The sequence below is a fragment of the Daucus carota genome, chromosome 7, assembly GCF_001625215.2.
Source record: "Daucus carota subsp. sativus chromosome 7, DH1 v3.0, whole genome shotgun sequence".
Classification (NCBI taxonomy): domain Eukaryota; kingdom Viridiplantae; phylum Streptophyta; class Magnoliopsida; order Apiales; family Apiaceae; genus Daucus; species Daucus carota.
In genome coordinates, this window is record NC_030387.2 from 22,637,480 (window position 1) to 22,698,427 (window position 60,948).

At 35.1% G+C, this 60,948-nt stretch overlaps 5 protein-coding genes and 1 long non-coding RNA gene across 7 annotated transcripts; 3 read left to right on the plus strand and 3 right to left on the minus strand.

Annotated features, from left to right (window-relative positions):
• Window positions 1-4,432: 4,432 nt before the first annotated feature.
• LOC108194736 (uncharacterized) lies at window positions 4,433-6,628 on the minus strand. The gene is made up of 7 exons (XM_017361678.2): window positions 6,485-6,628; window positions 6,033-6,306; window positions 5,862-5,949; window positions 5,650-5,747; window positions 5,332-5,546; window positions 4,967-5,230; window positions 4,433-4,873 (listed from the first exon to the last, which is right to left on the minus strand). The coding sequence occupies exons 1-7, from the start codon at window positions 6,626-6,628 to the stop codon at window positions 4,433-4,435; spliced, it is 1,524 nt and encodes a 507-aa protein (XP_017217167.2).
• Window positions 6,629-24,067: 17,439 nt separating this feature from the next.
• Window positions 24,068-24,751, minus strand: LOC135147698 (uncharacterized). Its single transcript, XR_010285471.1, has 3 exons — window positions 24,709-24,751; window positions 24,573-24,632; window positions 24,068-24,446 (listed from the first exon to the last, which is right to left on the minus strand). It is a non-coding gene; the product is annotated as an uncharacterized LOC135147698 (long non-coding RNA).
• An 80-nt stretch (window positions 24,752-24,831) lies between these two features.
• LOC108194740 (uncharacterized) lies at window positions 24,832-27,032 on the minus strand. The gene is made up of 8 exons (XM_064081993.1): window positions 26,958-27,032; window positions 26,796-26,859; window positions 26,567-26,629; window positions 26,364-26,464; window positions 25,543-25,680; window positions 25,357-25,455; window positions 25,133-25,270; window positions 24,832-24,897 (listed from the first exon to the last, which is right to left on the minus strand). The coding sequence occupies exons 1-8, from the start codon at window positions 27,030-27,032 to the stop codon at window positions 24,832-24,834; spliced, it is 744 nt and encodes a 247-aa protein (XP_063938063.1).
• A 2,514-nt stretch (window positions 27,033-29,546) lies between these two features.
• LOC108193251 (uncharacterized) lies at window positions 29,547-35,219 on the plus strand. The gene is made up of 14 exons (XM_017359831.2): window positions 29,547-29,842; window positions 31,257-31,330; window positions 31,537-31,614; window positions 32,057-32,132; window positions 32,372-32,436; window positions 32,906-33,007; window positions 33,173-33,262; window positions 33,347-33,421; window positions 33,544-33,576; window positions 33,661-33,741; window positions 33,878-33,940; window positions 34,459-34,527; window positions 34,616-34,660; window positions 34,744-35,219. The coding sequence occupies exons 1-14, from the start codon at window positions 29,800-29,802 to the stop codon at window positions 34,909-34,911; spliced, it is 1,062 nt and encodes a 353-aa protein (XP_017215320.1). The 5' UTR covers window positions 29,547-29,799; the 3' UTR covers window positions 34,912-35,219.
• A 10,599-nt stretch (window positions 35,220-45,818) lies between these two features.
• LOC108194162 (probable DNA primase large subunit) lies at window positions 45,819-51,885 on the plus strand. The gene is made up of 18 exons (XM_017361071.2): window positions 45,819-46,056; window positions 46,325-46,386; window positions 46,467-46,570; window positions 46,668-46,749; window positions 46,860-46,919; window positions 47,037-47,094; window positions 47,212-47,231; window positions 47,389-47,472; window positions 47,567-47,631; window positions 48,432-48,480; window positions 48,569-48,616; window positions 48,697-48,786; window positions 48,942-49,001; window positions 49,416-49,475; window positions 50,121-50,195; window positions 50,874-50,959; window positions 51,276-51,369; window positions 51,457-51,885. Exons 1-18 carry the CDS (start codon window positions 45,924-45,926, stop codon window positions 51,580-51,582), a joined length of 1,356 nt encoding a protein of 451 aa, XP_017216560.1. The 5' UTR covers window positions 45,819-45,923; the 3' UTR covers window positions 51,583-51,885.
• A 587-nt stretch (window positions 51,886-52,472) lies between these two features.
• Window positions 52,473-60,601, plus strand: LOC108193513 (MADS-box protein FLOWERING LOCUS C). 2 transcript variants are annotated; one of them, XM_064081559.1, is made up of 7 exons: window positions 52,473-52,757; window positions 57,124-57,205; window positions 58,159-58,217; window positions 58,303-58,414; window positions 59,460-59,501; window positions 59,963-60,004; window positions 60,113-60,601. In XM_064081559.1, the coding sequence occupies exons 1-7, from the start codon at window positions 52,573-52,575 to the stop codon at window positions 60,242-60,244; spliced, it is 654 nt and encodes a 217-aa protein (XP_063937629.1). In that variant the 5' UTR covers window positions 52,473-52,572; the 3' UTR covers window positions 60,245-60,601. The 2 variants fall into 2 exon arrangements, with proteins under 2 accessions (XP_063937629.1, XP_017215690.1); XM_017360201.2 differs by having other exon boundaries at window positions 52,475-52,757; window positions 57,118-57,205.
• Window positions 60,602-60,948: the final 347 nt, after the last annotated feature.

Below are 60,948 nucleotides of genomic sequence, written 5' to 3' on the forward strand. Positions count from 1 at the left end.
ACACATGAATGGATTCCATGATTACCCTTGTTCTCAGATTGTAAACTCTGAAGGCTTTTGTTGATAAAGGATAACCAACAAAAATTCCTTCATCAGCTTTTAAATCAAATTTGGTTAGCTGTTCAGGATGATTTTTCAGAACAAAACATTTACATCCAAAAATGTGGAAGTATTTGAGATTTGGTTTTCTGCCTTTGACCATTTCAAATGGAGTTTTTCCATGCTTGTTAATCAGAGTTGCATTCTGTGTGAAACAGGCAGATTGCACAGCTTCAGCCCAGAAGTAGGTTGGTAACTTTGCTTCCTCCAACATTGTTCTAGCAGCTTCAATCAGAGTTCTGTTCTTCCTTTCTACAACACCATTTTGTTGAGGTGTTCCAGGTGCTGAAAATTCCTGTTTAATGTCATTTGCTTTACAGAACTCCTCCATTTTAAAATTCTTGAACTCAGTGCCATTATCACTTCTGATGATCTTTACTGCATCTTTAGAGATTTTGTTCAGCTGTCTGACATGCTCAATGAATAAAGATGGTGTCTCATCCTTGCTGTGTAGAAAATATACCCATGTATATCTGGTAAATTCATCAACAATGACCAGAGTATATCTCTTCTTTGCAATGGACATTATATTTACTGGTCCAAAAAGATCAACATGAAGCAGATGATATGGCTCAAGAATTGAGGACTCAGTTTTACTTTTAAATGAAGACTTCCTCTGTTTTGCTTTCTGACAGGAATCACAGAGTCCATCTGGAGTAAAAACTGATTTTGGAAGTCCTTTCACAAGATCTTTCTTCACAAGATCATTTATATTATTGAAGTTCAGGTGAGATAATTTCTTGTGCCAGTTCCAGCTTTCTTCAATACTGGCTCTGCCAAGTAGACAAATTGCAGAGCTTTCAGAGTTTAAAGATAGCTTGGCTTCATAGATGTTCCCATGTCTATATCCTTTTAGAACAACTTTTCCAGTGGTTTTACTAATAACCTCATAGTGTTCCTCCAGGAAATCAACATGATATCCTCTGTCACAGATTTGACTTATGCTCAGCAGATTGTGCTTAAGTCCTGAGACCAGAGCTACAGATTGAATGATGACATTTCCAAGATTGATAGTGCCATATCCCAAAGTTTTCCCTATGTTGCCATCTCCATAAGAAACATTTGGGCCAGCCTTCTCCACAAAGTCTGATAGCAGGGCTTTATTTCCTGTCATATGTCCTGAGCATCCACTGTCCAGAACTAGGATGTTCTCCCTGTTGCCCTGCAATCACATATACAACTAATGGTTAGTTTTAATGACCCAGACTTGCTTGGATCCTTTGTTCTTGTTAAGTTTGTTAACACTAGCAGCGGAGGATTTATCAGAGTTTAAATCAGAGTTTGTGCTAACAGACTTTTTAACAGATGTTGAACTAGGAGAATCAATCTTTTTCTTCAAAGAAGGTTTCAATTCATAATAGTCATAATATAAATTATGGTATTCCTTACAAGTGTAAATGGAATGCCATAAACTACCACAATGAAAACAAGGATTTTCTGGTCTAAATCTAGTATTCCTAGTCTTAACTTCTGATTTTGGAGACATAGCATTTATGTCCTTATTTTTCCTGCAAAAAGAAGCAAGATGATTAGGATTACCACAATTATGACAAGTTTTCCTAGGAGCATTTGGAATAGGCATATAACTGTTGCTTTTGTTTATTCCAACCTTTCCATTCCTATTTTTCCTAGGTTCCTTAATCCTGTTTTCTTTCTTAACCTCCTTGAGCTTATGCTTAAGCTGTTTCTGAGTCATCAAACCAATATTAACCTGTTTAGGTATATCAGTCTTTGATTTGTCCTGAGTCTTTGATTCTGCAACAAATCTTACTGGAACTACCCTAGGTTTTTCAATTTTAATGGTTTCTTGTTTATATGACTCAGCTTCATTTTTATCAGAGTAACCTAACCCTTTCTTCCAGTTTCCACTTTCTAAGATATTCTGAGTAGTCTTCCCTGAGTTAGTCCAAGTTCTGATTATCTCTCTTTCCTTAACAAGTTCTGATTCAAGAGAAGCATTTTTCTTTAAGAGTTCATTTTTAACAAAGATAGAGTCATCTCTTTCCTTCTGAACTTCTAGCATATGAACTAGTTCCTTTTCAAGATAATCATTCCTTTTCTTGACATCTAAGTTCTCAGATTTTAGTCTTTCATTTTCTAAAGTCTGATTTCTATAACTAACATGCAGAGTTTTAAGAAACAATCTTAATTCAGTTATATCCTCAGTATCAAAAGCAAGAGTGGAATGAGGTACCTTAGTTTCAACAGTCTCAGTGCTGTTGTCCATGTTTGCCATCAAGGCATAGTTGACTTCTTCCTCTGATTCTGATGAGTCTGCCCAGCTTCCTTTCTTTGTGATAAAGGCTTGTTCTTTTTCTTTCTTAGCTTTCTTGCACTCAGTTGCAAAATGGCCTTTCTCTCCACAATTGAAGCAGGTGTATTTAGACTTATCAGATTTTCCAGATTTTTCTTCTTTGCCTTCATTCCTTTTGAAGACCTTCCTATCAGAGTTTCTGTCTTTCTTTGAGAACTTCTTCCCTTTGTTGAAGTTCTTATAAGCCATCTTCTTGAAGCTTTTCACCATCAGTGCTGCCAGCTGCATCATCTCAGTATCACTGTCATCAGAGTCTGACAGTATATCAGAGTCTGAGTCATCATCAGAGTTTGATGACATAGTTTCAGATTTTTTGACATGTGCTTTTCCCTTGCTTTTCACAGCTGTTTCTTCTTGAACTTTTAGAGCAACTGGTTTGGGTTTTCCACCATGTCGTTTGTTCCTTTGCTCCATTTCAAGTTCATAAGTTTTCAGTCTTCCAAAGATATCATCCAGAGACATGTCTTCAAGATCATGATTGTCTCTTATAGTGGTTACTTTTAAATCCCACTTTTCAGGAAGAGCAAGCAGAAATTTGAGATTTGAATCTTCTAAATCATACTCTTTATCCACTAGAGACAGATCATTCAGCAGCTTGACAAATCTGTCATAAAGATCAGTCAGTGATTCACCAGATTTTGCATCAAAGTGTTCATACTCTTGAGTAAGTATGGTTCTTCTGTTTTTCTTGATGGCTTTAGTTCCCTGACATCTGACTTCCAAAGCATCCCATATTTCTTTTGCAGTTTTACAGCCAATCACCCTATTTGACATAGCATTATCAAGAGCACTGTGCAACAAGTGCTTCACTTTTGCATCTTTACTGATTGATAAGATGTCCTCAGGAGTATAGTCTTTCTTCTCTTTGGGGATCATCTTCTGAGGTTCATCTCCAACTGCAACAGAGAGCTTTGTTGGCATGTGTGGGCCATCATAAATCCTGTCCAGGTATTCTGGATCTGTAGATTCCAAAAACATAGTCATTCTGACCTTCCAGATAGGATACTCAGATGCCTTGAGGATCGGAACCCTAAGTGACTCATATCTACTGGTTTGTGATTTCTCAGACATGATTGTGTGATTAAGATCTCACTGTAGGTATATCAACAGAGCTGGCTCTGATACCACTTGTTAGGCCGAATAAACTCACTATATAAGATAATATAGTGAACACAATCAATAACAGAACACCAGTATAAGAGAATAATTCAACTAAACTCTTATTCACAAATCACAGTAGCTTACAAATAATCTCTTAGTGATTTATATTTTATCACTAAGAGCTGCTAGGTTACACGAATAATATTCAATTGATTAACTCATCTAGAGTAAACCCTAAGCTGTGTTTATATACACAGTTACATGATATCTACTGATTGATTTACATTTATCTGCTTCCTAAAATAATCTAATCAGTAGCTATCCTTTCCATGTTCTGATTTGCATATCTTCCTTGATATTCTCTTTCCTTGCTTATCCAGATCTTCTCCTAGAAATCAGCCGCCTGCAAACTCTGATCATCATACAAACTCTGATCCAGCTGGCAGTCGTTAAACTCTGATCCTAGATTAAACTCTGATCTTCATTTCTGCACACTAAACAAGTTAAATACCTGTGACATCATCAAATATGTAACAGACTTGGTGATATATAGCCTGCGAAGCCATTGGACCAAGTAAATGAATCCAGTAGTACATCAAGTGCACTCAAGCAGTATAGATTAATTAGTTAGTCGCAACATTTTCATCAGTTCACCTCATGATTTATCATCATCTGAGAACACCACTTTTGCTTATTCTACTGATATTACACAAAAATTTAATTGACAAACCAATTTTCCTGCATAACAGAGACTATAAGGTAGACACGGACGTGATAAAATCAGCTAGAAATTAGTGAATAAACCGTTATATATCAAAGTCATAAGTAGGTCCACAAAACCAAATTGTTTTAGATATTAAGCCTGAATAGCTCTACTGATACTACTATTACCAATAATAATAATAATATTATGCAAGCTTAGGTAGTTGTACGCCTAAGACTCTTGTTTCCAGGCCTTCCCTTTGTACCTGAATTTGGTGGTGGAACCTGGCCTCCATTCTTTGCATGTCTCGGAGCATCATGGCCTTGTTCTACTTCTAAGAAGCCCTTTGACGTATTTTCTGGAGGAGGTTGTATTTGGTCTGAATATTTCTCATCATCCGGGTTTTTTCTCTTTTTCTGCAAATGATGTTCAGACGGTTCAGTGCTTTCGTGGTCCAAGTCATGTTCCGAGCTATCTTCACCAGAATCAATTTTTGAAATGGAAGCTAGTTTGTTGGTTTCCACCTCATCTACCTCCATCACCGTGAAGCCTTCTTTATGCTGAACTGTATTGTATTGATTCAGTCTAAGCCTAAATATGCAAGTCCTGCCCACCATATTATTTAAAATTGGTGGCATCATCTCTGGTGTAGCGTTCTGTTACAGGGAAACCAGCACATTTAATAATTGAAAAAGTGTAATGCAGTTATAATAAGTCAAACATTTGTAACATGTTGGAAATATGAATACCTGGTCACTGTTGAGTAGATGCTGTGCTGAGACGTTTATTAGTTTCATTACATGTCTATCAAATATGACAAAGGACGTATCGGCAGTTGAATCCTTGACTGCCAGCGTTACTTTATATACTGGCATTGGTTTTGTTTTATGAGAACATTTGCTGCATTGCCCGAAGTCATTCAATATTTTCCCGCACTTGTTGCAGCAAATATAATACCAGCCTTCGTTGGGAAATAAACCAATCACATTTGCTTTGGTGTAAAATTCAATAAACTGCATAATAATTTAATAGCAGGCAAGGTGGATTATGAAAAAATTAGATTTAGGTTGTAATATGCATTATGACTGTCAAAATTATGTTGTTTATTTCTTACATTTTTTCCATCTGGGAGTTGTGCCTCAAATAGTTGTGCTATTGTCACAGTTTCAACATTACCCATATTTTGTTGCTCCTGGCTCCTCATAGATGGCACAAGTGTTGGGATTATACTATTTTCCAACTTAGTACTCTCACGCAGTGTTGTGACAGCCGAGTGGTCGATATTGAAAAAGTATTGTGTTGAACTACTTGACCACAGCACAGTTTCCCCTGTGAAGTTGCAAGATGACAGTGATTAAGATTGTATGAGTCATGATTAGTATAAGGTTGAAAATATTTGAATTCGTACCTTTCACAAGTCTTGTGGAAGTACCAGTTATGATTACAATGACATTTGGCTGGGTGTACTCATTTTCAAGCTTTAGGAATTCAAATGCCTGATTCTCCCACGATGTGACCTTTATCTCATCTCTGAATGAAAAAGAGTAATATCCAAGGGTTGAAAAAGTAATGCATAACTATGTAATTTAAAGCAATGTGTAATTTTTGGTTAAAGATTGTCGTAATTGTGTAACAGAAACACACCTTTTGTCTGCAAGGACAATATCTAATGACTTTTTCCCGCTTTTGGCAGTTTGTATATGAGTATAATCTTTCAACTTTCCCACGACATCTAAGAAATAATATCCGTGCATGAGTATTATAGAGAACTAAATGCTGGTTGAGTACTTGGCTATATCAAAGTATAGTTATTACCCATAAGAGTCACAACATCTCCAAGTCTCGCCCTGGTTTCTTCGAAAGTCTTCAAATTAAATTGAAGCATAGGTATAGCCGGCACATCACCAATTTTCTTGACATTGGTCTTTCTATGAAAATTGACACTGTACTCTCCCGCCACAGGTCTGTATGTCTCAGGTGCAACAGCTACATCGTAGTTTGAAATCAAGTATACACTTCCAAGTTGGAGCCTTTTAGAGAAATCTGCTATTAGACCAAACTGCAGCGGTCCGGCCTGGACTTGGGTCCCCTGTATAGTTTGTTTGTTGTATCAAAAAGCTTTCAAAATCAGTTTTCTATATAGTTCGGGAGAAGAAACACACGCATATATATAGTAATCAACAAAGCATAAAAGCTTTCAAAGTCAGTTTTCTATATAGTTCGGGAGAAGAAACACACGCATATATATAGTAATCAACAAAGCATACCTCTTCATCAATAATGATATAGGTTTTGGTTGTGGCATGTGTTGCTCCTGGTTTTCTCCCTTCCCATTCCCTTGAAATCCGAACTTTGATGAAGTCTGTTCCCCTTCCGGGAGTTAAATCTTTCAATAATACGTATGTCTCCATGAATATTTTGGTTGCTGAGTGATGGTTTCGAGACTTCGGTTTAGAGTTGGAAGAACCCCTTGTATAAGTGAATTTATATAAGTTCATAGCTGTATTGAAAGAGTTGAGATTTGATAATAATATGATTCTATCTGTTTGATTTTTAGTAGAATTATAATTTTGAGTAGTATAATTCTATTTGATGTGTAATATGACACAAGTTCTGAAATATTATAATTAATTTCATGTTTTTTAATAAAAATACATACATGTAGATATTAAAAATAGTATAAAAATATATAAAAAGTGAATATTTATATGTTTTTTATAAAAACATATGTATAATAGATAATTATATGTTTTTTTTATAAAAGCATATACATATTAATATTGTAAAAGCATATACACATAGATAATAAAAATATTTATCATTTATACTACCAATTTAAAAAATATTCATTATCATAAGAGCTACATTTTAAGGAAATATATATTAGTAGGGTAACATAATTTAATCAAAATTCGATTTATTAGAATTTAATTATAAATTAAATTTATTTTATGAATCTGAATTTTAGTAGAACTATAAATTTGTAACATATCAGAACATTTGAGTAAAATAAAATTTGATAGATATTAGGATTATAACTTTCATTATAATTTTATTTGATGAATTTGAGTTTTAGTAGAAATATAAATTTGTAATATATTAGAACATTTTAGCAGAATAAAATTTTAAGAGTATAAATGATTTTAGTAAGATGTATAAATGATTGGACGAATATTTCCAAGAATAAGTATTGGTTTAAGAGTTTTTACTGTCAAAAACAGTAAAACCACAAAAAAAACCGGATTGAAATGCATGATTGATAAATAAGGAGAATAAAGAAATTTTGAGGGTAATAGAGAGAATATAACACACTTGGGAAAATCAAGACATTTTGTGGATAATAGAGAGAATATAACACACTTGAAATATGTTGCCGAGTGCCTTGTTGCTTAATTGTTGTGTAAGAAAATGTATGTACAGTGTACAGAAGACAAGAAATAGTGGTTATTCTACTGCAATTAGATACACACTAAAGTTGTTTCAACTCATCCAGTTTCAAATGTATAAACCACATAAAGTATAATCCTGCACTACAAATAGTCCATTGGTAGTTTGCAATTATCATCCATTTCTCCCACTTCTGACTGCAGCTTTTTAGAAGGGGAGGTCCATGGTCTTCGCGGATTGTCTTGAAGCTGTACTGGACTTTCTAGATCAGAAAACCCACCAAACACTTCCATAGACTTCATCGCCTTCTGAGCATCCCAAAACCCCTGTAAGTTGTAATAACTGGTCTGTTGAGCTATGTTCCTCTGTTTCACCTCATCAAGGTATAACTGCATTATCCAAAAGGAAAAAAAACACTTATCATATATTGACAAATCTACTGGGTTTTTTTTACTAGCTCCTCCCCCCCCCCCCCAGTTCCGCCCCTGTAATAGAATTATTATTGGATTTATAGAAATAACAAATAATATTTGCGTGGTATTTAAACTACTGCCTCATATCAGCTGCAACGATTCTGTTCATGCAGTAAGCACAACCGGAAATGCAGAATTAGGTAATGTTGGTGTTAATATCATCTTGAACAATCACATAATCACTTTCACTATTCTCATCACTCTTAGGTGGCATATCGTCTCTAGTTTCAGCAGTAGAGTGGACACTTGACTTCGTTTCACCAGCTTCAGACGAGGTGACACTAGATGATTTGTTACGAGTTGACATGAAAGAAAATTTTTGTTGAAATCAGGGTGCTGACAATAGTACTGCCAAAATACCCAAGGTGCCGCTGATAATGAAGAGGCCTGCTAGATCTCTGGTCCCAAAACTGCTAATGCGCGAAGCTGTGTCAAATGAGTAATCTCCATCAGAGTATTCTGGCCCAAAATTCTTCGTCTTAAAGGCATGCATCAATCCATCACCAGTAAGATTTAAGAGTGCCATAGATATATGAGGAGTCAGAGCAGATCCTTTTGGGAGTGCCTGTCATAAATACAGTAATATGGCATATAATGTAAACAGGGGGCGTAGCCAGGAAATTATCTAGTAGTGTCAAAAAGTTTACAATATCCAAAATACATATAAAAAATATCATCCGGTGGTGTCGAAATTAAGATTTACCGCCATATATATTTTTCCTAAAAAAAATATACCTATACAATAATTTTAAATTTCAGCGATGTCGGATGACCCTTGGATACGCCCCTGTATGTAAATATACTATATTCAAATAAATTTATAATTTGTGCAAACTAATTGACATTACCACTAATGCATACCTCATATCTATGTGTACATGCCAATTAAACTCTAAGTACTCATTTTTCATTATGAGAAAGAAAGTTTGAATTGAAAAAAGTCTTTAGTAAGGGCATAAGTAGCAATAGTAAAAGGCAAGGAAAATAAATTTCCAGAAGAGAGAACTCCGTGAGACATTGAAAGTTGAATCAAGAAGTAAAGAGCAAATATTAGATGGATGATACTCTAATTAAGTTGAAATAATTAACACAAGAGAGAAGAAATTGAAGATATTAATTTCCCACCACTGGCAAGTGAAAGTGTGAGACAGGAATCAAACTACCTGAAATACTTTATTGATAGCAATAAGACATATACACTTGGAAGACATAGCATAGATTTTTGGAGAAAAAGTAACTTAAAAAGCCAATTCCACCTGTCCTGTAGGGGGATCCAAGCAATTTATAATTGGTTTTACCATAGGTGTCGAGAAAGATCTTAATGAAAGGAAGCTCATCAAGAATAGCATCAACTCCTCCATTATGGCATCCCTTGGAAAGAGCATCATGATATTGCTCCACACTTGCATAAGACTTGATCCTAGATACATTGAAGTCCAGCCTGTTAGTTAACATTTCTTTCACAAAAGAACCTTTTTGGAAACCAATACAATAAAGCTTGTCTGTTGAATGTTGTAACCGAGAAATAGTCATATTGGAAGATAAGTTAGCTGTGTAACTCTGCATAACAATATATGCCGTAAACAGCCATATGACGAAAACAAATTGAGTCCATTGAGATTGTTTTTGCCCAAATTCCTATTGTATTGCTGGTGCATCAGCAAGTGGTATTCCTATACCAGCCTTCTTCAGAAAAGGTGGATCATTGACACAATCTCTGGTCATCCCACAAATATGGTTCTTCTCCTGTAACTTATTTACTATTTCATTCATACTTGTGGTCACACTTAAAAAGAATATAAGAATAAATAGACCAGATGATATAACAATACAAACCAACCCCAAGCAACTGCAGTACTCTATTAGTGCTTCAAAACAACAAAGAAAGAAAAGAAAACAAAGACTGTATGTATAGTAGAAATCATAAGCTATCTTTAAGTTATTTCAACTACTGGTGTAAAAGAATCCAACTGATCTATATAATAATCTACTAATCTGATATATTTAGTAATCCTAACATAAAGTCACATAAGTAGATAATATTAGCAAGACGTAATAATGAATCCGGGCAATCCCAAGAAAACCAAGTTAATTTGCTTCCATCATCCCAAGTTGGCAAAAACCTCATGGTAAACAACATTTTTTGTCATGCCAACAATTGGGTGGGTTTCATTTTCACATACTATATGCAACCCCAATGGTGTTGTTACTCTCGATATGGCCACATAGAACTGTCCATGGCTGAAAACCGGTCTTGGCAAATATAAGCCAACATATTTTAGCGTTTGTCCTTGGCTTTTGTTTATCGTCATTGCATAACAAAGGGATACCGGAAATTGAACTCTTTTGAGTGTAAAAGGCAGTGCTGTGTCTGATGGCCTCATACAAATACGTGGGATGAAAGCCTTATCACCAATATGATTTTCGGTAACTATGACAGCTTCTATAACTCGGGCACATAATTGAGTAACAATCAACCATGTTCCGTTGCACAATCCCTTGCTAGGAGCCAGATTCCTTAACAGAACAATTGGAGATCCAATTTTGAGCTCGAGTTGATGATTTGGTACTCCTGCAATTCTTAAAGAATTCAAATATTCTGGTGTGTACATGTTTTCCATTGATTCATAGTTAACTGTGCTTTTACAAACTGAATCCACGCTTCGATATATTTTGGATTCGCCTGCAAACAATCGAATTAAAGTTAAATTATAGTAGTCTAACATATATATGGAATAGTAGTGAACATAAATTTGAAGGAACAAAAGGAATAATATAGAAAACTGACCTGTAAATCTTTTCATGACCTCTTTGTTAATAAGATCAACGTCTTCATTTAATGGAGTCAAGATAGCATGGTCCCTGAAATATCCTCAATCATTAGAGCTGTTGCATAATTCACCATACACAGCATCAATAATAGCCTTTTTCTCATCATCTCCCGGATCAAGGTTCAATTCTGAAGGAATCTCTATCCAGCATGGTTCATTACCCTCAACAGATGGTACTGTTGGCACGACCCCATCGCCAACACTAACAACCCAATCTGCATATGGTACATGCTGTCCTGAAATTGTCACTGGTGGAACATCAGATTCTATTCGCATATTTTTATCCAGTTTAAAAACCTTACAAAAATCCCATAAGTATGACTTGTTAATAGATGCCATCACAATGTCTTCACGGCCTTTTCGGGGCAGAACATGAAGTATCTGCCTGAAATCACAACCTAATAACACTGTCTTCCCTCCAAACGGTTTATTCAGGTTATTCTCATCTTCATGTCTCATAAGATCGCCGATTGACCTGTCAACAGCCTCAAAAACATGTTTATGGTTCATTGGGGCTTCGTCCCATACTATCAAATCAGATTGTACAATTAGTTCTGCGAGAAATGACTGTTGCTTTATGTCACACGTGCTATTTTCATCAATGTCAATCGGTATTTTAAATCTTGAATGTGCAGTCCGGCCTCCCTCAATTAGGAGCGAAGCAATGCCCGAAGATGCAACTGCAAGTACTATTTTTCCTTCAGATCTGAGGGTGTTAATTATAGTCTTCCATAAAAAGGTCTTTTCAGTGCCACCATACCCGTATACAAAGAATAGCCCCCCCTTTTTACATATGACATTGTTAATTACATTCTCAAAAATATCGGCCTGTTTTTCATTTAACATCTCGCGACATTTCTTTCCTTCAACTGCTAATGCATGCCTGTCATACATATTTTCTTCATACAACTGAGTGTTTGTGCTTTGTCGTTGTAAATCTCGATCTAGTTTTGGTAAGGTTGGGAAATCAGCTAAAGATTTACCTCTTTTTCGTAGTTGCAAGTCAACATCATATAGCGTTAGGCTCTCAAGTTGCTCGTCATTTATAACAAAAGCACGATTTGGAAAATGTTTTCTTTGTCTGTGCTCAATATCATCAGAAAAAGATTTCCAATGCTTGTCCCATAATGCTTTAACATCCGAGATATCACAAAATAATAATAGTGTAACAAATAACTCACGTATTTGAGCTCCGGTTTGGTGGGTGGAAGCATCTGTAATTGCAGTGTGCCATTCATCATCACATTCCAAAAGACCATGGTGAAAGCAAGCTTCTTTGTAGGTGTTGTACACTACACCATTAACTGTGCGAACATCCTCAAAAGATGTTGCACCCTTTACAATGTTCAACAACATTCTTAGATAAAACCTTTCACCTGCAATGGGAAAACAATGGGCAAATTACTCTACAAATAACATACATGGTTGAAAATGATCATTTTTACATTGCAATAAATGTACATACCAGCGGTGGGGTGGACATAAACCATGCAACCAATTACACACATCTTTTTCTTTTGCCGCTACCATATTTTTCCGGTGTTATCCCAAAAGTATTTTTGAGGGAACTCAACAAAGGTTAAATCCCTAGCAGCTGGATCTACTCGATTTACTCGAAACCACTGAATGAACATAGTTGCATTAGGGTCTATTCTGTCCACAACTGTCGTCAAAGTCTCGTCTTCTCGAAAGTAAACTTGTTGTTCATTCTCTAAATGAAACACTAATTTTATAACAACCGGTTTGTTATGGTGAATAGGAAATTCAAATATACGCCAACACGCCTCTGCAGAAGAAAGATAGCGGCATGAAACATATTCTTCCACTTCATTAACAATGACATTTTGTTTAGTGTCATTGGTAACTACAGCATTAGCTGTCTCAATAACGACAGTTGCTCTGTCTGGACCTTTATTCACGTATTTAAACATATACTTGATCAAACGCCCCTGATTACACCATTCAATGTTTATATGAGCCTGATACTTCACAAGAAGGCCCCTGTTGTATGGAACAACAAACCTGGAGATTGATATACAATAGAAATAAGTTAGGCAGGTAGAATTACAACCCATACAGTTCTATTCACTTACTGATATGTAAAATGAGAACTTGTTGTCAATTTCAATATCTTTTTCTTTGAAGTGTATAGTATGCTTGTCATCCCGACGTCTGTAGATTGCATAACCGTTGGAGTCAATTGTAGTTTCATTTGTGAATTCTTTCGGATAGTATTTGGTACCTTTTCCATCCTTCATGCACGGGCACTCTATGTTGTATGCTCCACATGGGCAATGGATCATATGCCTTGAAACAGCATCATAACCAATTTCATCACTTTCTTTGTCAGGAATTTCAGCACATATTAACTGGTCAATGTCATCAGTTGAGTGACACTTGTCAGATTCCTCAAGCCACACAATTATATGTGCATGGGGTAAACCCCTTTTCTGAAATTCAATGGTATATGCAACTGCAAAGGAAACATAATCATGAGTGAGTCAACATATATGGCAATAATTTAATACACAGAGAGAAAAATTATTGTTAATGAAGTTCAAAGGAATTCAAATAGTTCAGAGTCGATGATGAATTGGTAAACAATTTATAACACAACTGAACTTCTTGCAATAAGAAGAAAAACTTGGATATATCCCATAATGACAGACATTAATCTACTATACACAATAATTAGCTAAAGAATTTAGTTTGTACAACAGAGAGAAATGAAAGTTGAAAAAAGACATAGTAGTATTAATTATCAGTAATATAGTAATATATATATATATATATATATATATATATATATATATATATATATATATATATATATATATATATATATATATATATATATGCCCTAAGAAAGTAAATATATCCTATACAATCTCTTCTAGTCCTAAGCCACTTGCCTAAAGAAGAGAGGAATACAGAAACCAGCGTCTATTAGCAGAAACTCATGAGAAAACATATTTTCCAAAATCAGATTAACCTATGAAAAAAGATATACTAATAAATCAATCAGAAAGGGCAAAAAGATCCGACTAAAATTCTATTAATAATACTTTAATATGACACAACTGGTATAAACTATAAGTTACAAGGGACTGATGTTAAGTTCAGTGCTTCGGAACACCAGAAGCTTATTTAAGATGTGATACCAGATCAACAAAGCTTCAAGCCAACTAAATATCATTGTTGTGTTTCTATAAACAAGAAACTCAATTCGAGTATTCATCTGAGCCCAAACAAAACTAACAGAATTAAACTTTGTCAAGCCAATCTGTTATGGTCATATATAGTTTATGCAAGTTACGAAAAAGAAAAATATTAATCTGTGATGAATTATTGAAATCAAAAACCTAAAGAAGACTTCATAATCTGGCCGATACAAAATAAAAGCTTAAATAAAATCCTAACAGAAAATAAGGTATCTATAAATACTGACATTTTGTCACTTTTATAAAATTAAAATTGGGAAATTGCATGTCTTTATTGCAGAATAGGGCTCTAACACTTATTTATTGGGAAATTGCAGGTCCCTACTGCAGAATAGGTCTATATCACTTATTTATATTTAGAATTTATAACACAACTGAACTTCTTGCAATTAAAAAAAAAACTTGGATATATCCCATAATGACAGACATAAATCTATTATACACAATAATTAGGTAAAGGGTTTAGTTTGTACAACAGAGAGAAATATATTTAACCACATGCTAAAAGTATTTATTTTCAATATTTTTTTCTGAATAAAAATATATGATTAATATTATTGTTCAGAAAAATAATTCAAAAATTATGATTTTAAATATGTGGTCAAAACACTTAAAAATACGTCTAAACGCTAGGTGACGGAGGGAGTATAGATTGGCAAGCACAGGGCTGATGCCAAACATGATCGTTTACTTGATGAATGATTATCACATGGCAGCTGCAACTAGTTCTATTTTGCTGCAGTCTTTTTCAGCTATTTGTAATGCTCTGGCCCTTTGTGGAGCTTTTGTGGCAGATTCTAATCTGGGTCGATTTCGGGTCATTGCTATTGGATCCATATCTAGCTTGCTGGTAAGTATTGTTTTACACCCAATTTATGTTTAACTTGGTTGAGGAGTGACTGAAATCATGTATATAATACTCAGTACTTATGTTTAGGATCTCTGATTCTTGAAATTAGAATTAATGATATGAACTATTGCTTTTATAAAAGTAAATATATCCTATACAATCTCTTCTAGTCCTAACATTCATAGGTCTTTAACATTTATTTATTGGGAAATTGCAGGTCCCTACTGCATAATAGGTCTATATCACTTATTTATATTTGGATGTGCAGTGACCACTTGTATAGTTGTATACATTAAAAAAAACATTCTACTTATTAGCCTTCATGGGCACAAGAATCCCACTAAACGTATTGGAGTAAACAAGTTAGATTCCTGTGAAAATGCAGGACCAGAATTTGAAAAATGATGTCGAAAAATCTATTTTATTTTTTATATTAACGAAACTAATTTTATTTAAAAATTACTGCTATGTGTAGTGCCATTTTACACTCATATTGTTGCACTACAATTAAATCTTTTGTTAGTAGTATAGTACTTATGCACTGATAATATATATATAGATAGACTTTTCAACTAATAGAAGCCTAGATTGAAGCAATTGTTATGCATTAAATATCCACTACTCCTACGAGATTTGTACTAACTTGCAAAGCAACATAAAATGAAACGGAAATATAAAAACCATACATTGCTTGAAGGAGATTATTACCTCCAATGACTTTTCCAAGGACATGGTTATCTGTCAAATCTTCTAGAAGCAATTCTAACTTGATCTTGAACACTCTAGCCATAACATCGGGCCTGTCGGCCGGGATACAGTGTGGCACCATATCACAATACTCCTTGATTTCTGGCCACTGTGGATTGCATGTGAATGTAATGAACAGATCCGGGCTTCCAAATTTTCAGCAAATAGCCATACAATCTTGATAATTTTGTTGCATGTAACGTGGGCTACCTGTAAATGAGGATGGCAATACAATCCGTTTTCCAATTGTAGAAGCATTAGTATCTCCTTTATTAACAGAATCAACAACATTGTTATATAGATCAGACCTCAATATTGTTTGGTGTGTTAAGACCCATGTAAGTCTATTATGTTCAATACATGCCCATGCATCAACTGCAAACTGTACAACAGAGAGAAATGAAAGTTGAAGAAAGACATAGTTGTATTAATTATCAGTAATATAGTAAAATATATATATATATATATATATATATATATATATATATATGCCCTAAGAAAGTAAATATATCCTATACAATCTCTTCTAGTCCTAAGCCACTTGCCTAAAGAAGAGAGGAATACAGAAACCAGCGTCTATTAGCAGAAACTCATGAGAAAACATATTTTCCAAAATCAGATTAACCTATGAAAAAGATATACTAATAAATCAATCAGAAAGGGCAAAAAGATCCGACTAAAATTCTATTAATAATACTTTAATATGACACAACTGGTATAAACTATAAGTTACAAGGGACTGATGTTAAGTTCAGTGCTTCGGAACACCAGAAGCTTATTTAAGATGTGATACCAGTTCAACAAAGCTTCAAGCCAACTAAATATCATTGTTGTGTTTCCATAAACAAGAAACTCAATTCGAGTATTCATCTGAGCCCAAACAAAACTAACAGAATTAAACTTTGTCAAGCCAATCTGTTATGGTCATATATAGTTTATGCAAGTTACGAAAAAGAAAAATATTAATATGTGATGAATTACTGAAATCAAAAACCTAAAGAAGACTTCATAATATGGCTGATACAAAATAAAAGCTTAAATAAAATCCTAACAGAAAATAAGGTATCTATAAATACTGACATTTTCTGAATTTGTCACTTTTATAAAATTAAAATTGGGAAATTGCATGTCTTTATTGCAGAATAGGGTTCTAACACTTATTTATTGGGAAATTGCAAGTCCCTACTGCAGAATAGGTCTATATCACTTATTTATATTTAGAATTTATAACACAACTGAACTTCTTGCAATTAAAAAAAAAACTTAGATATATCCCATAATGACAGACATAAATCTATTATACACAATAATTAGGTAAAGGGTTTAGTTTGTACAACAGAGAGAAATATATTTAACCACATGCTAAAAGTATTTATTTTCAATATTTTTTTCTGAATAAAAATATATGATTAATATTATTGTTCAGAAAAATAATTCAAAAATTATGATTTTAAATATGTGGTCAAAACACTTAAAAATACGTCTAAACGCTAGGTGACGTAGGGAGTATAGATTGGCAAGCACAGGGCTGATGCCAAACATGATCGTTTACTTGATGAATGATTATCACATGGCAGCTGCAACTGGTTCTATTTTGCTGCAGTCTTTTTCAGCTATTTGTAATGCTCTGGCCCTTTGTGGAGCTTTTGTGGCAGATTCTAATCTGGGTCGATATCGGGTCATTGCTATTGGATCCATATCTAGCTTGCTGGTAAGTATTGTTTTACACCCAATTTATGTTTAACTTGGTTGATGAGTGACTGAAATCATGTATATAATGCTCAGTACTTATGTTTAGGATCTCTGATTCTTGAAATTAGAATTAATGATATGAACTATTGCTTTTATAAAAGTAAATATATCCTATACAATCTCTTCTAGTCCTAACATTCATAGGTCTTTAACATTTATTTATTGGGAAATTGCAGGTCCCTACTGCATAATAGGTCTATATCACTTATTTATATTTGGATGTGCAGTGACCACTTGTATAGTTGTATACATTAAAAAAAACATTCTACTTATTAGCCTTCATGGGCACAAGAATCCCACTAAACGTATTGGAGTAAACAAGTTAGATTCCTGTGAAAATGCAGGACCAGAATTTGAAAAATGATGTCGAAAAATCTATTTTATTTTTTATATTAACGAAACTAATTTTATTTAAAAATTACTGCTATGTGTGGTGCCATTTTACACTCATATTGTTGCACTACAATTAAATCTTTTGTTAGTAGTATAGTACTTATGCACTGATAATATAGATATAGATAGACTTTTCAACTAATAGAAGCCTAGATTGAAGCAATTGTTATGCATTAAATATCCACTACTCCTACGAGATTTGTACTAAATTGCAAAGCAACATAAAATGAAAGGGAAATATAAAAACCATACATTGCTTGAAGGAGATTATTACCTCCAATGACTTTTCCAAGGACATGGTTATCTGTCAAATCTTCTAGAAGCAATTCTAACTTGATCTTGAACACTCTAGCCATAACATCGGGCCTGTCGGCCGGGATACAGTGTGGCACCATATCACAATACTCCTTGATTTCTGGCCACTGTGGATTGCATGTGAATGTAATGAACAGATCCGGGCTTCCAAATTTTCTACAAATAGCCATACAATCTTGATAATTTTGTTGCATGTAACGTGGGTTACCTGTAAATGAGGATGGCAATACAATCCGTTTTCCAATTGTAGAAGCATTAGTATCTCCTTTATTAACAGAATCAACAACATTGTTATATAGATCAGACCTCAATATTGTTTGGTGTGTTAAGACCCATGTAAGTCTATTATGTTCAATACATGCCCATGCATCAACTACAAACTGTACAACAGAGAGAAATGAAAGTTGAAGAAAGACATAGTTGTATTAATTATCAGTAATATAGTAATATATATATATATATATATATATATATATATATATATATGCCCCAAGAAAGTAAATATATCCTATACAATCTCTTCTAGTCCTAAGCCACTTGCCTAAAGAAGAGAGGAATACAGAAACCAGCGTCTATTAGCAGAAACTCATGAGAAAACATATTTTCCAAAATCAGATTAACCTATGAAAAAGATATACTAATAAATCAATCAGAAAGGGCAAAAAGATCCGACTAAAATTCTATTAATAATACTTTAATATGACACAACTGGTATAAACTATAAGTTACAAGGGACTGATGTTAAGTTCAGTGCTTCGGAACACCAGAAGCTTATTTAAGATGTGATACCAGTTCAACAAAGCTTCAAGCCAACTAAATATCATTGTTGTGTTTCCATAAACAAGAAACTCAATTCGAGTATTCATCTGAGCCCAAACAAAACTAACAGAATTAAACTTTGTCAAGCCAATCTGTTATGGTCATATATAGTTTATGCAAGTTACGAAAAAGAAAAATATTAATTTGTGATGAATTATTGAAATCAAAAACCTAAAGAAGACTTCATAATATGGCTGATACAAAATAAAAGCTTAAATAAAATCCTAACAGAAAATAAGGTATCTATAAATACTGACATTTTCTGAATTTGTCACTTTTATAAAATTAAAATTGGGAAATTGCATGTCTTTATTGCAGAATAGGGCTCTAACACTTATTTATTGGGAAATTGCAGGTCCCTACTGCAGAATAGGTCTATATCACTTATTTATATTTAGAATTTATAACACAACTGAACTTCTTGCAATTAAAAAAAAAACTTGGATATATCCCATAATGACATACATAAATCTATTATACACAATAATTAGGTAAAGGGTTTAGTTTGTACAACAGAGAGAAATATATTTAACCACATGCTAAAAGTATTTATTTTCAATATTTTTTTCTGAATAAAAATATATGATTAATATTATTGTTCAGAAAAATAATTCAAAAATTAAGATTTTAAATATGTGGTCAAAACACTTAAAAATCTAAACGCTAGGTGACGGAGGGAGTATAGATTGGCAAGCACAGGGCTGATGCCAAACATGATCGTTTACTTGATGAATGATTATCACATGGCAGCTGCAACTGGTTCTATTTTGCTGCAGTCTTTTTCAGCTATTTGTAATGCTCTGGCCCTTTGTGGAGCTTTTGTGGCAGATTCTAATCTGGGTCGATTTCGGGTCATTGCTATTGGATCCATATCTAGCTTGCTGGTAAGTATTGTTTTACACCCAATTTATGTTTAACTTGGTTGATGAGTGACTGAAATCATGTATATAATGCTCAGTACTTATGTTTAGGATCTCTGATTCTTGAAATTAGAATTAATGATATGAACTATTGCTTTTATAAAAGTAAATATATCCTATACAATCTCTTCTAGTCCTAACATTCATAGGTCTTTAACATTTATTTATTGGGAAATTGCAGGTCCCTACTGCATAATAGGTCTATATCACTTATTTATATTTGGATGTGCAGTGACCACTTGTATAGTTGTATACATTAAAAAAAACATTCTACTTATTAGCCTTCATGGGCACAAGAATCCCACTAAACGTATTGGAGTAAACAAGTTAGATTCCTGTGAAAATGCAGGACCAGAATTTGAAAAATGATGTCGAAAAATCTATTTTATTTTTTATATTAACGAAACTAATTTTATTTAAAAATTACTGCTATGTGTGGTGCCATTTTACACTCATATTGTTGCACTACAATTAAATCTTTTGTTAGTAGTATAGTACTTATGCACTGATAATATAGATATAGATAGACTTTTCAACTAATAGAAGCCTAGATTGAAGCAATTGTTATGCATTAAATATCCACTACTCCTACGAGATTTGTATTAACTTGCAAAGCAACATAAAATGAAAGGGAAATATAAAAACCATACATTGCTTGATGGAGATTATTACCTCCAATGACTTTTCCAAGGACATGGTTATCTGTCAAATCTTCTAGAAGCAATTCTAACTTGATCTTGAACACTCTAGCCATAACATCGGGCCTGTCGGCCGGGATACAGTGTGGCACCATATCACAATACTCCTTGATTTCTGGCCACTGTGGATTGCATGTGAATGTAATGAACAGATCCGGGCTTCCAAATTTTCTGCAAATAGCCATACAATCTTGATAATTTTGTTGCATGTAACGTGGGCTACCTGTAAATGAGGATGGCAATACAATCCGTTTTCCAATTGTAGAAGCATTAGTATCTCCTTTATTAACAGAATCAACAACATTGTTATATAGATCAGACCTCAATATTGTTTGGTGTGTTAAGACCCATGTAAGTCTATTATGTTCAATACATGCCCATGCATCAACTACAAACTGTACAACAGAGAGAAATGAAAGTTGAAGAAAGACATAGTTGTATTAATTATCAGTAATATAGTAAAATATATATATATATATATATATATATATATATATATATATATATATATATATATGCCCCAAGAAAGTAAATATATCCTATACAATCTCTTCTAGTCCTAAGCCACTTGCCTAAAGAAGAGAGGAATACAGAAACCAGCGTCTATTAGCAGAAACTCATGAGAAAACATATTTTCCAAAATCAGATTAACCTATGAAAAAGATATACTAATAAATCAATCAGAAAGGGCAAAAAGATCCGACTAAAATTCTATTAATAATACTTTAATATGACACAACTGGTATAAACTATAAGTTACAAGGGACTGATGTTAAGTTCAGTGCTTCGGAACACCAGAAGCTTATTTAAGATGTGATACCAGTTCAACAAAGCTTCAAGCCAACTAAATATCATTGTTGTGTTTCCATAAACAAGAAACTCAATTCGAGTATTCATCTGAGCCCAAACAAAACTAACAGAATTAAACTTTGTCAAGCCAATCTGTTATGGTCATATATAGTTTATGCAAGTTACGAAAAAGAAAAATATTAATCTGTGATGAATTATTGAAATCAAAAACCTAAAGAAGACTTCATAATATGGCTGATACAAAATAAAAGCTTAAATAAAATCCTAACAGAAAATAAGGTATCTATAAATACTGACATTTTCTGAATTTGTCACTTTTATAAAATTAAAATTGGGAAATTGCATGTCTTTATTGCAGAATAGGGCTCTAACACTTATTTATTGGGAAATTGCAGGTCCCTACTGCAGAATAGGTCTATATCACTTATTTATATTTAGAATTTATAACACAACTGAACTTCTTGCAATTAAAAAAAAAACTTGGATATATCCCATAATGACAGACATAAATCTATTATACACAATAATTAGGTAAAGGGTTTAGTTTGTACAACAGAGAGAAATATATTTAACCACATGCTAAAAGTATTTATTTTCAATATTTTTTTCTGAATAAAAATATATGATTAATATTATTGTTCAGAAAAATAATTCAAAAATTATGATTTTAAATATGTGGTCAAAACACTTAAAAATACGTCTAAACGCTAGGTGACGGAGGGAGTATAGATTGGCAAGCACAGGGCTGATGCCAAACATGATCGTTTACTTGATGAATGATTATCAGCTGCAACTGGTTCTATTTTGCTGCAGTCTTTTTCAGCTATTTGTAATGCTCTGGCCCTTTGTGGAGCTTTTGTGGCAGATTCTAATCTGGGTCGATTTCGGGTCATTGCTATTGGATCCATATCTAGCTTGCTGGTAAGTATTGTCTTACACCCAATTTATGTTTAACTTGGTTGATGAGTGACTGAAATCATGTATATAATGCTCAGTACTTATGTTTAGGATCTCTGATTTTTGAAATTAGAATTAATGATATGAACTATTGCTTTTATAAAAGTAAATATATCCTATACAATCTCTTCTAGTCCTAACATTCATAGGTCTTTAACATTTATTTATTGGGAAATTGCAGGTCCCTACTGCATAATAGGTCTATATCACTTATTTATATTTGGATGTGCAGTGACCACTTGTATAGTTGTATACATTAAAAAAAACATTCTACTTATTAGCCTTCATGGGCACAAGAATCCCACTAAACGTATTGGAGTAAACAAGTTAGATTCCTGTGAAAGTGCAGGACCAGAATTTGAAAAATGATGTCGAAAAATCTATTTTATTTTTTATATTAACGAAACTAATTTTATTTAAAAATTACTGCTATGTGTGGTGCCATTTTACACTCATATTGTTGCACTACAATTAAATCTTTTGTTAGTAGTATAGTACTTATGCACTGATAATATAGATATAGATAGACTTTTCAACTAATAGAAGCCTAGATTGAAGCAATTGTTATGCATTAAATATCCACTACTCCTACGAGATTTGTACTAACTTGCAAAGCAACATAAAATGAAAGGGAAATATAAAAACCATACATTGCTTGAAGGAGATTATTACCTCCAATGACTTTTCCAAGGACATGGTTATCTGTCAAATCTTCTAGAAGCAATTCTAACTTGATCTTGAACACTCTAGCCATAACATCGGGCCTGTCGGCCGGGATACAGTGTGGCACCATATCACAATACTCCTTGATTTCTGGCCACTGTGGATTTCATGTGAATGTAATGAACAGATCCGGGCTTCCAAATTTTCTGCAAATAGCCATACAATCTTGATAATTTTGTTGCATGTAACGTGGGCTACCTGTAAATGAGGATGGCAATACAATCCGTTTTCCAATTGTAGAAGCATTAGTATCTCCTTTATTAACAGAAACAACAACATTGTTATATAGATCAGACCTCAATATTGTTTGGTGTGTTAAGACCCATGTAAGTCTAGTATGTTCAATACATGCCCATGCATCAACTACAAACTGTAAGAATAACCGCCCCCCACCAATTAAAGTATGCCCTTCCGCATCTCTGTACTGAAGTCTGTAACAATAATATTCTCTGATGGTAACCACATCTCTTTTATTTCCTGATTTTTCACTTATCCCTGAATGTAAGATATCAACTCTGAAACCATCTTCACCCCACGGGAATAGAAGCGGGTACTGAACGGACATATAACATGGATGGAGTACTGAAATCCTATGCAGAACTCCATCATGAGGATGGACAAGTATATCCCTATCATCTGCTAGATTACTGTTTGCAACTAATGCTGCAAAGTCATAGCCATTGGTTGGAACATTACTTTCTCGACCATCTGTGTCCCTATTTGCAATTAAACACAATTTTTTTGGAATTACTTCTGATTCTTTGTATCTATCTCGAACTTGTCTATATATACCCACCAAAGCATTCACTCGGTGCAACATCACAGATAACAATTCGGTTATTTCACTGTCAAGGGGTTCTTCAGAATTGGGAAAATTCATACGCTTGTTAACTTGTTCTTGATTATCGTATATATATATATATATATATATATATTTGCGAGAAAACTGGCTTTTTGGATTCTTTAGCAAACAGTGAACCTATCTGATGGTAAAGTACACCATGAATACGATAAACAAAAGGTCCACGCCCGTTCTTAATACTTTTATCCATATTAGCTCCAACAGAAGTAAATCCGAATGCGTTGTTGTACATCCGGATGTTATTTTGGAACATAGTTCTTTTAGGATTACTCCGATCTAGTAATATTTTCAACTCAAAGGGAGTCTCTCGTAATAGTGGCAAGCGTACCTTTCCATTGCCACAACACAAAGAAAACTTATCTGATTTCAACTGGCATTCCTTCTCTGTTTGCTCAAACCTCCACATCAAAGCCCCACAGTGACAACAGATTTTATCGGCACATCCTATATCAAGTATTGAATTGCTCGATGCTGCATTCATAAATATATTAAAATTAAAAACATGTTTGATAAATATGTGAATTTGTTGCACTTTTGAAACATGCCATAAGCATTCTACTATATTAGAAATTAGTTAAAGCTCAAATTTAAGATTACCAAATTTTTCCTTGTTTAATTTTATCTTGCTCCTCATCCTTTTACTCAATGTCGGTAAAGCTGCAATAAAATAGATATGCATCAAAAAAACATTGCCGCATAATAATCATTTAAATATTAAGATTGCACAAACTACCTGCAAACTTTTCAGGAGACCTGACAATTACTTTAGGAGCATCACATTTCACATTTTGTTCTTCATTTTCTGCATAGTTTATTAATGCTTGCATAAGAGCATTTTTCAAAAAAATGACATATGTTAACTGAAGAAATTTAAAGTAAACATTTCGATCATCGAAACTACTTGTTTGACATATAATATAACCTGAAGTGGAAAAAGAAAACAGAATTATACCATTTCGATACACCTGTTGTCGTTTGTTCTTACGTTCTTCTCTTTTCTCGGCATCACTTATATATTGCAATTGTAAAATCATTATCATGTTAGATAATTTACATATTTTAACTTACGAAATATCAATTACTCAACAATTACACAAAATTTATATTTTGTATAAACAAACAAATGTTCTAACAAAACATATCAACATGCATTGCACCCTAAAACCCTCACAGATGAAGGTACCATTTTGGTATCGTGAACGCCTTTTCTTGTTCTTTACTTCCCGTTGCTTCTGGTTGAGTTGATCATGTTTCTCCTTAGCTTCTAACTCAATCTTTCTCAAAGTGGCCTCTTTCTAATCATAATATAAAATTAAAAGGTCAGCAAAATAATAATGGAAAAAATTCATGATTTAAGATTAAGGAAAAGAGTATTTTATACATGTGCTTTGTATCTGGCCCTTCGTTTTTGGTTGAGTTGATCCTGTTTTTCCCTAACTTCAAAGTCCAAATTCAAACCATCCTTTTTGCAAGCCTCTTTCTAATTATAATATAAAATCACAAGGTTATCATCACGTAAAGGCAAATATGTTAATGTTTTAAGATGAAAGAACACAACATTTCATACTTGTGCTTTGTATTTCTCCCTTCGTTTCTTGTTGCGTTCGTCCTGTTTTTCCCTAGCTTCAGCCTCAATCTTTCTTAAAGCCTCAGAGTTTGACAAACTTGTGTTCAAATTCAAATCGTCCTTTTCCGCAGCCTTTTTCTAATTATAATATAAAATTAGAAGATTAGCATCATGTAAAGCCAAAAATGCTCATCTTTAAAGATGAATGAACATAACATTTAATACTTGTGCTCTGTATCTTGCCCTTGGTTTCTTGGAAATTTCAGACTTATAGAAGTATTGGTTTTATAATTAAAATATATTTTTTTATTTGACTTTTTATCAATTTAAATTTTACACTTACATTTATAAACTAGAAAAACCGAAAATAAAAATTTTAACTTTTTGTTTACCATTAAAATTCTTGAAGATATGCAAATTTTTGGATTACCTTTTTTTACTAAATTAAAAAAAGTCTAAAAAATTCACAGTCCAAATTCAAAGCATCTTGTTTCCAAGCCACTTTCTAATTATAATATAAAATCAAAAGGTTATTATCTCGTAAAAAAACCTAAATATGTTAATGTTTTAAGATGAAAGAACACAACATTTCATACTTGTGCTTTGTATTTCGCCCTTCGTTTCTTGTTGCGTTCGTCCCGTTTCTCCCTAGCTTCAGCCTTAATCTTTTTTAACGCCTCAGAGTTTGACAAACTTGTGTTCAAATTTAAATCGTCCTTTTCGGCAGCCTTTTTCTAATTATAATATAAAATCAAAATGTTAGCATCATGTAAAGGTAAAAATGATCATCTTCTAAGATGAAGGAAGACAACATTTAATACCTGTGCTTTGGATCTTGCCCTTGCTTTTTGGGTGTGTTGGTCCAATTTCTTGGTAATTTCAGACGCCGTCTTTTCCAAAGTTTCAGACATTACAGGCACAGCTATAAAGTGAACATTGAAATTATTAACACCATTTTAATTGTATAACCTTAACCTCAACACAAAATTTAAAATATTGCAAAAATTATTATAGATCAACATACGTGTCAATGGGCTATAATCAGCAACCAAATGTGAGTAGCTCTTGAATATATTCTGTCCGTTTCCTATTTAAACAAATTTCTAATATTACAAATCAAACAGATTAAACAAATATTGTATAATAATGTTTAAACATTTAACAGGTGGGGCAAATACTGACCAAAAAATTAGTTTCTATTCACAAATTCAACTTTTAAAAGTAAGATAAATAAAATATTGACAAATACAAACCAGCTTGCAACTTAATCCTGCGTTTGCCAGCCAAAATCTCCAAATCTGTCATCTTCGGGACACTCTTCAGTACATTAAAAAAAATTCAGATGTCATGATTCAAAAGTGGCAAGCAACTACATTTGTTAAAGTTAAAAATTTGTATATATTAATACACAATACCTGTTCTTCAATATCTCGTAAACGTTTCCTCTGCTCTTCTTTGAACTTTTTCCAACGCTCCTCATCGCGCTCCATCAACCTGATAAGCATGTAGCAAAAAATGAAAGATTTGGACGGCTCGAATTTCATTTCCAACCACAAGCAAATATATGCTTTTTTAAATGAGCAATAAGTGAATCCGGCATATGTAAAGATTCAAAGTTTCAAACTTCAAAGCCTGTTATTACATTTATTACATAAGGTTTAGTACACGGATGGTGTTTGGGAGCAATGGAGGAATGATAATATCAAAATAACCAAAATAATGGGGTCTGATTATCTAGGGACATAGAATAAATGTTCTGTATATGTACATAGGTTAAAGCAGAAAATTGTGTATGTATGTGTCGGTGCATTTGAGTATATAAGAATTGAAACAAATTCAACAAACAATAAAATAAAAAACAGGAGACATAATATATTCAAGATTCAAGATTTCTCACCACATGGGAGGCAACTAAACACTTGTTGCCTTTAAGTGCTTTTGCAAAACACACTAGAATATTAAACACATTCCGGTGATGGCTAGGTTTTAGTAACTACCCAGTAAACATAATTTATAAATAAACATGAAAGCTGAAATGCTGAACATAAGAATCTTAGCTTTCACCTAATTCCATAATGCCCAGCTTACTTTGATATGCATTTAATAGTTGAGGAAGCTGTTTCTTATATATACTTGATTATAAACCGATCCACAAAGCTTTGATCGGTAATCATCAGAATCGAAAGTGAAAGCAAGATTAAATCTTCGCTTGTTAAACCTTTCATCTGCAGAACTTTGATAACTGAACACCTTAAAATCAATCTCGATTTTAATGAGTAAGTTAGAGCGACTGGTCTTTTAGCAATAGTCATAGACTGAAAGCCCATTTTATTCACAAGGAAATCCATCCCACTCATGATATTTTCCTCTTATAAACTCATACAGATTGGATTCTATCTAAAAGCTGACATAATCTCATGCTCAGTCCAACCCCACCTCTTGTGAACTTCGATTTTGTATGCCCATGTCAGGTTACTCATAGCGACAAAATGAGCTCTGGACGGATCGAACTTCATTTCCAGAAGTGCATAACAGAATAACATTAATAACTCGCTAATAGTCTATATGAACATTAAATAACTTGCTTATAAAAACACCATCTGAATCCGCCAAAACCACCCCTGCTCTTTGTAATACTCTTTCAGTTCTAAGAAAATTATCAAATAAATAGTCAAATTCCAAATTAAGATATGCTAGTGCTACTATAATAAAGTCATTTAAACGATGTACTGTATTCTTTAGACAGCATATATATCTTCCTTATTTGTAATCATATTTGGACCTAAACGCGGCTATACTTGTTTCAATTAAGTATTCTGAAATAACCATGTTAATCAGAATTTAGAAGCCCCCTAAACTTAAGTTGATCGGAAACTACAGAATCCCAGTTCCAAGAGTGCAAACTCTAATAATAGCTTAAAAGGAAGGCCAAAAATCTTTCAAGTAACACCAGAATTATATTGGTTTTTAAGTAAACCAAAATTATAGATTTCTCCCAAATGTGAGTCATTTAATCACACTGAGTTAATTTTTCAAACAGCTCTCAGATCAAACACTTTACGTGCAAAGAAAGAGCTCAACCAGGAACCAAAGAAAGAGCACAATTTTGATAAGCAACTAAATTACTGAAATTTAAGATAGATAAACAATGGATAACAAACCCATATCCATATATTTTCAGAAGAGAAACAACTTCAAATATAATTGATTATATATGTATGAAGAACAAACCTTCACCGGAGATGAAGTTCTTGAGAGATGGAATGATAAGTAGAATAAATGTCCAGCTACGGAGTTGGCTGAGATGGAGAGGAAGACAGAGGGCGGTGGTTCAGAGACGGAGAGGTCGGAGAGGAAGACAGAGAGCAGTGGTTCAGAGACGGAGAGGTCGGTTGTGCGACAGAGCGACAGAGAGCAGTGGTTCAGAGACGGAGAGGTCGGTTGTGCAGAGAGGGAGAGGAGGTGTATGTGTTGTGTACTATTTGCTTTACCAGGAGATAGAAGTGTAGGAGGAGTTTATTACTAATAGGCTAGAAACGAACTAATGGACCAAAAAAAAACGACCAAACCAAAAAACGTGAAGAAAAAGTAGGAATACAAAATATACCCATCGTGACTTTTTATAGTATAGTATAGATAATATAACATCTATATAATAAAAGAGAAAAATCCAAATATAATTTAACTTGGATGAGGTGTTTACTAGTGAAAGAAAAATTTAGCACAACAAATTTCGAATTCTGAATTCTGAATGAATAAAAATTTAGCGCACTGAATTTCTAAGTTTGAGTAAATATTATTAAAAAAATAAAGTTTGAGTAAATAGTTCAATAAAATTAAAAAAATTTAATCCAAAATTCGGTTAAAAAAGTTCAAAGATTTGAACTCAAAGACTCAAAAATTCAGAGAAATGGAATCCATGAGACAAACTGTTTAACTGGTCCTCAATCCGTACGTAGAGCCCAGAGATGACTTGATGAATAATCCAGTCACAGGGGCACAACAGTAAATAATCAAACAAGAGGAAGCAAATAAGGAATCGATAGTAGTAGGGTTTGGCGCTGCTTCTTCTTCCCCAATACTACTACCACCACAACCTAATCAATTTTCTCAATCAGCCATCGATTCTAACTCTAGATTAATCTTTTTAATCCTAATTATTAATTAATCACCCCTACACAAACACTAATCAGCTTAGTTATAATTAAATCTCGTAATAAACACACACTTAGATGCTTTGAATCTTCTAATCTGGCCATGGCACTTCCTCTCGGGAAGATCACACTCATCGTTGGTGCAGGTATTTTCGCACTTGCCCTTTTGTTTATTTGCTTTCTTGTTGTGTAAAAATTTAATCTTGGTGCAAATTGATGTTTACTGTTGTATGTGTGGGGAAACCCTAGAATTAGAATTTATTGTTAGGTTTGGAAATTTTGGGGGTGGGATTAAGTTGTGATTTTTTCTTTTACTGTGTTGGTGTTTGGGTGGTTTCGAGAACGAAGTTAGTCGGAAAATACAGGATAATGCGGTTAAGGGGTTTGGTGTTTAGAATTACTGACAATAGTCATGCTGAATGCGAAGCTGAATTATATGTTTAGAGTCCGATGTGTTTCTACTTATCTATCATCGAAAAGCAATAAATTGTGTTCTTCATTTTTGTAAGTGCGTATGGAAGTTGTTTCCAGTTTACTGCATTTTAGTTGGATTCTATTTTATGATGATAATTTTAGTGGACTTGAATAAACAGGAGCCTTAATGAAAAGTGAGTTAGGTACTTTAAGAGGATTGGATTGTCAGTACATAACGGGATTTAAGATTGTAATAATAATGAGTAAAGAGCTTAAGAGGAACTTCTTTTAAGGAATCCATATGAAAGATGCGTTGACCCATTTGACATTTGTTGTAAGCCGTAATAGATCAAATGAAGTTTGCAGTGTAGACACTAGGTAAAAAGGGTGTCAGGGTCCTAATTGATTGCCATTTTTTCTTCCTCCAGGGGTAATTGGGATCTATGTATATTAGGATGGTAACAATACACTGACAAAAAAAAATGGAGGTCAGAGGATATGAAAATTCTGGTTTCTGTACTGTGCTGTTTTATTTTAGTAGTGGAGTTTTTGGAAGGATGATTGGAGAGGGAGTGTTTTGTTTGTCAAGCAAACTTAAAGAGGCGATGTTGTTATTCATAGATTGAAAACAATGCATGCAAAATCTAAGGAAACACTTTTGTCATTTACCCCATTTACGTTATGTTTGCTATTCTGGCAGTATTGATTGTATCTTAACAATGAAGATGATTATGCTCCAAGCAATTGCTCTGTGGGCGGTTCCTATGAAATTTAATGTTACAACACATCCCACGGTTTACTTTTGTTACATATTATTGTCACACTGTCTGTTATTGTGAATACTGGATAGTAATACTGTATTCTGTTTATTGGTTATGAATATACAAAGGCCATGTTTGGCACAGAGGTCCTGAAGCTTGGAAACAGACCCTTTAAAAAGTACTGTAATGCTTACGTTAGTACCTTCCTGACTTCCTCAGATCATTAGGAGCCTTGCACACTGGTTTATTAATATGCTCAGCATAGATTCAGAAAACGGATTTAATAGAAGTATATTTGCTATGTAAACGATAGTGCAACATAACTTGTTTACAACGAGACCAGTAATATTACTGTCTAGAATGTTAACTAAGTTCTTATTTTTAGGTCTTATTGGGTCGGTTCTTGCAAAAGAAGGACAGGGGTCAGGTGTCTCAGACTTTTTCTCAGGTGCTCTAAAGGTAAATTTTGTACAAGTAATTAGGAAAACTATATATGCATGGAATTTTAAAATCGAGTGGTGCAACTCATGTTGTGCGGTTTAATCACTTATTTTATTTCAAGAGTATTAATGTTCCAGAAACTTTCCTTTTTTCTATTTATGATGTTATCTGTCTAATTATATCTATCTCATGGCCCAATGATCTTTTATCTGCTGTTTTTGCAGCTTGTTTTCAAGCAGCTAAAAAGTGACGATGTCAAAACATCAAGGGTCAAAGCACCTAATGACTCTTTGTTGCAACAGGTTTATAACCCTAAAAATTCATTTATATAAAGAATTATGCCTGTGGTTCCATGATATTGAAATCGCTTCTAACCTGCTTACTAAAAGCACAACATATGGATATGCTTCGACTATTTTTTTCTTGACCTCACATAGCCGACCCTGTCTCCCTTACCTCCCTCTTCAATTTTTGTTTATAGATGGCTGTTGTTCATGCCTCATGTGACTCACATACGTGTGTGTACACACATCAGCCTATTCTTAGGAATATCATATTTATGAAAAACTATTGAACCTTTGCTCAATGCAGTAAATAAATGTTTATTTTGGTCTAGTAACTTAGGAATGGGTGACAATATCATCTTAAACATGCTAAGTTATTTGAAGAATTTTAAGTTGTAGTGAACATAAGCTGTAATACTGTTTCCTTTCTGATGGTCTTGTATCATTTTCAATGTTACAGGTTAACAGCCTGCGGCAGGAGCTGCAACTCTTGTCATCTAATAGACCTATCACTATTGTAACTTCTACTGGTTCAGGTTTTCTTCAAAACAAATTAGGAATACGAAAGTATGAGAGTTAATTTTGTTATATATAACATCGTGAATTTTAGAGTCCCAGACATTTAAAGGCAGACCCCTCTACCCGCACTTCTTTATGAATCATTTGATGATATTATGTACATTGGCCGCTAATAATGTTTGAGTTATCATTGTGGGGAATATTTTGCACATATTTATTTACAAATCCTATTATAAAATGTTTCTACCCTGCACAGATGGTACAAAATATGGCGCCATAGTTGTTGTGCTCGTGGTTGGATATGGATATGTTTGGTGGAAGGTAAAATCTTGATCTTACCCCGTTTTTGGCAACTGGCATTAGCTGCTTTCTTCACGAATGACCTTGGTTCTTTTCTTTAACTTCAATTTCACTCCTAGAAGCACATTTATTTGCATGCTGGGCGTCAATATGTACTTAAATCTACTGCTATGAATCATGATTACACAAATTTAGGATAACTCGTTTAGTTGTGAACTTGAGAAGATTGTGTTGTTTGCTATTAATCATTACATTACATGGTACATTGAAAAAATGGTTAACCCTCTTCCCCTTTGCCTGATTCTCTTTATTATTTTTCTTTCTCGGTAAACACACTTGGTCAGTCTTTCCTCTTTGTTTTGCTGTATTTTCCATGCTACAGGTGGAGCTTACTGCATCTTTATTATTCAATACGATATTGTTGTAGTTTCTAGATAAAATAATTTGTTCAAGCCGAATTGCTACTGAACTCTTTTTTCTTGGCTGTCAGGGTTGGAAACTTCCTAATCTTATGTTTGCAACGAGACGCAGTTTATCCGAGGCAACTACTAAGATAGCTAAAGAGCTTGAGAATGTTTACTCCTCTATTGCGGTACTTTTTTTTAAGTTTCAATTATATACTTTTTATCTTAGAATTTTGAAGTATAAGCATACAGTTGGCACTAATCTTTTAATGATTAATGTTTGTAAAGTTGAGGGTTACGAATGAGATCATATTAACTTCAGATTTTGATTGGGTCTTTCATGTGCTTTTCAGTCCACCAAAAGGCATTTATCTTCAAAAATTGATCGCGTTGATGCTGGTTTAGATGAGACTGCAAAACTTACTGATGCTACAAGGGGGGAGGTAGGAGATTCAAGAGTTTCCACCCTTATTTTGTTTACATGTTTTAGTGTTTTATCTTTTTACCTGAATCTCTAAATCTTATAGGTATCTGAACTAAGAGATGATCTTAAAGTAGTTGGTGGAGATGTTCGATCAGTGCGCCATGCAGTTCAAACACTGGTGATATATCTACACAGCGAGACCTGTGTTCTTATCATTTTCTTAGCTAGTCATATTATCTAAATTGTTACTGCCTTACTGGTCTAGAAGTGAATATTGATTCAACATTTATTATGTTTCAGGAAACTAAACTTAGTAGAATTGAAGGGAAGCAGGTAATAAATCTCCCTAGCTAATCATCAACGTTGGAACACAGATGTTTTTGTTTCTGTGTAGTAATTTTTTATGGTTTCACACAGAATTATACAGTAGAAAACGTAGTCAAGCTTGTGGATTTTGCCTGGACTCTTGAAAATGGCAGAAATAAAGAACAGACTCAGGTAAGTTCTCCTTAAAGCCATATGGGTTTACTGTAGCATGAATGGATGAAGTTAAATACCTAACTTAGTGGCATTTCTGCTCAATGTTTGGTATAAACTGTATTTAATTTTTTGAGGAAAAAAATAATAATTGCAGGCAATCCAGTCTACTCCATCTAGGCCAGCCATTGAATTACCAGAAATGACTGCTCCATCCATGGTAATTAATTTTGGACCCTTAAATTGGACTGTGCTTCAAAAATGGAATATATTGTTTATATGTAATATACATGATAATAGTAATAGATGCATTAGTTCTAGTTTGTTCTATCTAGATTTTGATTGAATTATAATCTTGTTACTTGATTTGTTTGGCTCAAGAAAAATATGTTTGATCTTAGGAAGCACATGAGAACTGTAAGAAAAAGGTTTAGACTTTTATTATTGAAAAATAAAGCTTTTTGGAATTCATTTAACGCATATGCTGTGGTTATTCTTTTGCTCGTTGATATTGCAACACTGGAATATTTTAGATGATTATAATTGCTATTTTCCTACTTTGATAAACTTGGCAAGTGGTTCTGAATTATGTGTGCTTATTATTATTATTTTTTGGTTAAGTAAGCGAGCTTATTCTTAACTTTTAACAAATGGCTGAGACTGCAGTTTTGCAGTTCTGATGAATAGCCAGACCTAGCTATTTAATTTGTTAGAATACTGTTCTATTTTGCTTTGCAGAGTGGATCTTCAACCCCCAATCTTGCCCTGGAGTTACCCTCTCCTTCAGCTTCTGCTGAGTCTCAAAAGGTTACCATTATGCTTGCCTGTAGTTTGATATTCAAACTCTGCATTTTGTTAGTTGTGGATAACTAAATGGTCCCTTGTTTTGTTTCAGTCCAAGCGACCATTGCAAACCGCTGTTTCAGGCTCTGGCTTAAAGGTTTCCTCCGGCTTTTAGTCTTTATTACCTCATTTTTACTTGTATGTATATGAGTTTAACATTTCACCCAATACATCTTTCAGGATCTACATGGATCTCCCTCAGGGAGTCCTGCAGTTACAAACGGCGTTGATGTAACAGAAGAAGCAAATCAGATTAATTCAAGTTCCGGTGTTTTTGGGAGGTTGCATTCGGGTTTCACTAGTGCATTCATTTCGAGAACCCGCAGCGCAATGCCATCACTCAAGTGACATTACTAGACCTTTCATTATATATCAATAAACTATAGTGTAAAACTTGCAAAGAAAACCTGGCCCCATTATGAAGCTGAGACTGGGTGCTGAATTTTTGTAGAGCTGCATGCTGGATATGTATAAATATATTTATCTAGGGCTGAGAAGCTTTTCAAACAGTCGGAAGTAATTGTCCATATGTATACACTGAAGGGAAGGGCTGAGTAGAGGGTTCTTTAGGGAGACCCGCTTTTGTCAATTTAGTAGGCTTTTATCGTTACTCATTAGTTAATCAATTCTCAGGGCGCTCTCTGTTCTGTTAAGTATGGTTTTTTTTTCCCCAATGTACCTTCGCATCATTCACATTTTGGCAGATGTTGAGATGCAAATAAAATTGACGATCTCTGTTTTAATGGAGGAATATATATTACACATATACGGTAGGAAGTTGATAAATGAATAGTATTGTTCTGCTGTCAAAAAGAAAAAAAAATTGTATATGAAGCTATTTTGAAGTTCTGTTTTCAGTTTGACTAATGATTTAATGGTGGAATTTCTGAGCTCCTTGTTGCAATTTACTGGCCGGTGAGCAAATGCACTTGTAATGTTTTGGGATTTTGTTTGAGGAAACTTATTATGGTCGCAAAATCAAAAAAAGTATATACAATCGAATTATCGCAGAACGAAATTATATATGATGAACAACCGTGAACGGTATATTTTTGGTCAAAATTATAACTTTATATAATAGCACCGGTTATAATAAAAATCTTCGATGTCATAAGTAGCTCTTTCAATTCACCGATTTTTAGTCAAAATTAGAAATTTATGTAATACTATTGCTTATAATAAAAATCTCCGACGCCATAAGCAGCGCGGACGCGTCGCAACATTGTGTCTTTTGAAAATTTTGAAATTTCTTCTTAACAGTAAACTGACAAACACATACAAAAATGGCTTCAACGGTAACAAAACCCAGTAACGGACCGCTAGGTAATAACAACTCCAAGGGCACCTCCGCCGAGAAGAGTAGTAAAGGAAGTGAGATTCAGAGTAAGGGAGCAACCAACCTAGGGAATGGAAGCTTTTCATCTGGTTTTAAGGAAGCACAGCTTGGAAATAACTCGGAACAGGAAATTAAAAAGCAACAGCAGCTGGAAACAATCAATAAATTCTGGTTCTTGCTTGATCATGAATTAGTGGCAGCAGTTAACAAAGGGAATCATGCTCTGCTACCCATGGCAGAGGCAAAGGTGGACTTTCTCTTGGGAGTGGTTTCAAGAGAGTTGTTAGAAGAAGGAGTCAAGGGAGATGAGGAGGCGTTGTGGAGTATACATGAATTCCTCTACAATAATGGGTGGTGGGAGAAGGCCGCAACCTAGAAATTGAAAGGAATGACAAGGAAGGAGATTCTGCTTCTATGGACCCTCTCCTTCTTTTCTTATCAGCTTATGAGCATCTAATTCACCCAAATACAAGGATAGAGGCATTACAAGGGCAGAGAGAGGCAGTGCGAATGGCTCTAAATCAAATTCATTATGGATCGATAGAATTAGCAAGGCAGGAGCAAAAGGGGATTTCAATGACGAAAGGCGAGAGAGAAGATAACAAAGGAGCAAATGTTTCAGAGCTTCAAGCACAAGCAGGAGTTATGGCGAAAAGGGGGAAACATGGATCTAGGGTCCGCCCGGTCAACCTTCAGCAATCTCAGCCACATTCTCAAGACTCAGCCCTCTACATCAATGGTTTCCGGCAACTATCTCAAGGTCAGTATTCTGAAGCTAATAATGACACTACTCTTTTAAACTTTATAAGGGCGAATGCGGATTTGGTACATCCAAATACAATCGCTAAAGCTAGCAATGGAGACCAAGAAGGAGTCCGTATGGCCCTCCATCAAATTCATTTTGGCTCTCTCAGCGCTAGGCCAATACAAAAGAAACCAAAGTTTATTTCGCCCAATAAAAAGGATTACATGGTGGAAGAACAAAAGATCATCACTTATGATTTTCTCAAAGTTCATGCTTCTATGGTGGAGCCTGGTGTACTTAAAGACGCATTAGGTGGTAATGACAAGGCCCTCTCCCTAGCTCTAGGACAGATCCACCATCACTCGCTGACGGGTGATCACGCTTCAACGAAACCCCTTCCTCAGTCTCCCTCACAAACTTTCAGAGAGGCTCTGCTTAGGAATTCAGCAAGGCCGTCCCCTACTGTTAAACGATCCCCTCCCCCAAATTCCCAATCTTCCCGAAAGAAGGGTGATATGGCGCCTAAATCATCCATTTTCTTTACAGAATTGGATGATAGCCTCCATATGAAAGATCTATGGTCTCTCTTTAAAAAGGAAGGGAAAATTAGGGATATTATTCTGCCTCGGAAAAGAGACAAATTTGGCAATAGATTTGGGTTCTTGTTGGCGTCCGATGAGAAACAGGCTGACAACATCATTTCCGCTCTTAATGGCAAGCTTATTGGCTCAAGGAAATTATATCTGGCTAAAGCTAAGGGTGCTCAAAAGCCTCCCTCTCAGCCCCCTAAATCTGCTAGTTCTACGCGGGCTCCAAAGGTACATATTACCCCACCAGAGTCCCCTAAATCTGTAAGTCACTCATTGCCTCGGGATCTCCCTTCCCCCCTGCCTCAGTAGAGCTCTTGCCGGACGAAGATTTTATTCATATCATGGAAAATAGCTTATTTCTGAGGACAGTCAAACATGAAACAACAGACACTGTGGGTATGATTGCGGAGGGACTAGGTGCGGTCAATGCTCTAATCAGAGGTTTATCTGGGGATAGGTTCATTGCTTATTTCCCGCACTACATGGATCTGCAAGATACTGATCGAGAGTTCCTAAAGATTGGGTTTGCTGAGGTTCGTGACCTGCATTTGGATGATCTCCTCCCATCACGGAAAACATGGGTCGAAGTTAGAGGTTTGCCTATTGTTGGTTGGAAGGAAGATAATTTCAAGAATATTCTTAGTAGCTTTGGAACCATTCTTCAGTTCGGTAAAACTCGTGATGAGGAGGATTTCTACCAAACCCCAAAATTCCTGTTAGAAACACAGAGCGTTTCTGAGATCGATGAAATCAAATACATTAATCTCATGGGAAAAATCTGGAAGGTACGTTTTCTGGAAACAACCGGGGCCTTGTCTCAACTAAATGATGCTATTCCAAATGATTTTTTTAGTTATTCCCGGGATTCTCCTGCTAATGACTTCATTCAGTCAAGGAGGTCTTGCGAATCCACTAAGAAATCTGAGGGGGAATGTATGTCAATCTCAAGTAACCCAGCAGGATCAACTGCCCTTCCCGAGCATAATCATTTCAATGATCATGAACTAGTTGATGATGAAGAGGAAGTTCAGGAAATACTTGCTGAAGATGAGGAAGAGATCTTAGATGAAGAGGTAATCTTGGAGGAAAATAGAACTGGGAATGTAGTTCTAATTGATTCAGAGATTGAGACCCACACCTTGACGGATGAGGGGTGTGAAAACTTAGCAAGGGAAGTTTCCAACTCTGACATAAACCCCCTAACACCCTTTTCAGAAGAGTCTCCTATCACATTGGTCACAACAAATTGGCTTCCCCGTGATAGAGATACCTCACCCTCAGACCCATTAAATGCTTCGGATTCCAATGGATCAGTTGTGGATGAGGAATCCTTGGATGAATTTATTTCAAATCAGGATAGGAGTATGGACATCTTGCAAGATCTGGATAAACTGAAAGTGAAAGGGAGGAGAGGACGCCCTCGTAAACTCAACTCAACCAAGATTAACAAATCTTTCAAACTTCTGAAACGTAGAAGGAAAAAAGGGGAAGGTCTTCAACAGATTTCACATTTCTTTCTTAACAACTCAACTGATGAGGCAGAATCCATTTTGGAAACTGGACTACTGATGGGATTACTCCCTAATAATTCGAGGCAAGAATCACTGGAACTCATCCGGCAGAATCTGGCTGCTTAATCTCTCTCGTTTCTCTCTACTTCATTGTTTAAGTTTTTATGAATACACACTCTTTCTTAAGCTGGAATGTCAGGGGTGCTTGCAGCTCTGATAGTCGTCAATTTGTCAGATTACTAAACGAATCTTCAAAGGCAGTCATTTGTTGTCTGCAGGAAACAAAATGTACTCTGTGGGACTCAAATACAGTGAAAAGATTAGGTATGGGCCACGATCCAGGATGGGCTGAATTTCCGGCTCGAGGCCTTTCGGGGGGCCTTCTTACAGTGTGGAACACAGCAGAGGTAAACGTTAGCTCGTCTGAAGTTTCCCGTCATTGGTTATTAATTAGAGGCACCATGATTTCTAATTCCACCCGCTTTGCGTGTTTTAATATCTACGCACCTCAAGGTGCTCGAGATAAACTGCAACTTTGGGCTGATCTTAGTACTGCATTAGGACTACTAGATGAATCCTACGTCTGTTTACTTGGAGACTTCAATGTGGTTCGTTCTGCAGATGAAAGGTTTGGTTGTAATCATTCACATGCGCTCTCGGATGCTTTTAACTCTTTCCTAAATTCCTGTGGGTTAGCTGATATCCCAATACTCAATTCCACGTTCACTTGGTTTGGTCCCTTTCCTAAGAAAGGTCGTCTTGACAGGGCATTAGTATCTCCTGCGTGGTTTATGTCTGGAGACTGGGGCATTCAGGCTCTTTGTCGGAAATTATCTGATCACAAGCCGCTCTTACTCAAAACTTCTACTCAGGATTGGGGTCCGCGCCCTTTCAAGTTCTTCAATTGCTGGCTGGAAGATGACACACTCGCTCATACTTTACGAAATTCATGGAAGAGCTCGCAGTCCTCCAATATTCATCATAAATTCAGGTCGTTAAGAGAGGCTGCTAAGATGTGGAATTCAACCAAGATGGGTAATATAGATATCAAAATAAAGGAAGCAGAGACAGCTCGGGATAGGGAAGACAATGGACTTTCAGACCCGAAATCATCAACAAAATGCCAGTTCGATCTTGATAAGTTATACAGGATAAGGTCTCGTATGTTATGTCAACGGTCCAAAACGAGCTGGCAGCATTATGGGGAAAAGAATACTCGTTTCTTCCATCGGGCTATAGCTAAACGCAGGGCTCACAACACTATTCGAAAAATCGAGTATGAGCAAGTAACTCTTACCAGGGCGGTTGAAATCAAGCAAGCTTTCTACTCTCACTTCTCCAATTTGTTAGCAAAGGAGCCTCCAAGGATGGTCTTCAATCTGGGCTCGTGCTCTTTGTCTACTCTGTCCCCGAGCCAGTGCAGCTTTGTAGATGCCAAATTCACTTTAACCGAAATAGAATTTGCTCTGTCTTCTACGGAAAAGACCAAGGCTCCGGGGCCTGATGGAATAAATGCTGGCGTTCTATCTCTTCTCTGGCCTGAGATAAAGCATGAGGTCCTGCTGTTTTTTCAAAATTTTCATTCTACTGGTTCACTTCCTCAGGGATGCAACTACTCTTTCATAGCTCTAATTCCTAAAGTACTACAGCCGATAAAATGTTCGGAATATCGACCAATCAGTCTTATGAATGCTTTAGTGAAACTCCTTACGAAGGTCTTGTCGATCAGGCTTAGTAAATTTATGAACCTTCTGGTTGGCCCGCAACAATCAGGTTTCATTCGGGGACGACAAATTTCGGATAGTATACTTCTCACCAATGAAATTGTATTCATGCTACAAAAGAAGATTGCATCCGGAATGATTTTCAAAATTGATTTCGAGAAAGCGTTTGATTGTGTTAATTGGGATTTTGTTTATGAGGTTTTAGCCAAGATGAATTTTAGCTCTTTATGGATCAACTGGATTCAACAAATTTTTGATACCTCTCGAATTTCGATCCTCGTAAATGGATCACCTACAGCTGAGTTTAGTCCTAAATGTGGGCTCCGCCAAGGGGATCCCTTATCCCCTCTAATCTTCAATCTGGTGGGGGAAGTACTATCTCAATTGATTTGCAGAGGCGAGGCTCAAAAAATTTTCAAAGGAATATCTCTTCCGGGCTGTTCTGAATCCTTAACTCATCTGCAATTTGCGGATGCTGTCATTCTGTTTCTTGAAGGAGATGAAGGCTCAGTGTTTGGGATCAAGAGGATACTACAATGTTTTCAACTATTGTCGGGGTTAAAAATAAACTTCTCAAAAAGTCAGCTCTTCGGTTTTCATACGACGACTTCACGTTTAACAAATTCGGCTGGAGTTCTGGGGTGTCAAGTTGGGTCCCTACCTTTCAAATATCTGGGAGCAATGATTGGTTCGTCTCCACATTCTATCTCCTTCTGGACCCCTCTGATTGACAAACTTCGAAGGAAGTTGCAGTCCTTTGATGCTTCGAAAATTTCCATTGCCGGGAGAGTGGTGCTACTCAAAGCAGTAATTGATAGCGTCCCCCTTTTCTGGTTCAGCTTGTATAAAATGCCTTCTCAAATTGTCAACATTATCGAACAAATGCGTCGAAATTTCTTCTGGGGTCAATTTAAGGACTCAGAAAAAAAGATGCACCTATTAAATTGGGAGAGTATTTGTCAATTAAAGAGTGCTGGAGGCCAAGGTCTAGTTCCTATATCTTTAAAAAACAATCTCCTGTTGGCAAAATGGGTTTGGCGAGCCTACAAGGAACGTGGTTGTTTTTGGAACAACTTCTTCGTCCAGCGTTATGGTAAGGAGTGGAACTATGACCTCTCCAAGGTTGAAATGTCTAAGACCTCTCCAGTCATAAAAAGTATGCTCTCGGTTTTTAACACTTCGAGAGTTGGACCACTAGTACAAAGGAGGAATTTTAAATGGAGAGTTAGATCCGGCAGGAGAGTACTTTTCTGGGAAGACAGCTGGCTTCGAGATGAACCACTCTCAGTCCTTTTTCCCTGCCTATATAAAAAATCAGCAATGCGTTTAACAATTGTTCGCTCAGTAGTTGGTATCTGGCTACAAGGAGAAACCGGGGTGGAACTTTGGGCAGAACAACTCTCTAGCAGTGATCTGGAATCTATTTCTTATATCACTTTTCACCTGCAGGCAATCTTGTTAGATGACATGGAAGATGTTCTCAAGTGGATACCCAACCAGGGCTCGTATTCCTCTAGAGAGGGTTTCTTTCAACTGGGGATTAATCGCTCGTCCACCACTTCATCCAAGCATTGGAACTGCATTTGGGCTATAAAAGTACCCCCAAGAATTACCGCTTTCCTATGGAAACTTGCTTGGGCCATTCTCCCAACCAAGTCTTTTCTCAGTGTCCGGCTAAAGAATTTGTCTGCACTTTGTCCTTGGTGTGACTCTGAAGTAGAATCTGTAAACCATGTGTTTTGGGAATGCACTCCAGCCATATGGGCTTGGGATTATGTTGGACAGTGGTGGAGCCTCAAGCCACAACTAGCCAGAGTGCCCAAATTTTCTCTACACTCATTATTTAGCCTAATTCACAAGAAACATGTCTCTCCTATTTGGCGAATGGTGATTGCAGCTACTTTGTGGACAATTTGGCTGACGCGAAATGAGCTTATTTTCCAATCTAAGAGAACTTCGAGAGTAGCCATGAAAGTGATTATTTTCATTCGTTCGTCTAAATGGGGACTTGCTTCGAATCTAATGAACTTTGGGGATGATCCTCTATGGAAGGTGAACCCAATTGGTGCAATTAATATACATCACCACACGATTTCAATGTCGTTCTGGGATTTCAAATTCCAAAATTATGATTACATCTGCATGGTTGATGGTGCAAAAAATGTTAATGCTTGGGGAAAGTTATGTTGTGCGGTGGGAGGTTGTATCAAAAATAGCAGCAAACAAACTCTTTACTGCTTCTCTGGCCAAGTTCCAGCCTTCTCTGTGCTGGAGGCAGAAGTTATGGCCATTCTACATGTCCTTAACTACATTCATTCCAGTAAATTAGTTAACAAAAGGGTGGTTGTATGCTCTGACTCTACTGGAGCTATAAATGCTATATACAGAGGATTATCCGATTCATTCCCACTACTACAACCGGACTTTGACATTCTCCAACTGCTGGCAGGACTAGTTAGCATCCAATTTGTCCCCAGTACTTTTAATCATTCTGCAGACCAGTTGGCCAAAGATGGGCTAAACAGGCCTAATTTTCATTGCTATTGGGCCTCAAGTCACATTAACACTTGACCCCTGGTTTTGCCATCTCACTTTCCCGGGCATTTCTTTTGTTGTTCTGCTAGTTAACCTATTTCAAATGCATGGAACAGCTCTATTAGTATTGACATTTTCAATGCTACTGTTCATGCCAGCTTTTTTAGAGGGGGTCTCTGATTTTAGGGAACCAATGAAAGATTTCCTCTAAAATTGGCGGCTAATCTCAGATTTGCTGGCTTTTCCAACGTTAACTTCTGCAGTCCAGCCAGTGCAGTGTCCATCGGTCTCTTCTCCTTGTCCAGGGGTTGTAGCAATTACCTGTATATTTGCTTTCCTTTTCTCTGGCCCAAGTTGATTATATATTCATCTCTCCTTCTAATCTTCTCTCACTCACCTCTCTCTTTCTCTTTTTTCACTCTCCTTCTTTTTGTTTTCAATGGATATCACTTGGGAGCTTCCTGACGAGGGTTACATTAAAATTAATGTCCATTGTGAAGTTCTTCCTGAGCCTCTCGCTAATGGAAACTCAATAGGGGTGGGTGTGATTGCCCGTGATGATGCTGGTGCAAATGTGTGGACTGCCTCAGGTCCAATGAATGGGCTGAATGAAGAGCAGGCGCTCATGGCTGGCATTCAAGCGGCGTGTGTGGAATCTGTGCACAAAAAATGGGAAAAGACGCTTATAGAAACGTCCAACCATAACACTTTTGAAACTATCTCAACTCAAGAGCATGTTTTCTTGCGTGATGACCAACTGGAACCTTTCAGGCTATTCAACACAGTGCATGCCAACCACTTCAAGGTAAACACCACAAATAGGAAGATCATATGGATTCCCACTGAAATGAACTTAACTGCTCGGTATCTAGCAGACTATGGGTTACAGCATCTCTCTGTTTTCGCTGAAACCCCGGGCTGGTTTGGTGACCTGAAATATCATGTGGATCGCGATATGGGGATGGTGCTGCAGGCTCCGATCGATGAAGTGGCTCCTAACTTTGGCCTGGGAGAAGTTGAGGATGGTCCTCCCCCTGCCCCAACACTCAAACGAAAGCGCGATGTCTCTCATGCTACACTTGCTGGGTTAAGGGCTAGAAAACTGCGTAGGAGCGCGAGCATCTGACCACTTCTAGCCTTTCATATCTTTTGTCGCTTTTATTAGCTTTTCGCTTTATTAACTGTTCAGTTCAATGTTAGGTCTCGGACCCTCTTGCTCAGATTATGGAAGTCATGTTGGCTATGTAGGTTCTTTAGGTTCTTTAGTTGTTTTGCTGCAAGGTTAGGTGGCAGATGCATGTGTGCATCTTTTTGGTGGCTTAGTACACTAGCTGTAAGACTTTCCGAGATATTAATATTAATGCTGCTTATCAAAAAAAAAATTCACCAATTTTTGGTTAAAATTGTAAGTTTGTATGGCGCCATGGCGGAGAATGGAGATGATTGTGAACAATAGATTTGTTTCAGGTGGATGATTTTCCCGGTGGTGATATGAGGTCATCGTGTCAGCTTAGACTCGTAGAGTTTAGAACGAGGGAATTCGCTAATTGTACATTAATTCTTTTCAATATCAATTATGAATGACCTGATTGGAGCATATTTTTTACTTGCAAAAGCAATCAAGTGTCATTTTATTTTAAACTGCCCCGTAATTTCGAGCTCATAAGTCATAAATCAAAGGAAGCAGGGCCGTGCCTGAGGGTGTGCGAGGTGTTCGACGGAACAGGGCCCATGATTTTGAGGGGCACATGTATTGTATATGTATATGCATGTATTATTTTAAAAAATATTATCTTAGCAAAATTAAAAAATGTTATATTAGTCTTAATGAAAAAGTAATTTATAATTTTTTTAAAATAAAATTAATAAAAAAAATATGTAATAAGAATATTAATCTATTTGATTAGTAATTTAGACTACTAATTTTAATAATTAAATATAACGGTCAACACTAGTTTTCGTTTAGACAACTTATACATTATATTATTTTTAATAATTTAATTTTTGGATATTTAATTTATTTTAAATTAGGTTTTTATTGAATGTTTATATATTCAATGAAAAAGTTAAATTAGAATTAATTAATCAATTAGTTAAAGTTTTACATCAAAATTTAATAAATTTTACATTTAAATTAGTTTTTGTATGATTATATTTTTTATAATTATTATATCTTACTATTTTTGTACTTGTTTTTCCATTTTTTAATTTTTTTTATAATTATATCAAAATAATAAAAAAACGATTATTTATTATTATTTTACATTATTATTATTTTATTTTTTTGTGTTGGGGCACATATTTTTAATTTTGCACGGGGCACATAAAATCTCAGGCACTGCCCTGAAAGGAAGAGCCCATCAAAGTAGTAATCCCTTGGAGCATCCACAACGGGAAGCCCACTTCTCTCTTAATCTTTTCTCATTTCTGTGCCATCTAGAAAAGAACTAGTAATTTTTACGAAGAAAAGGGTTTGCTTATCCAATGCAAGAGGCCGTTTGCCACTCTTCATTCAATGGGTCCTTCTCAAGAAGAAATAGAGGCCTAAAAAATTAAAATAAGCATGCAGTCTGAACGAACTGGCCAATGACACCATAGAGGTCCTGGCCACTTTTTCAAATACAGTTTTAACGGACCAAGTCACTTACGCGAGGCCCAAAATAAAAAATGGCACCGTACTGTGGACGCTCTTAGGACCCCGCTCGGGCCACCCAGTGAGCCTAAACTACTCAGGCTTTGAAAAATCTTGGGCCATTCTAATATAACAGGCCTGACCATTAGTTAAATCCAACTGAACCGGATTATTAAAAGTAACTACGCTGGGAACATCTTCCCGCCAAAATTTCCCCCCATTTATCAATCACAATCAGATCTTGTCTTTTCTGTTCTCCACTTGCTTTTCGCCGGCAAAACAAAACAATGGAAATCGTCCGGTCACAAAGTAAACCCTCCGGTCCAGCCGCTGTCCCGACGATTCCTCTGTACCGGTCCGCTCCAGAACTTGAAGTCAGACTCGAAGATTTCGAGCTTTTCGCCATCGATCGCCTCCGAGGTTCGATTATTTTATAAATTGACTAGAATTTAAATCATTAATTGTAGGTGTGTGTGTGTGTCAGAGAGAGAGAGAGAGAGAGAGGCTTCTGGTGAAATCAGCTGGTTCGAAAAATATATATTAAATGTTATGCTAATTAGCTCCGCAAACTCTGTTGCCTGTTTTTATGATTTAGGTTTTCGCCTTGTATCTTACTGCACTTGCTTCGATTTGGTTTCGTGTAATTATGTTGCCATATTTAGTAATTTGATTAGGATGATTATTGTAGTTCTTAAAGGGATTTCTGATGGATTATCTCGAGGAAAGAAACCCGATGAAATGGAGAAATTGGTTAGTTAATTATCTCGGTTTACGAATCTTTATTTGGTTTTCTGGTGCTTTTTCAGCTTATGAATTGTGGATGTGTATAGGTAAGTGAGTTATGGAGAGCTAATATGAAGCATTCGATATCGTCTGAGGTTACCAATAAAGACATAATTTCCCATTTTGTTCTTCGCCTTGTCTATTGTCGGACGTAAGCTCTAGTTGCTTGATTTTGTTAACTTTTGTGTTCCTTTTCTTTTGAGTTATGTAATCTCTTATTATTTATTTGTTTTATTTGGTTGCACTAGTGAAGAATTGAGAAAATGGTTTCTGTCGATTGAGACTACTCTCTTTCGTTATCGTTTCCAGCGTGAAACGTCTGATGTCCAGGTAGGAGTTTTGTGTTTTATAACTTTGTTATTGATATTGTTATTTTCGACCACTTACTTTGTAATTGTCTCAATCACGATAATTTTGTGGTTGCTTGATGTGGGTTGTAGAGGGAACTTATGGCAGAGTTTGAACTTCCTTACAAAGCTGTTGGCAATGTAGAATATGAGGTATCGTGACACTGTCAGTGCCATTGCACATCATCCTCAGCTTACACCATAGATTCTGAACTTGCTCCTCAGTGTAAAAGATATATTTATAATGTATACCCTGCTTCTAATATTCAGGGTTTGAAGGATAAATTAAGTCAAGTCGCACGCTCCATTGGACAATCTTTGCCTAGTGGTTAGTGCTTATTTCTTGCTTGATTATCTGTATTGCATGCTCCGAGTTCTTTGCAGTTTTGATAATAATCTTTTAAGATTAGGATTCTAACCTTCTACCCCCCTCCCTTGCTTGCAGGTAATGCGGTTTTTTACAAGGTATGATTAGCTATCTGCTTATATAAATTGCTCCATTCCATATTTTGCGTAACATATGTGGAAGTTTTTTCAAGATGTATAACTGGTCTACCAAACTAGATGTGCCCGTTGGATAACATGCTGATTCACATCCATTATCGCTGCTTTATAAATGAAGGTACCGTTCGAAGAAGTTCCAGACCTGGTGGCTACTCGCAAAGTTTATATTCAAAAGGGACATGCCTATGTTGCTATGAATCAGGTTGAACGTGATACTTTGGTTTAATTCATGCATGTAATCCTGCAGCATCAAAATTATTTGATTTTATTGAAGCTTTTTATTCTTACTGGGACAGGTAGTATCACTTGTTGTGACGCAATTTCGTAGTCATCTATCAAAGGCACTTGTGCTTACAAACAGGTTATTTCTCTTTGTTTAGTAGTGGCCAATTTTTATATCTATGGTTTAGTTTTTTAACTACGATTTAATTATAAATATTTCGCTGAGCCTCATTGCTATTGAACCTAATCTTTGTGTCATTTTTCATTTGGTCAAGTTACTGAAATTTAACGTGGCACAAAAATGTGATCTATATAGCTTTTTTTTTTATTTTTTAGATTTGTTGTATGCCATATTGGACTTTTTTGATAGTCAATTAGGAACTAGAGATGTCTAAGCTCTCACGCTTATGGAATCATATGTGGGTAATTTCTAGGTATCATCCGTTGGTCTATGCAACCAATACCATGTTTTTATATGCAGTGTGCCACTCTTTACATGTTTGGTTTACTGTCATCCTTGTGAGCCTTTTGTAATAACTAAAAGAGGTTGCATTGGTCTTCCCTGTAGCAGATAACAAGAAACATAATGCTACATAGAAAATAAAAGTTCACCTGGCCACAGATCTTAGAAATATATAAATTCATCAGTATTTAAGTTTGAGCAACCTGAAGAAACTAAAAATGTGGTGATGTCTCTGTTAAGTAATTGATTGTGGTCGCAGGCAGACGTTAATCCCTTTCATTTCATTACTACTTCTATATTAAGTTTTAGATGTGCTATAATTTTGCGGTATGCAGCCACATCAAACTTGCAAAATTGGCAATGCTTTCCCTTATCTTCGATATCATTCATTTTGGCATTGGCAGTGTAAAATGTTTACGTGTAAAGCTTATATAAATACATTTTGAAAGACAGAATCTTTATTTTTTTTTCTTCAGAAAATGGACATCAATGATTAGAGAAAAGGAATCAGATCGTTTAACTCCTGTAAGTATCATACAAAATACTGAACCCTGTTTCTGCTGAATGAGTTAGAAAAATCTGCAGTGACTGATGTTTTGTTTAATTTACTTAGATTGTCGAAGCATTAGCTACAAGCTATCTAGGTCCTGACTATTCCCAGGTATCTTCACATCTCTGATAGATCCGGTAAGGAAACCTCAAAGGTTAAGTTGATCTGATGAATTTAACTTTTCCTGTCAGCCAAAAGAATTTACAGAAATATCACTAAAAGACATTGATCAAGTTGCTAAAAGTTCATTTCCATTGTGCATGCGTCACCTGTTCGAAAAGGTAAAAAAGTGTAATAACCAATTTGTCTTGTTATTATTACCTTTTAAAGTTCATTAATACACAGATTACGATATATATGCACTTCCATCATAAAGAAGGAATAAATTCTGACAGGATGTTACTTAAATAGCTCTATTTTTCTACATCTCTTGCAGCTAAGAGAGGATCATCACTTGAAGCATGGAGGGAGAATGCAGCTCGGACTATTTCTCAAGGTTATATACCTAGAAGTTGAATATGCATATTAGTAATTTGCTTTGTGTTTTATGTTGTAGGATATTCTTGTTATGTGATAATAATTGCAGGTATTTGACTTATAATGTATTTGTCAAGATATAATTGGTAATGTGTGCTGATCAGCTGAAACCACTCGTATCTGTGCCCATATGTGTTATTATGTGCAATAACATTATTACATGCTGCGATTAATCATTTCCATGTACTGAAACTGTTCATTACAGTTTCATTTTTTGGCATCTCTCGCGAGTAATGTCAAAGGTCTGGAAAATGGCTGAAAGGCTTTGTGTCCATAGATGATGCATTACTATGTTGGAGTGGATTAGTCTATTTGATTTATAAAAGTTATTTCCCTTGTTTGCTTGGTATTAATCTTTTACAATTATCTTTAGGGTGTTGGGTTGACGTTGGATGATGCTCTTGTATTTTGGAAATCAGAGTTCTCCAGGAAAGTAAGTATGGTACAGTATGAAGATATTGCAGTACTATATTTTATTGCAAAGTTCCGTTCGCTATATTGTCAGAACTATTGATGCATATCAGTTATGTAAACTGTATTACATAAGTTAGAAGATCTACAGATTACAGTAAATTGTGACTTCTTTTGCTTATATGTGCAAATGTAGTTGAGTAAGACAGTGTACATTATGGTCTTCAGAAATAATTTACAATAAATGTTCTTGTATATACTTTATACTCTACTTATATTATATCTTTACTAACTTTGAATGTTTATACTCTTAAAACATCTTAATACCTCAAGCTGAAATAAGCCAACTAATAAAGTGGGTTAGAGATATATTATAACTGCCTACATTTGCTTTGTATCTGAGACTTCGATCTTGATATATGGATTCCTGTCAATTTTACATTCAAATTAGCAATCACCGAAACGTTGGCATTTCATGTACTTACCCAAACATCCATAAACATGCAGAAGGGGATATGCGTAAAAGATGTCAAACAAGGATATTAATTTTATTTGCTTCTGTGGTTGTAAATTATATATTAGACCATATTTATACTGGTACCCTACTACATTATCTTGTCCTATGTTTTTCTTGTAACAATTCTATGTGTGTTTCTTTTTGGTATAGGTTGGTACAGAAAGATTTGACAAAGAATATGCTTATGGTATACGCCACAACTATGGAAAAGAAGGAAAGAGAGTGGTAAGAAGTTAACCCTTCATTGTGCTCATGATTCTTTGCGAAGATTAATCTGGATATATGTGATAAGATTTGTATTACAATTGGTTCCCGTTAGTCTGAGCTTTTAAGTAAAAATGGGTACTTTTAGTCTGCACAAAAAGAAAGTCTCTTTGAATTGTGCCCATGATTCTTTGCAAAGATTAATATGCGATACATGTAATAAGTTTTGTATTACAATTGGTTCCCGTTAGTTTGAGCTTTTAAGTAAAAATGGCTAGTTTGAATCTGCACAAAAAAAAATCTGTTTGAATTGACAAAAAAAGAAAAGAAAAGAAAAGAAAAGAAAGAGGTTTTGCGTGTATAGTGATTCTAGTGGTTAAAATAAGTCCTCATGGAGATCTGATAATCACTTGATAGTTTTTGGCGAGAATGATGGGCACTTTGATATAAAACCCTTAATCTTTTTTAGTTGGAAATGACTATGGGTTAACTGAATCTTACTCCATTATATTCCCTCGTGGAGTTTAAATTCATACTTTTTCGCATTATGCAAAATTGATTTTAGTTGTTGATGCATGATTAGTCTGTTTTAGTATAAAGTGTTTCTTTTGGCGCTTCTCCGCAAATATGGACTGCAACCAGGAGAATGTTAGATCTTTAATAACATTAGAAGCTTCTTTTTGATCTGCCAAATTGCAGGATTATACACCATATTCGTGTCAAAAAATCATATCGTCTACTCCAGGTGTGGGGGATCACCATGGTTGTCCTTATCGCCATTTCAGGTAAATTGTCTTGAAAGTTCATTCAGTTAAAAGCTTGCATTCAAGTCGATTATATGTGTAAATATATGCTTCAGATACATGATACTTCTGTAGACCAACATACTATATGCAGTCATTTTATGACACTGATTAGTGCTTTAATAGATTTAATCTGAAATTTTAATATCAAACTCTGCAAGTCTGCAACGACAAACCTATGTATGTGTATACCTGCATATTATACAACATACGTCTTAGACATTGTAGTAAGATTTATATATGGAACAGTATCCTTTCTGAATTAAAATGCATCATAAGAAGTTATTTTTCTTGACAGTGAAGAGAATTTGAGAGCCGCACTTGGTAAAATGGGGGTAAGCAGTCGTGCACTCGAGGACGTGATAGATAAAGCACGAAACAGACATTACCAGGTTAGGAAACGTGTAACCACCTTTGTTCTTAAAACATTTCAATATTGTTTTCTTGGATCTGAGGTGTTATATAACTAATGACTGCAGTTGGCATGCACTTTGACATTTGAGGCCGTACATAACTCATCTTGTGATGCTGGAGTAAATCATCCAAACCAGTACTTCAGCGACAGTCAAAGCATATTAAAATCCAAGGGGAATTCTGTTGCATAAAAATTACGTATGGATGAAATGAAGGATACTCGGTAACTTACGCATCCGGCTCAGAGTTTTGTTTCAAGGGTATCTCCATGACTCCATGTCCTCCCCTGTTATTCAATTTACCAAGTACATGTATATTATGTATCTGTCGGAAATTACTGCCAGTCGATGAGTGCTGTAGAAGTATTGTTTGTTTAGGTGGCCATTGATGGTTCTACAAAGATTGTACTTTGCCGGAACAGCTTGATGAATTTGCTCAAGAGTATTTATACTGAAATAGAATATTTACAAATTATCAAAAGCTTGGACAGGACTGAGGAAAATTCAGTTCTACTGACCTCAATCATATTCCCGACTTGCTGTGTTTTTTTTATAAAAACAGCACAAATCATTATCGAATATAATTTTTGTTCCTATAAATGCACTTCAATCAAAATTTACACCGCAAAATTAAAATTATGCCTTCCCTAAATCTGATGTTCTTGAAAATTCCTAAAATTTGACTTCTCTGGCTAGGCATTTAAAAAAAAGAAGAAAATGCTACATAAAAGATAAGAAGAAGATGCATTACCAATTAAAAATCATGTCCAATTTACAGGAATTGCATTAAGTTTGTTGAAACAATTATGATATATCGATATACACCTGCTACGTCTGCCAATATTGCTATGATTTCTCTTGTCTGCTCTCTTCTAAAATATCCCCGCTTTTCCCGAAGATCCATGCACAACAGCCGCTTGATAGCTGATGTGCATGACTGCATGAGTATAAGATATTCAATTTCGTTACCAAAATATCTGCAAATATTTTTTTTACAGTTAAATAAGTAATTAATTATTGTCTGCAACAATAATTAATTCAGAGTCCAAATTCACCCCGCTGTTGACAAAATGTACTAGTACAGTCCAGCACACACTTAACGACAGTTATCCTCATTCCTCACCTCAGTCATATCAATCGCTCACCAGCTGGCTAGGGCTAACATAGACAAACCTAACAAAAATGGGGAGAAAGAAGCTAGAAATCAAGCGAATCGAAGATAAGTGCAATCGACAAGTCACTTTCTCCAAGCGAAGAACAGGACTGCTCAAGAAAGCTAAACAGCTCTCTATTCTCTGCGACGCCCGAGTCGGTGTTATTATTCGCTCCAACCGCGGCAAGCTCTACGAATTCTCCCACGCCCCCAGGTTAGTTATTTTCATCATCTTCTCTCTGTTTTTACATTTTCCACTTCGTTTCTCCTTCAAATTTTGTGTTTATGTATGCGCCTGATTGTATCTCCAGCGTGCTGTTTTTCGATTTATTGAGTTCAATTGTTCCATTGTGTGTTGTTTGATACATCATTTCTGTCTAATTTACTCAAGGTTGTACTTGGCTCGATGTTAGATTTTATGATCATTTATCGGTTAGGTCAAAAATTTGTATATTCATCGATTCAATTTGAATTCTGTAGTGTAGGATGAGATGTTCTTTATCTTCCATTTTCTCATATATGTATGTAGGATGAGGTACTCTGTATCATTCTATTTAACTAATTGTCAGATGAGACATTTTTCATTGTATCTATAAATTTGTAGTATAGGATGATATACTTTCATATATGTATGATTGTATTCACTACTTCTATATTAGGAGAATGATAAAACTAAATAGATGCTACTAGAATTTAACTGTTCATCAATGTCTGAAGTAATGAGGTGGAACCTGATTTCTTTTTGGATAACTTTGGAAATTTGGAAAACACTATGAGATTCTTTCATTGTGGTCTCTGTTAATGGAAATCGAAATGTTATATCCATTTGTGGCATGGTTGACGGGTTTAATTAATTTGCATATTCATTCTCATCGGCCATCACATCATACATTCTTTACGTATTTCATAAAATTTCAAATTATTCTTGTCTCCCTCATTTTCCTTCCTTGTTCTCATTCTCGTCAGTGTTCTAGATGCTTGCTATTCATTTTAGACTAGGGTCTTTAAGTGTGGAGAACTCTCCCTACTCTCACAATCGTTTCTCCAATTTTAGAACAAAAAAGCACAGAAGGGCAAAAGTTCCAACTATATTATGGAATGTGCGCCTTGCAAAGTCCTTGATACTAGGCTTGTCTAGATTGTAAATATACAAGTCAAAAGTAAAAAATATTGGTGCCATTTGTATTTATCATTAAATACCCACTTGGGTGCCTATATAAATCTTATATAATATACTGCAATATAAAATATCGTATCAGAGAACAATTAGAATTAAGCCCCCCACCCCCCACCCCCCACCCCAATTATGGATTCACTTGTTTTGGACAGAGTCAAGTGTTTAATCGAAATACCAGAGCCCCATAGCACCTCAATTTAACCACTTTAATTGTCTTTGTTTAATTTTTTTTTAAAAATTTGTTTAGCATCTCTCTGACTACTACATGAAATAAGCAGTTTCTTTAACCGAAGTAAGCTCAGCTATAGGAGGGTTTAAACATTTCAGATATGTGTTCAAATAAGCACTTTATCCATCAAAGATTAATCAATCCGAAGCACAAAAAATGGCTAGATGCTTTGAGAAGTGAGAACTAAATTCTTGGTGAACCATCGAAAGCAAAGGGCCAAAGGCTATAAAAAGCTTATTTTATTTTTAAACTAAACCTATTTTTTCCAAACTGTTTCATTTAAACAAATCATTTATGAGGTGAAATAATTTTTTTGTTACTTTTACTTTTGTCAAGAATATAATCTTAAAACAAATCATCCCTCCGTTCCACTCATTTTTTACAGTTTTTTCAGCATATGAAGTATAGTATAATAATTCAATTTTACAATTTCTTTTTCTGAATAAAAATTTAAACATTAAATTATTATTCTGAAGAAAAAAGATTATAATAATATGTGAAACTATAATTTATAAAAGTCTTAAAATGCGCGCGGAACCCTTAATCCAACTTCATGAGACTGAGGGAGTATATTTTAAAGTTGTCTAATGTAATCATATTTCCAAAATTCACTATATCTTTATTTAAGGCTGCGCTCACATGGATGGAATGGAACGGGGGAAGAATGGCATGAATTTTGTACAAATTTATATGCATGAACTTCTATCTGTGAACACAACGTTTAGAGTTGAGTTGAAACCAATTCAAACTTTAATAAATAAATTGTACAATTCAAAACAAAGACAATCTGTGTGTTATTCTATGGATGGGCTAAAACAAGTAATATATTGTCGATGACAAAAGCAGTTTACTTCGCGCAAATGTTTGTTACTCATACCACCAGACACTTTCCAACCACAAATTTATACAAATTATTGTAATCGTCATTTACATCAATATAGGTAGTCTTATACTTTATATCATATTTAGTACCACTCGAAATTCATAAGTCATAACTGCGACACCTCATTATTAACGGGGATATGACTGCATGGTGACAAGGTGTCCATATGGTAAAAAAGTGATGAGGGATTTATATGAGTAATAAACGTTTTGTTCAGCATATTTTGAATATATAATATTTCTATATACATATGGCTCATGTTTATACATATGTGTCACATTTATCATAATTATATATATAAATACATATAATGTAATTAGTCATAGTTATAACTAAGTTTCACAAATTCAAATCGAGTTAATGTTAATGATGATAATTATAAAATCTACATTTCACTTACATTTTTCTACCAAATGAATAGATAAAAAAATTGTCAAGTTTAATAATCAAAATTCTTATATCCTTCATGATCTTTATGATGGCGATAACATCATAATGATCTTCAATGGCTTCAACATCTTTCAACATCTTTGACAGTATGGTCCATATAAAGCACGTCCTTTTCTCTTGTTTCACCTACATTGTTCTCATCCATTTCTATGTTAAATTGTCAATGTCCCTGATGAATGTCAATCAACAAACTGGATTTCGATCATGATCATGACCATTTTTAGAAGCATTAGTGACTATTAACATAGAGCAACTAATGACGAGAGAATCAATCTATATATTATAGGAGAACAAGTACTTGTAAAACCTCCCTCCTGAGCAGATTAATTAGCTCCTAGCCTAAGGCCTCATTTGTTAACTCCGGGATGAAACCTAAACTACTGGATGAGAGATATTTCTGTTATTAAGATCGTTCGTTACGTGTTTTGTTTTAGCTGGATGACCAAAAATTATCTGAACGACTCACCTTCAAAAACAGAGTCTTTGTCGTCCAGACGGTCTCATACGCATGCCTTCATGTGTGATCCGCATAACCCAACAATGGTATTTATGTATAATACCGAACACTTGAAATTACAATATTCTTTAATTACAATTAATCTATTAGGTTTCTTATTTTATCTTTTTAATTATTTTTTTTTATCAAAATTAATATAATCCAGGTCTTTATTTGAACTATAAATTACACATATAGTTTTATTTTATCAATGGGTTGGAATGCATTTTATGGATGATGTGATTTTGTCACTAAAATAGTGTAAAAGTTGCACTATTTTAGTGTCATGGGTTAGAGATGGTCTTAGACTTTCAAAAGGAATATCACGAATCATGTGCGCGTACTGTGTGATTACCAATAAATATGAAGAGCAATGTGTAATGAGGGTTATTTTATAAAAAAGAAAAGAAAAAGGAAAAGAAGTATGTGGTGGATTTGGTTGATGGAGTCCTCTAAGTTCTTTGTTAAAAACCATAGACTTTAAAATTGTAAAAGTATGCTCTTACTTAGGTCTAGTCTTACTAGGTCTAGTGGTGTTGCAACAATTTTAATAAACAGTGTGCGTGTTTGGGTTAGGTATGGCACCATGGCATACTAGAATGCCATAGAAAATATTGCGAGGACAGCAGAGAAATGTTATTAACTACCCTTCTCTCTTCTCTTTTCTCTCTTCTTTATTCTTTTTAATTCGTCTCTTCACTCAAAAAACTTGAGAAGTGCTGTACGAGAAAAAAATCACCAACCCTAATAATCCTAAGTGTTTATATGTTAATCTTGAGAAAAATAGTAAGAAGGTATGCCTTCTAGTAAAAAAAGTTTCCGGAAGGAGAGATGTCTTCCAACGAATTTTTTTGTGATGATAGAGGGAGCATAATTTTTAATCCCAACCACTGGATTGTTGTTGGATCAATGATCCAATGCCTGGAAACTGATGGTTTGATAAGAGTTCCCTGGCCAATTGGCCATTGCCATTGATAGCCAGGGAACAGCTCCCCAAATAGTAATTCTAGGTTTATGAAAAAATATTCCAATATGCCAACCTGAAGTTGCCCAACTTTCCTAAATATATCTGGGTTCCAAGTTAGTTTTGGGTTCCAAGTTAGTTTTGATGTTGTTGCATCTTTTTTACTTTTAGATGTTGTTGAATATTTAGATGTTCTTTCTTCTCACAACTGCGATACTTGATCTATATTATCAATTTGAGATTACACACATTATGGGATACTACTGTTCAATTAATACTACTTCATTCTATTATTAATCACATATAACCATCAGAAGATCTTTTAGTAATGTTGTCCATCAACTAGTTGTGGTCGCTAATAGTTTACGCCTTTAGGTGCAGTAGTTTGGATGCAATTCTTCAAAAATATCATGATGTCACTAGTGATGATGCAAAAGAAGCAACGGGAGTCTATGAACCTAAGGTAACAATATTCTCATATTAGTTTGTCTGACTTTCCACTTTGTAAACATTCAACATGTATAAGGCCACCCTTTGCTTAGTCCTAGTATTGTCTAAGTCATGCTGAGATTGGTTTTTGGCCCTTGTTTGTATTTTTCCTTCAGGCCTGTAATTATAAAGCTGTAGAAAATGTATATTTCACTGTGTGCATCTTGGCCCGGGGGGGGGGGGGGGGGGGGGAGGAAGATGTTTTACTCCATGCCTAATATGTTTATAGAATTTATAGCACTACAGAATAATCGCCCATTTCGGTGATCATTCATTGACAATATTTCTGCATAAATATTACACGCTTTTAGAGCATATGTACACGTGGACATTAATTGATCTATACCTCTTAGGAGATCAGTGCTGGGGATGATCGGTGGCACTACTACTTCATACTCCTTATGTCCCAGCAGGTTCTTTACGTTACTTTTTGGCACGCATTTTAAGGCTCCTATAAAGTAAAGTTCCATAATATTTATTTTAATTTTTTTTCTCTGCATTAAAGTTTGATGTTTAAACTTTTATTCAAAAATAAATAAATTAGAAACACGTTATGGAACTATACTTTGTAGGGGCGTCAAAATGCGTGCAAACAGTGAACGTAAACAACCTGCTGGGACGGAGGGAGTACTACATATAGTATTTCATTTCAATGGATGATATAGTCTATTCAATTATACTTTATTGATATAATTTCTCTAATTACCCTTCCCCAACGCTTGACAAGAGTCACAAGACATGCACTGCTTTAGCCTTTCATGCCCAACTTCCCTCGTTTAATTAGGTGATATTAATTTTCAGATTTGGAAGTATGTTGTTTATCTTGATGGTATGTAGTAGTTAAAGTACCATTATCCTATATCTGGTACATTATTTTAAAAAAAATCGATGTTTGTGATGTGAGATGCTTTTTTTTTTTTGGGATAGAATTCAAAATATTCACGAGGAAATCAGGCAAATGGAGATCTTTTACCAAGAGTTCAAAGGCAAGCACTATTCTATCTGAATGTTAACTAATACTTGTTTTAAGAGTGTAATGTGATACCTTTTGCCTAAATCTCATTTGTCTAGGTACTTGGCTGAACTTGATTTAGACCAGTTCTCTGTGGCTGATCTTGTGCAACTAGAGAAAGAACTGGGAACTGCACTGGTACAAACGATAGCAGCAAAGATCTCTGCCAATGTACGAACATCTACTCTTCATCTTCTATTTAATTTGGTGTATCCTCTGAACTCAAGTATGTTCTTAATTTCAACATCTATTGTTAATAAACTAGCCAACTGTGGCCAGAATCATGAATTAGGTGTTGTCATGAGACGGAGACCACAACACTAGCATTTTGGCCTTAAGGAAACAGCTATAATGATGACTGACAGGAAACAGCTCCCTTGCCCATTTGTTGTCCTTTGTCGGGCTTAATTCTGATGCCGAGTTTTAGTGCTAACCCTTGGTTTAAATTAAAGGTCTTAGGTGTGCTGTAATTGTTCTATATATAATAGGAGATAGCTGTGATTGTATATAATGTATTAATTACATTCACTGTGTTATGAATATCTAAAAACTGAATATTGGCCAACTTTCTTATCTTCCTACTAAAATCTCGGAATTGTATCACATTGATATTTTGAATTGTATCAGATTGATATTTTATTTTTCTATTCTTCATACCTAATTATCTAATTCACAGTTTCATCTCCTTTTACACTAAAGGGAAAGAAGTTTACTTGTTTATGCTAGTTTGGCGTATGTGAGAACTTGACTACGGGCCTACAACGGTACTAACTATATGAAACAGTTTGGTGCTCTTGTGAGGAGTGTGTAGAGTATATAGTCATTCAGCATTCCAACTCAACCTTAAAAGATATTGGGTCATGATTTCGCGAAACAGTTTAAGCTGTTAATGCTCTTTCGAACTCATATGCTATACCTATACTTTGAGAATCATGATGAGTATTCCTTCCGAGACCAAGACAGACTATGCTAGCCACTTCTTAAATAGGACTCTCTTTTTCTCTTTTTTTTACATGGATATGTCTACTTAATTACTTGAACAAACTTGATTTTATTGTGTTTATAGGACATAACTGGAATCTGGTTACGTTTATATATCTATAACTGCCTATAGCATGGGCTTGCAAGCTCAAGGTTCATAGATGCATACACTACTGCATATATCATGTTTCAGTTTTTACTAGGTCTACTTTATTCATTATATTTTACGTGGCAGACGCGGCTGATGATGGAACCAATAAGAACACTTCAAGAAAAGGTTTGCATTGGCTATCCATATGTATTTAGGTTCAAGTTGGGTTTGATTTTTCGATCAATTCAGGTTTGCAAATCAGGTTTCCATAGACCCTGGACCAACCTATGGTTCAGGTTTGGTCTTTATAGTTTTAATCTGGTTTTTGAATCTATCCAGGTTTGCTCCAAATCTTAAAATTGTTGTGTTGGATAATTTTGAACCAAAATTTATCGTTTTTGGGTCTTTAGATTTTCAATTCGGTTTGGATTCAATTTTACAGTTTGAGTGGTGTTTTCTTTCCAAAATCCAAATCGAACTACCGATGACCATCCCTATATATAAAAATCATCATGGACAGAATGAGTAAACATGCACATCAAGATCATAACATTAAATTTCTTCAAAAAAAAAAATGATCGTAACATTAAACAAAAATAACTTTAAGGAATCGTTATGACTTCTGACTTCTGCTTACCTATTTGTAGGCAAATTTGCTGAAAGAAGAAAATGACGTCCTGGCGCAGCAGGTAGCTAGATACACAGGGCCTTTGTTTTCTCTATGCATCATCGTTTCAAGTTGAACTGGAAGTACAGAGAGCAGCACCATTAATAATTTACTAATTTCTTGACAATAGATTGCTGCAATGGTGAAGCAAAACATAGCCAAGAAGGAGAAAAGCGAAGAGGTTGGTTCAGAGTTATGCAACCTTTCAGATACTGAGACTCATCATGCACCACCAGGCGAGACACTTATGTTGCTTGGTTAGTAGCATCCACTAATCAAGGTGGACCTCCTGCAGGTAGATACCTGGTCAGAATCTCAGATACGTAAAGTGTTTCTAAGTTCTTGTTTGGTAGCCACGTTAAAGCAATTTACCTGGTGAGCAAATTGTGATTCTGTCTGAGCTAATCTACTTCGAGCTATTAAAAGGAGCTCGCTTATCACGGACTGTTCTGTGGAAAATTTATGCAAAAATAACAGCTCATCTGGTCTTACAATAATGTAATTTGTGTGTTTCGTTCTCTCTTGCCCTCATAATGTTAACTTATGCGATTTTTTAGTTATATTAAAAACGTGTAAACTGTGTGTTTCGTTTCTTAATTTTAAATGTTCTCTTATGATATGGTAATATGTGATATGAGGTGTCAAAGGGAGCAGATGCATCTCCGAAAATACCTTATCGAACGACCCTTCTTTCGTGTTAGAGAAGAATATAGAACGTAGCGGTAGTCCCAATAAGAAAAAACGATATGAATCTGTGTATCTTTCTTCACCAACTGCTGTACAGTACTGGAAACCATAGTTGTACCTATACACAGGGCCGTTTGAGACTTTTTTGAGGCCCTGTCCTGACTTTAAGAATGAGTCCCTTCCAAATGACAAAACAAAATTTTAAAATATTTAAAATAACATAATATCATAAACAAAATTAGACTACTACAACTGGAAAATTGTTTTTTTTAAGTAGTT

Bases quoted from the DNA above. Each gene is read 5' to 3' on its own strand.
- LOC108194736 (XM_017361678.2), bottom strand. From the start codon at position 6,628: ATGGAGACATACGTATTATTGAAAGATTTAACTCCCGGAAGGGGAACA. The intron at 5,950-6,032 runs GTAATAACTATA...ATTATTTCTTAG, and splicing joins AGATGTTGTGACTCTTATGG to ATGTCGTGGGAAAGTTGAAA. The intron at 5,748-5,861 runs GTGTGTTTCTGT...TTTTTCATTCAG, and splicing joins ATTGTCCTTGCAGACAAAAG to AGATGAGATAAAGGTCACAT.
- LOC108194740 (XM_064081993.1), bottom strand. From the start codon at position 27,032: ATGGAGCGCGATGAGGAGCGTTGGAAAAAGTTCAAAGAAGAGCAGAGG. The intron at 26,465-26,566 runs GTATGTTGATCT...TTCACTTTATAG, and splicing joins TGATTATAGCCCATTGACAC to CTGTGCCTGTAATGTCTGAA. The intron at 24,898-25,132 runs GTGCAATGCATG...TTTCCACTTCAG, and splicing joins TCATCTGTGAGGGTTTTAGG to GTTATATTATATGTCAAACA.
- LOC108193251 (XM_017359831.2), top strand. From the start codon at position 29,800: ATGGCACTTCCTCTCGGGAAGATCACACTCATCGTTGGTGCAG. The intron at 32,437-32,905 runs GTAAAATCTTGA...CTTGGCTGTCAG, and splicing joins ATGGATATGTTTGGTGGAAG to GGTTGGAAACTTCCTAATCT. The intron at 33,577-33,660 runs GTAATAAATCTC...GGTTTCACACAG, and splicing joins GTAGAATTGAAGGGAAGCAG to AATTATACAGTAGAAAACGT.
- LOC108194162 (XM_017361071.2), top strand. From the start codon at position 45,924: ATGGAAATCGTCCGGTCACAAAGTAAACCCTCCGGTCCAGCCGCTGTC. The intron at 46,920-47,036 runs GTATCGTGACAC...TCTAATATTCAG, and splicing joins TTGGCAATGTAGAATATGAG to GGTTTGAAGGATAAATTAAG. The intron at 49,476-50,120 runs GTAAGTATGGTA...TTTTTGGTATAG, and splicing joins AATCAGAGTTCTCCAGGAAA to GTTGGTACAGAAAGATTTGA.
- LOC108193513 (XM_017360201.2), top strand. From the start codon at position 52,573: ATGGGGAGAAAGAAGCTAGAAATCAAGCGAATCGAAGATAAGTGCAAT. The intron at 59,502-59,962 runs GTTTGCATTGGC...ACCTATTTGTAG, and splicing joins TAAGAACACTTCAAGAAAAG to GCAAATTTGCTGAAAGAAGA. The intron at 60,005-60,112 runs GTAGCTAGATAC...TCTTGACAATAG, and splicing joins ATGACGTCCTGGCGCAGCAG to ATTGCTGCAATGGTGAAGCA.